General features: G+C 34.9%; 2 protein-coding genes across 2 annotated transcripts; both read left to right on the plus strand.

Moving 5' to 3' along the window:
- Nucleotides 1-14759: 14759 nt before the first annotated feature.
- Nucleotides 14760-15435, plus strand: LOC131625380 (uncharacterized). The gene is made up of 2 exons (XM_058896243.1): nucleotides 14760-15038; nucleotides 15122-15435. Exons 1-2 carry the CDS (start codon nucleotides 14868-14870, stop codon nucleotides 15269-15271), a joined length of 321 nt encoding a protein of 106 aa, XP_058752226.1. The 5' UTR covers nucleotides 14760-14867; the 3' UTR covers nucleotides 15272-15435.
- Nucleotides 15436-27440: 12005 nt separating this feature from the next.
- LOC131625387 (WAT1-related protein At1g25270-like) lies at nucleotides 27441-30928 on the plus strand. Its single transcript, XM_058896253.1, has 7 exons — nucleotides 27441-27731; nucleotides 27989-28051; nucleotides 28715-28831; nucleotides 28935-29202; nucleotides 29318-29476; nucleotides 29781-29932; nucleotides 30353-30928. Exons 1-7 carry the CDS (start codon nucleotides 27532-27534, stop codon nucleotides 30621-30623), a joined length of 1230 nt encoding a protein of 409 aa, XP_058752236.1. The 5' UTR covers nucleotides 27441-27531; the 3' UTR covers nucleotides 30624-30928.
- Nucleotides 30929-72089: the final 41161 nt, after the last annotated feature.

The following is a 72089-nucleotide window of genomic DNA, read 5'->3' on the forward strand; positions in this document are numbered from 1 at the left end:
GAGTGCCTTCTTGAATGGTTATATAGATGAGGAAGTATATGTCCACCAACCTCCCGGTTTTGAAGACTCTAAGTCTCCAAAACATGTTTTCAAATTAAAGAAATCATTATATGGCCTGAAGAAAGCTCCCAGAGCTTGGTATGAAAGATTAAGTTCTTTCCTTCTGGATAATGGTTTCACTAGAGGACAAGTGGATACAACTCTCTTCTGTAAAACCTTTAAAAAGGATATCTTAATTTGCCAAATTTATGTTGATGATATCATATTTGGAACATCTAATGCTACACTTGGAAAGGAGTTTTCTAAGTCTATGCAGGCTGAGTTTGAAATGAGCATGATGGGAGAACTCAAGTATTTCCTTGGGATCCAGATCAATCAAACTTCTGAAGGAATTTATGTTCATCAGACCAAGTATGTGAAAGAACTTCTGAAGAAGTTTAATCTTTCAAAAAGCAAAGAAGCAAAGACTCCTATGCATCCAACGTGTGTCTTAGGTAAGGATGAGGTAAGTAAGAAGGTAGATCAGAAGCTCTACAGAGGTATGATTGGATCTCTTCTATATCTTACTGCTTCTAGACCTGATATTTTATTCAGTGTATGTCTGTGTGCTAGATTCCAATCAGATCCTAGAGAATCTCACTTAACAGCTGTTAAGAGAATTCTGAGGTATCCGAAAGGTACTACTAATGTTGGTTTAGTCTACAGAAGATCTGAAGATTACAACCTAGTAGGATTTTGTGATGCTGATTACGCTGGAGATAGAGTTGAAAGGAAAAGTATATCTGGAAGCTGTCAGTTTCTTGAAAGTCATCTGATCTCTTGGTACAGCAAGAAGCAAGCCACAATTGCCCTCTCTACAACAGAAACAGAATATGTTGCTGCTGCTGGATGTAGTACACAGATGCTCTGGATGAAGAGTCAGCTAGAAGATTATCAGATATATGAGAGTAACATTCCTATCTTCTGTGATAATACTTCTGCTATATGTTTATCTAAGAATCCTATCTTACATTCCAAAGCTAAACATATTGAGATCAAACATCACTTCATTAGAGACTATGTTCAGAAGGGTGTTCTTTCTTTAAACTTTGTGGATACAGAACATCAGTGGGCTGATATCTTCACAAAACCCCTTGCTGAAGATAGGTTTAAGTTCATTATGAAGAATATTAGTATGGATTTATGCCCAGAATGAAAGGATGAGAAGATCTGATATATGGATTAGATTTGAAATGGTTATTTATTTTCTTATCAGAAGTTCTGAACTTGTTTATCAATTAGATATTCTGATTCTGTTATTGCTAACGTTTCATATGTCTAAGTTGATTCAGAATTTCTTTTAAAGCAAAACAGCTGTCACCAGCTATTCCAGATGATGAACACGTGTTCATTCTAAACGGACAAGCATGCGTGTAGTTGATGAGACGCCGCCCTAGGTAACTATGCAAATCATTTCAAATATCACGTTTTCCCCTAACGTCACTCAACATTAAATGAATTTGATTCTCTGCATTCTATAACTGTTCATTCTCAGAATCTCATTGCATATTATTTCAAATCCGTGTCTATTTAAACATCTCTCATAATCTTTCTTACTCTTTTCACTCATTCATCATCCTTCTAGTTTATTGTTAGAATCCAAAATGTGAATAATTGTTGATAACTTTTGTGGTATTTTGATAATTTTTCTCAACTCTTTCCATTTAATTACGGTTTGATATCGTGTAAATAAATAACATTTAGTTTGGTAGTAAATATATTAATTTTAAGCTTTTCTTTTGCTTTTTGTAGGTTTTATGCATTTTGGGAAGTATTAGGAGGTATTGAGGCATTTTGGAGCAAGTTTGGAGGCCAAAGGAAGGATTTTTGTTCAGCAAGGGCCGCAGGGGCGAGAGGAAAATCTGTGTTCAGCAAGTTCCGCTAAGCGGCCTCAGCCCGCTTAGCGGCCTCCAGCGTGGAAGCAGATATTTTGTGAGGACCGCTTAGCGGCCGTCATGGCGCTAAGCGGCGGTACTTTTTCAAGTGGCCACTTTTAGGCACTTAGAGATATTTTGTGGATCTTATCTTGTAATCTTTTCATTCTAACAACACACACACTCTAGGGCAAGAGGAGAAGAAAGAAAAACTCATCCATATTCAAGATTTCTCAAGCATTTTTCTTCATCATCTTTGAATTTCTATGCTAGGAGGTCTTGTATTGATGTTTGTTGTTGAAGCTATGGATAGCTAAACTTCTCATGTGTCAAGATTAGAGGTAGTTAGCTTGTAGAGTATGTATTTAGTTTGATCTTTTGGATATGAACCTTGTTGGTGATTAATATATGGTGAATATCTTTGTATTCATGTTTATATGATGTTTTGATACACTATTGAGAGATATGTTTCAGATCTTGACCAAAAGGGTATTCATCTATCAACAATCAAACTCTAGAGATAGATTTGTGAGTTGATAATCACTTGTATCAAACTTTAACGGTTATTATGTCAACTGTCGGCATGAGAGATCATCTGACGGTTAATATAATAACAATCACGACACTGCTTTAGAGATAAACAGTATCGAGAGGATACGTGATTGTATTAATCATTGATATGTTCATATACATGATCATCAGAGTATATACAAAAGCAAGCTAAGGAAAAGATTATACCTGTTGCAGATATCCTTGGCAGCCAAGAAGACAAAGGAAAACGTGTCATGGTACCTTGACTCTGGGTGCTCGCGACACATGACAGGAAAAAGGTCTATGTTCCAAGACCTAGAGCTTAAATCTTCTGGAAAAGTCAAGTTTGGAGGGAACCAAAAAGGCAAGATCATTGGTTCTGGAACCATTTGTATCGGTAACTCTCCCTCTATAACTAATGTACTTTTAGTAGAAGGATTAGCTCATAACTTATTGTCCATAAGTCAATTAAGTGACAATGGTTATGGCATTATCTTCAATCAAAAGTCCTGCAAAGCTATTAGTTAGAAGGATGACTCTATCCTATTTACAGGCAAGAGAAAGAACAACATTTACAAGATTGATCTTCAAGATCTTAAGAATCAGAAGGTTACTTGCCTTATGTCTGTTAGTGAAGAGCAGTGGGTCTGGCACAGAAGATTAGGTCATGCTAGTTTGAGAAAGATTTCTCATATTAACAAACTTAATCTTGTCAGAGGACTCCCTAATCTGAAATACAAATCAGATGCTCTTTGCGAAGCATGTCAGAAAGGGAAGTTTTCAAAACCTGCATTAAAGTCTAAGAATGTTGTCTCTTCCTCTAGGCCGCTAGAACTTCTGCACATTGATCTGTTTGGCCCAGTCAAAACAACATCTGTTAGAGGGAAGAAATATGGTTTAGTCATCGTAGACGACTATAGCAGATGGACGTGGGTAAAGTTCTTGAAACACAAGGATGAGTCTCATACTGTGTTCTTTGACTTCTGCACTCAGATTCGATCTGAGAAGGAATGCAAAATAATAAAGGTCAGAAGTGATCATGGTGGCGAATTTGAGAACAAATTCTTTGAGATTTATTTCAAAGAAAATGGTATTGCCCATGATTTATCTTGCCCTAGAACTACACAGCAAAATGGAGTTGTAGAGCGAAAGAATAGGACTCTACAAGAAATGGCCAGAACCATGATCAATGAAACCAATATGGCTAAGCATTTCTGGGCAGAAGCAATTAATACTGCATGTTATATTTAGAATAGAATCTCTATAAGACCTATTCTAAATAAGACTCCTTATGAATTGTGGAAGAATAGAAAGCCCAACATTTCTTATTTCCATCCTTTTGGATGTGTACGCTGTATTCTGAACACTAAAGATTATCTGCATAAGTTTGATTCTAAAGCTCAGAAGTGTTTTCTACTTGGATATTCTAAACGCTCAAAAGGCTACAGAGTATACAATACTGAAACTCTTGTAGTGGAGGAATCAATCAATATCAGATTTGATGATAAGTTTGGTCTTGAAAAGCCAAAGCAGTTTGAGAATTTTGCAGATATTGAAATCTCTAACTCAGATCATGAAGAACCCAGAAGCAAAGTTTCAGAAGATCAAGTTGCTGCCTCTTTGGAGAATCTCAGAATATCTGAAGAGCCAACACCCAGAAGATCTTCTAGACTCAACTTTGCTCATCCAGAAGATGTTATCATTGGAAAGAAGGATGATCCTATCAGAACAAGAGCATTCCTTAAGAACAATGCAAAATGTCAATTTGGTCTAGTATTTCTGATCGAGCCAACTTCTGTTGATCAAGCTCTGGAGGATGCTGACTGAATAATTTCCATGCAAGAAGAACTTAATCAGTTTACAAGGAATGATGTTTTAGATCTAGTTCCAAGACCAAAAGGATTTAACATCATTGGAACTAAGTGGGTATTCAGAAACAAGCTAAGTGAAAAAGGAGAAGTTGTAAGAAACAAAGCCAGACTGGTTGCTCAGGGCTATAGTCAGCAAGAAGGCATTGACTATACATAAACCTTTGCACCAGTGGCCAGGTTAGAATCTATTTGTCTTCTAATTTCTTTCTCCACTCAGCATAACATCACTCTATATCAGATGGATGTTAAGAGTGCCTTCTTGAATGGTTATATAGATGAGGAAGTATATGTCCACCAACCTCCCGGTTTTGAAGACTCTAAGTCTCCAAAACATGTTTTCAAATTAAAGAAATCATTATATGGCCTGAAGAAAGCTCCCAGAGCTTGGTATGAAAGATTAAGTTCTTTCCTTCTGGATAATGGTTTCACTAGAGGACAAGTGGATACAACTCTCTTCTGTAAAACCTTTAAAAAGGATATCTTAATTTGCCAAATTTATGTTGATGATATCATATTTGGAACATCTAATGCTACACTTGGAAAGGAGTTTTCTAAGTCTATGCAGGCTGAGTTTGAAATGAGCATGATGGGAGAACTCAAGTATTTCCTTGGGATCCAGATCAATCAAACTTCTGAAGGAATTTATGTTCATCAGACCAAGTATGTGAAAGAACTTCTGAAGAAGTTTAATCTTTCAAAAAGCAAAGAAGCAAAGACTCCTATGCATCCAACGTGTGTCTTAGGTAAGGATGAGGTAAGTAAGAAGGTAGATCAGAAGCTCTACAGAGGTATGATTGGATCTCTTCTATATCTTACTGCTTCTAGACCTGATATTTTATTCAGTGTATGTCTGTGTGCTAGATTCCAATCAGATCCTAGAGAATCTCACTTAACAGCTGTTAAGAGAATTCTGAGGTATCCGAAAGGTACTACTAATGTTGGTTTAGTCTACAGAAGATCTGAAGATTACAACCTAGTAGGATTTTGTGATGCTGATTACGCTGGAGATAGAGTTGAAAGGAAAAGTATATCTGGAAGCTGTCAGTTTCTTGAAAGTCATCTGATCTCTTGGTACAGCAAGAAGCAAGCCACAATTGCCCTCTCTACAACAGAAACAGAATATGTTGCTGCTGCTGGATGTAGTACACAGATGCTCTGGATGAAGAGTCAGCTAGAAGATTATCAGATATATGAGAGTAACATTCCTATCTTCTGTGATAATACTTCTGCTATATGTTTATCTAAGAATCCTATCTTACATTCCAAAGCTAAACATATTGAGATCAAACATCACTTCATTAGAGACTATGTTCAGAAGGGTGTTCTTTCTTTAAACTTTGTGGATACAGAACATCAGTGGGCTGATATCTTCACAAAACCCCTTGCTGAAGATAGGTTTAAGTTCATTATGAAGAATATTAGTATGGATTTATGCCCAGAATGAAAGGATGAGAAGATCTGATATATGGATTAGATTTGAAATGGTTATTTATTTTCTTATCAGAAGTTCTGAACTTGTTTATCAATTAGATATTCTGATTCTGTTATTGCTAACGTTTCATATGTCTAAGTTGATTCAGAATTTCTTTTAAAGCAAAACAGCTGTCACCAGCTATTCCAGATGATGAACACGTGTTCATTCTAAACGGACAAGCATGCGTGTAGTTGATGAGACGCCGCCCTAGGTAACTATGCAAATCATTTCAAATATCACGTTTTCCCCTAACGTCACTCAACATTAAATGAATTTGATTCTCTGCATTCTATAACTGTTCATTCTCAGAATCTCATTGCATATTATTTCAAATCCGTGTCTATTTAAACATCTCTCATAATCTTTCTTACTCTTTTCACTCATTCATCATCCTTCTAGTTTATTGTTAGAATCCAAAATGTGAATAATTGTTGATAACTTTTGTGGTATTTTGATAATTTTTCTCAACTCTTTCCATTTAATTACGGTTTGATATCGTGTAAATAAATAACATTTAGTTTGGTAGTAAATATATTAATTTTAAGCTTTTCTTTTGCTTTTTGTAGGTTTTATGCATTTTGGGAAGTATTAGGAGGTATTGAGGCATTTTGGAGCAAGTTTGGAGGCCAAAGGAAGGATTTTTGTTCAGCAAGGGCCGCAGGGGCGAGAGGAAAATCTGTGTTCAGCAAGTTCCGCTAAGCGGCCTCAGCCCGCTTAGCGGCCTCCAGCGTGGAAGCAGATATTTTGTGAGGACCGCTTAGCGGCCGTCATGGCGCTAAGCGGCGGTACTTTTTCAAGTGGCCACTTTTAGGCACTTAGAGATATTTTGTGGATCTTATCTTGTAATCTTTTCATTCTAACAACACACACACTCTAGGGCAAGAGGAGAAGAAAGAAAAACTCATCCATATTCAAGATTTCTCAAGCATTTTTCTTCATCATCTTTGAATTTCTATGCTAGGAGGTCTTGTATTGATGTTTGTTGTTGAAGCTATGGATAGCTAAACTTCTCATGTGTCAAGATTAGAGGTAGTTAGCTTGTAGAGTATGTATTTAGTTTGATCTTTTGGATATGAACCTTGTTGGTGATTAATATATGGTGAATATCTTTGTATTCATGTTTATATGATGTTTTGATACACTATTGAGAGATATGTTTCAGATCTTGACCAAAAGGGTATTCATCTACCAACAATCAAACTCTAGAGATAGATTTGTGAGTTGATAATCACTTGTATCAAACTTTAAAGGTTATTATGTCAACTGTCGGCATGAGAGATCATCTGACGGTTAATATAATAACAATCACGACACTGCTTTAGAGATAAACAGTATCGAGAGGATACGTGATTGTATTAATCATTGATATGTTCATATACATGATCATCAGAGTATATACAAAAGCAAGCTAACGAAAACTAATCTTGACACAGTTTTACTAAACCGTTTTTAAACCCGAAGTTATTGTCTTTAGTTTCTTTTCATGCTATTTATCTTTTATGACATTAAAAACATACAAAACCTTAACTCAAAATACCCTAAGTTGTAGAACGGCGATAATATCGCATCAATCCCTGAGGAGACGATACTGAAAATACTTATCCTATATTTTCCAACATTTATGCATTTCTGTAACCTGTTCTCTCTCTTCTCAAACCCTAAAAAGAAACCCAAAAATCTCAGAAGTGCTTCAATTGCTTCCCTTTCTTCTCAGAATGTTGGTTAGTCTTCACAGCAACAACATCAACAAGAACAAGATCAAGAGCAACAACTTGTTCCCCAGATAACCTGTTCGATTCCTTTGGATTAGTTGGAGGTTATTTGCGAATTAATGGTAGATTTTGAAAATCTGGAGAAACATGATGTTCATCTTACAGATAATATGGTGTTTCAAGGTTGGGGACCTATGTTCTATGATTTGTGTGGTCCAGTCTATCCAGACCTTGTAAAAGAATTTTGGGTGCATGCAACTGTTATGCCTAAAGCAATTCTCTCCATTGTTCATGGTGAATTCTTCTCAATCACATAACCCCTCATAAGGAAGTTATTTAGGTTGATGAATGTTGAAGGTGTTACTAAAGCAACTCCAAGAACTGATTGGGATGCTGTGTATGCTGAGATCTTTCAGAATGGAAAGAAATCTAAAGAAGTTAAGGATATGAAAGCCGTCTACAAGGTATGGACGAAGATTCTTCTGGGTTGCTTCTACCACAGAAAATCAACAAGTTCATCAAACTTCGCCAACAAGGATCAACAATACATTATGTATTGTATTGGTAATCAAATCAAGGTGGATCTTCCTTACATTGTTTTCAATCACTTGTGGCATGTTGTGAATGATTCAAGAGATGAAATTCGGCTGCAGCATCCAAACAAGAAGAGGAATGTTATTCCTTTTGGAAGAACTCTTACAAATCTTCTGGTTCAAACAAAGATAGTGGAGAATCTAGAGAATGCTGGAATCCTCAATAATACTTACACTATTATTGGGATTACTCTGAACGCTCAGACTCTAAATAAAATGGGCATAATCAAGTCAATTGATTCTACTCCTCAAGCAAACCCAGAAGTTAGAACTAGAAGAGGTCCTGTTCTGGCTGATTTTGAGTTGTTCTTCAAGAATGAACTCCCAGAAGTTATTGTCAGATATCTTGCCATGCACAAGGAAGCTGGTTTTGAGTGTGATCCTGTTTGGATAAGCAACCAGAAACTTGATACTACTAATACTCAAGGCCCAGAAGTAGAGGCAGAAAAAGAAAGAAGAACAAAGAGAAAATTAGATCTTCCTACAATCAGTGAAGAACAGAAGGAAGATGAGAAGAAGAGACAGAAGGAAGAAAGAGAAGCTGAAAAGAAGAAACATAAGAAGGATGATAAGAAAGAAGAAGAGAAGAGAAAGAAAAAGAAGAAAGATAAGAAGAGGAAGAAAGAGGAAGAAAAGAAAGAAGAAGAAAATAAGTTGAAAAAGAATGAAGTTGAAAAAGAAAGGCAGAAGGAAGAGGAAAGGGAGAAGGAAAAGTTAAAAGGAAAGTAGAAGATGGTGATACAGAAGAAGAGAAAGTCATTTGGAGAAGAACCTGCAAAGAAAAAGCAACGAGGTCCAGGTATTGTCATTTCTGAACCTAATTCTGATTTTGTTTTTACTTCAAAGAATGTATCAACATAAACAAACCCAGAACCTCAACCAGAAAAAGCCCCTGCTAAACCACCTCCAACCACCAAAGTTCTCACCCCTCCTCCTTCACCCAAGTCTAAAGGCACTGCGCCTATTCTTGATTCTGTTCCCCCAGCTTTTGAACCTATCTTTGAAGCCACACCTCTTAACACCATCATTCCTCCTCACGTAAAGTATCCATCTTTGAACCTCCTCCACATCTCAACTACACCCTTGTAGACACTGTTGAGCTCTGCCCTTTCACACCTTCATCTCCTGAACCATCAGATTTTGATTCTTTCACCCGCCTCATGAAATTATATCCCCGTAAACCTAAACCAACTCCTCCTGTTGTGGTTTTAGACTCGGATCATGAAGCTGAATCCTCTCAACCACCCTCTCAAACACCCTCTTCTGAAACATAATTTGTTTTGGATAGAGTTCCTCAATTATATGCCCTATCTTGCCCAGATAAACCAATCTCTTCTCTCCATCTCCAAATACCTAACTCTCCTCCAAGAATATCACCTCCTAGACCTTCTGTTGATACACTTTTTGAATTATTAACTCTTAAGGTCAGAACAGGTTTAGATGCTCTGAAGGTTGCACATGATGCCAAACTGGATCATGTTGCTGCTGGCAAGATCTGGAGAACCGTTGGTAGGGAAATTCAGACTAATTTTCTGAATCTTCGGAAAGACTGTCTAGCTGCTGCTCCTGGTCCTTCTGGATTCCGTCTGGAGTATGATGATGGAAGATACTACCATCCCATCACCAGCTGGAAGCCTCTTGAAGAGAAGGAGTTTGTAGATGAGCTTGCAGAAGAAGAGAATCCTCTGGTAATTGTTGTATGGGAGCCACATCCATACAAGGTTTTGACTGGAGACTTTCAGTTCATATTCAACTGGCTTAGGGAGCATCCCTCTGATAAAGCACCAAATATGGTATATCCAGAAGTTGAATACTCTCCAGAACCTGTGACTCCAACACCTCCAGAAAATCTGGCTGCAATACTTGAAGGCTCAGAACATCCTGCTACAGAAGTTCTTGTTGAGGAAAATCAAGGAGATGTTCTTATGGTCGAAGCTGATGCTGCAACCAATCCTCCTGCTATGGACAACAACTTTGATGCTGCTTTTGCTGGTCCTTCTGCTTCTGTGCTAAAGGAGCTCCAACAAAATCAAGCTAACTTAGCTCTTTGTCTGGACAAGCAAGAGGATACAAATGCTGAGTTCAGATCCTTCATGCAGGATCAGAAGGAAGCTACAAGGAAGCAAGTTAAAGACACTGCTGAGATTAAAAACCTTCTATCCGTCTTAGCTTCTAGGCTTAGCCAGTCGTAGTCTGTCTTTGTGTCTTAGTTTGTTTTCTTTGTTGTTTGCATCTGCTTGAATTGCATCTGTTTTTGTACCCCTTATCTTATGATGATTAATCAATGAAAACTTATCTGTTCTTTCTTCACTCTGTGTGTTTTGTTCATCTGAATCTATATGCTTTTTTATGTTATGACAAAAAGGGGGAGAAATATGATAATTGAATTGGTTTATAATATCAGTTGCTGGGATTAAGTCTCAACATTTCCTAACATTATTTGCAAGTTTTTCTCTGTCTTTGATAGTTTTGCAGGAATAAGACATTCTGGTCAAAGCTCAACATGAGAAGCAAATACATGGGGAAAAGCAATTCTAAGAAGAAACATACTCTTAGAGATTTGAAGCAAGCTTAGTGCTCTGAAGCTTCAAGATCAGAAGCAAGAAGAATGTTCTGATACATTTAAGAATGCTCTGATAAAATCAAGTATGCCTTGATTCAATTGATTACAAAGGGAAATTCAAAGCTCTGCAGCTGTCCAATGGAAGCTCTGAAGAGAAGCTCTGAATATTCTGAAGTTCTATTCTACGTGAAAGTCTCAACTGAAATGAAAAATACTCAGGGAAGTCTTTTATTTATAAATTCTTCTAGTATTAATTTCAGGGGGAGATTGTTAATCTCAGGGGGAGACATATTCACACACTCTGATTATATGCTTTTGCTATATCTGTGTAATTGTCTTTGTTCATCTGATATTCTAGATACAAATTCATATCAATTATATATGTTTTTGTCATCATCAAAAAGGGGGAGATTGTTAGAACAAGATTTGTTCTGATCAATATTCTGTGTTTTGATGATAACATTATATATGAATTTTGTATAAGATAATGTGGTACTCTAATCCTTTGCATTTTCCATTTCAGGAAATATATAAAGAGTATGCACAAATCAGCGCTCAGAAGCAACTGACTCTGGAAGTTCTGGATGGCTTCATCAGAACATGCTCTGGCAAGACATCAGAAGATGATCAAGCAGAATCAGAACATGAAATGAAAGCATCAGAAGAACGAAGTCAGAAGCAAAAGCACTGAAGTTCTGATTGGTATCACGCTCAAGCTCTTCAAAGTCAGAAGACAAGATGATGCTCTGCACCAAGCTGTTAACTCTGATATTCAAACGTTGTTATCTACAAAATCCGAGTCTAGAAGAAAGTACAAGATGAAAGGCTGAAACGTCTAATCTCTGAATGACAAAAGGAACATTAGAAGCTAGAAAAGGCAAAGTCAGTAAAAGCAGGAAAAGCAAGGCTCGAGGTAGTTGACAAAAGTGTGAAACATTAAATGCAGAGCTGTACTATTCACGCAAAACATTAAATGCTCCCAACGGTCGTTTCCTCTCAACGTCTATAAATAGAAGTTCTGATCAGAAGCAAAGTATAACACTTGTGCAAAATACTGAAACGCTGTCAAAATCAAATCTCACGAACTTCATCTTCAACCTCACAAACTCTTGTAATATTTAGTGAGTGTTAAGCTTAAAACTTAAGAGAAATATCATTGTTGTGATTACAGCTTTATTAGAAGCAATCTTACTCTTGTAAACATTATTTTACATTGTTTGTAAAAGGTTCCTAGAGTGATCAAGTTGTGATCTGTAGACTCTAGAAGACTTAGAAGGTTTCTAAGTGGATAACCATTGTAATCAGTTGGATTAGTGGATTAAATCCTCAGTTGAGGTAAATCACTCTAAGGGGGTGGACTGGAGTAGTTTCGTTAACAACGAATCAGGATAAAAATAATTGTGTTCATTGTTTTTATCTTACAAGTTTTTGAAGTCACACTTATTCAAACCCCCCATTTCTAAGTGTTTTTCTATCCTTCACTGCTTCCTGTGTGTGATGAAGACGATGGTGTGAACACGCGAACCACTGCTGGTGGAGTCTGCGTCGTCTTTTTGCGTGGCCGGTCGCGACCCACTCGCCCCTTTCTTCATAGCGCCTATGATATTTTATAATTTCAAAATTTCTAATATATTATTTTTAGTATGTATAATAGATTTTTTGATAATGTATAATAGAAATTTTAATTTGAATTATTGTAAATTGCAATCCTTAAAATACAGATAATCGTTCAACTTTTTTGATAAAAAGCATCACTCATTCAACCTTTTTAATCATAAATTTTAGATTATTAAAATATAAACAAAATTCATAAGTATCGAACACTAAAATAAAATTGTGATTTGAAGTATAAAATAAAATATTAAGAACAATGGTAGTAATTATAATAACCTAAAATCTTTCATTTAAGAGGTTGAATGAGAGGTTCTATTCATAAAAAGTGGAATAATTCAATATTTATAGTATGAGGATTGAAATCTATTATAGTTAAAATAAAATTTTTATAACACATTATAAGAAAATCAAGAGAAAACATTTTTTATATAGAAAATAAAAAAATGATTGAAATATTTTTTACAATCTATTTTAGGAAAAGAATATGACAGAATAAAATAAAAAAAATATCGGTAATTTTGAATAAATATTTAATTTAGACTGTTAGATTAAATTAAGATAAATGAATAAGATTTGGAGAAACTCTTTTGAGTTACAGTTCTACTAAATATATCCCTCATCACACACACATTATATATATATATATATATATATATATATATATATATATATATATATATATATATATATATATATATATATATATATAATTGTAAGGATTTTTTAAAAAATAAATAAAGGCTTAAAATTTTGTTTTATTGTTTGTGTGATTTAACCGTATAACTTTACAAAAAATCCCTTGTGATTTTACAAAACACAGTTCACTCAAACGCGATTGGGCGGACTTTCACACTTCCTCTCTTTCATACTTTGAAGCTTCAAGACTTACCAAGTAAAATCAATCATATATACACTTGCTTGAATCTTCTTTGTATGAGGCTTTATATTTATTCAAGTTGAGTACCATCATCAAACGATATATGCAATGATTACCAAACCCTTATTTTTTTGCTTTCATCTTTGACAGTATGTTATACTTGAATCCTCATAGGTTTTAAGGGTTGACATAGAAGATGTATCATCAAAATTTCCCTATAGTTTTCATCATCAAAATCACATTATCAAGAACTAGTTTAATTACTTCTTTGAGTGGCCTACAAATCACATCATCAGTCCATTTTGATCACGTTTCACCCCTATCCTTATAAGTATTTTGTGCCAAGTGAGAACTCATGTTGCCTTTGAATTTGGAAAATAAGTTTTTGATCAATTTGTTAAGCATGTTGAGTCTTATGTTGTCAAAATACCTATTGGTTTCCTTATTTAATCTTTGGTATTTTTTTGTAGTCAAAAGACATATATTATTACTAGTGATGATGATATTGGTACTGCCTCGAGTGTGTTGAATTTTAGTTACAAGATGATTTTTGTGAAACATGTTTGTGAGATTGCAATCTACTTGAAAGAGACTTAATTATCATAATCTACTTGAAAAACATTTAGTTGGATTTCCTTTGATTAAAAGATTGAGTTTACATTGAATTTGGTTGAAATTTGTTTGAGTAAAAGTGAAAAGATATTAGATTCAGGAGAAATATGAGTTGAAATTCACGAATAGTATTAGGAAAAAGACACTGAATCGAGAGAGATCAAATAAACCTTTATAATTAGTGAATTTCCTTTCCATTGGATTGCAGCCCTCCAAACTTAGATGACAATTTCATCGAAATGAGTTATTAATTCCTTGTGTTCTTTTATTTATTATATATGTTCAATTGTTCATCACTTAATTCAAACCATCTTGTTTCACAAATTGTTTCTATATTGTTTAATTCAAACCATCTTGTTTCACAAATTGTTTCTATATTGTATGCGAGTACTTTTACTGTAAATTTTAGAATTGTTTCAACCAACTTAAATTTTAATTAAGTTTGAAAACTTTTAAAGATATTTGTACACTTGAGAACCAATTTGATTGGGTTTAGGCCCTCTTTGTTAAAGAAAAAAAAAAATTGATAGTGTTCTACATAATAACTGACTAATATATCAACATTAAATTTTTTGAAACTTAAAGACAAAATATGGATATTTGTTCTCGAATAAAATATAAGTAAAAAATAAATTAAAAAATATAGTTCATTTAGTTTAAATTTAGTAAAAGATAAATTGACTCTTTAATTTATTTATATTTTACTTTTATGATTTACATAGCAAATAATAACTGCCAAAATATGGAAACAAACCATAGAAACCATTTTCCATTTTCAAAAATGCTGTAATTATGAATTACACAGCTGTTAGGTCCTGACATAAATCTCCTAATCTTGATTCAAAAATGAACAATTAATAGTATTTACTAAATATAAGCAAGAAATTAAACTAATAACAACCATTAAACTCCTAAAAACTTTCCCCACCATATAAAATTCACCCTAAAAAAAATCAAAGCATTCCTATATAACACCAAAATGGAGAATCAACAAATTACTTCATCCTTACTTGCTCATATTTTCAAAGGGAGAACAATCACTTACTTGGTTTGTTCTCCCATATTGTACAAAAAGTACATTAATTTATAATAAATCCATCATTCAACATGGGCAATTGTGCTGGCAACCCTAAGACCCACGAAAGCGACGCTCCAGTGCCCGTCCCAGAGCCTGTCGTCGAAGAGGTTCAGGTTGAACAACGCGCTATAGAGACCATCACAGAGATATCCCCTGAGGTTACCTCTGATGACAAGTCTCTCGGCACATTGCTCAAAGAGGTATTTTTAATTTCTTTTCGTTGCGAAATTATTTTTTTTATTTGCATTATTTGATATATTCATGTGTGTAATGATTTTGATAGAATGAAGAAAAGAAAGTAGAGGTTGAAGAAAAGGAAGAAAAAGCCATTGAGGAGAAGGTTGAAGCCAATGTTGAAGAGAAGGTTGAAACTGTGGAAGAGGCAAAGCCTAAAGCCATTGAAGAGAAAACCGAAGCTAAGATTGAGAACTAGGAACGTGAAACCGTTGTTAGTTTAAAACAAATTGGGCTATCAATGTGATCCTTCAAAAATACAAAATTATTATTATGTTATTCTTTTTTTATTATGGTGCTTTAAGAAAATTTATTCAAATGTAATGGAAATTGACTAATTATTAATTAAATTTTATTTTTAAATTTGTGTTATGTAATGTACTTTAATTAAGGTAAATTGTAGATAACTATAATATTAAGGTAAGGATTATATATAGAAAAGGAAAATGGAGAGTGGTAATACTAATAATAGGCCTCTTATCGTAAAGGAAACAAAAATAAATCACATAATTTGAGATAGATAATTAGAAGTAACATATAAAAAGAAGATGAGAACAAAATAAAAATATACTAAAAAAAGGGGGGAAATAGGAGAAAGCTTCAATGTGTCACATAACCCTTCACTTTTATTATTATGTACTCTGCATTCTTTGGTGAACAATAGGGAGTTTGAATGTAGACAGTTAGAGACAGACGAGAACTAGAAAGAAAGATAATTGAATGTGAGAAATTTTTTTATTTTTATTAACCATAACAAGGATACCTTTAGAATATATATACAATTGATTGGATACAATACATCAAGTCAAATAAAAGAAAAAAATGTCGGACTTGTAACAGATTACACAAAACCTGCAATCGATTACAACAACTAAATAATAGAAATTAATTAACAGTTGTAACCAGTTACTGTGAATGCGTAATTGGTTACGTTAACTCCAAAAGCTCTTTTTCTTTAGCTTATTGACTTATTTTTTTATGCCTGTAACTAGTTACATACCCATGTTAACTGGTTACAACACTTAAATTACTCAAAAATTCTTAACGCACTACCTTAATTCAAGTGCTCCAAATCTTCCATGTCAATGCTCATCTTCAACCTTTTGATCATGGACATAAACAGTAGATCTTTCAAGAATTCTTCCACCTAATTAGCATATATAAACCGTAGATCTTTCTCTTCTACAAACTTAGAAAATAACACCAATTTATTATAACAGTTGATATAAACACGGTTGAACTCTAACCAGTTCATTCTAAAGATAATATCAAGTTAACTCAAAGGTAAGCAAACTAAGTCAATACCAAAATCCTTACCATAAACCGACAAAGGGAAATTCAAACCAACCAAAGAAGTAGTCATTGAACCATTATCAGGAGTGTCAATGACCATACTTACATCCATAGGAGACACCACAAGATTCAATTTTTTTCACACAATCAACAAATATGAACGAATGCACCGCACCCATATCACTAATAGGAATCAAAATAACACCATTAATAAAACATGTACCTTGAATTAGATTATTGGACATTGAGGCATCTATACCACAAAGAGCAAACACTTTCCCACTATCCTCGACATCTGACGTCTTCTTGGGTTTCTGACACTATGTACTAATATGACCCGTCTCCCCACAGTTGAAACAAGTCACTGCAACACTTTTGCACTAAGCAGCTCGATGTCCTGGTTTTCCACATTTGAAGAAAATCATCACAATACACTTTTGTCGGGGCCGACCAAAAATACTGGAGCGTTCGCACGTTCAAAATACAAATAGAGTCGCCACCAAATTTTATTTATTCCAAAAGGAAAGGGAAAATATTGATAAAACCCACAAAGATAGGATAAGATGATCATCGCAACCAAATTAGGGTTCGGGAGTCGGTTATGCAAGGGGAAGGTATTAGCACCCCTCACATCCATCGTACTTGATAGGACCCATTTAGTTAGTCTCGTGATTGAATGTTAGCGTGATATTTACTTGTGTTCTAATTATTTTGCGAGGAGAAAGAAACAAGATTTATTTTTTTTATTATTGTGCTCGCCAAGATATTGCATCTTGTGCCTACGTATTCCCCGTGCAATGAGAAAGTCAGAACGTCGTAGTTCAGGGTATAAAGAACCACAAAATTTTGTTGATTGATTTTATTTAAAAAGTTCGCACTTGGTCAAAGATATAAGATACATATACCAAGCATGAATAGAATAAATTGAAATATATGAAAGTGGATTTGTTCATTGCAAAGAGTCCCACCTCAATTGTCATGAAAATTGTTGTAGTGTTTATATACCAATAACACATATGAATATTGAATTGAAAACAGAGTGAGTAAATGGGTTACTCTTGAAACAAAAAAGGACTTAAGCCAAAATATTAAGGGGGTCACAAAAAAAAGGTTAAAATCAAAACTCAACGATTCAAAACTCATCATGTAAAAAATTGGCTATTATATGAAGATAAGAGTGATGCTAAAATCACTTGTTATTCAAACGGAGACAGGGTCGGATCACCGTCAGATAGGAGAGCCACTTCTGGATATTGTGTTTCATTCGAGGAAATATAATCTCATGGAGGAGCAAGAAACAAAATATAGTTGTACTATCTAGTGCTGAAGCTGAATATCGTGTTGTGGCAGTAGCCTCAAAGCAGCTTCCATGAGTAGCTTAAAATTTGACTATTAGAGCTCGGGTTAAAAGATCTTCAGGCCATAAAACTCATATGCGACAATCAAGCGACATTCCTCTTTGCATCCAATCCGGTTTTCTATGAACGGTTCAAGCACATAATTATGAACTATCATTATGTAAGAGACAAGATACTTTTAGGAGAAATCACCATAGAGTTTGTCAGGCCACAAAACTCATATGCGACAATTAAGCGACATTCCTCTTTGCATCCAATCCGATTTTCTATGAGCGGTTCAAACACATAAATTGAACTATCATTATGTAAGGGACAAGATACTTTTAGGAGAAATCACCATAGAGTTTGTCAACTCTGATAACCAATTGACTGATATCACTAAGTCCATCAAGTGATCTCAAGTGGATTACATATGACATATATGATCTGACTTGACGGGAGCATTAAGAATCTGTTAGAATCGAGTAGTTATTAAATTAGAATTGATTAATATTAATATTGTATTAATATCATTGATTGTATTACCTTACTATATACATGTGATATATACACTCAGTGCGATCTCATTAATCACACAACAAAAAATATCATTTTAATACTATTCATTGTTATTTTTAATTTTCTAGTTGATTTTTGGTGTTTTTCTTCTCTTTTAATAATTTAATTGAGAAGGTTTTACTTCGTACCCCTACAATTATATCCATACCCCTACACAAAAAAAATTTGGACCGAAATATCCTCATATAAATAGTACATATTTTAAAATTTTTCATTTTTTTCTCGCATTTCAGAAAATTTTTCGAAACACCTAAAAATATATATACTGGAACACTTTTTCAAAGTCTTCCGATTTAAAAAAACACATCAGAACACTTAGAAGAGTTCCGGTGTTTGAAGTTGCATACCAGAACATTTATTTAAAGTGTGATCCAGTGGTTTATTCATTTTTTTTAATTCTAGATTTTACGCAACGACTTAATAAAGTGAATGGCAAATAAAATAAAACCGTTGCCTAAAGTGTATTTTGCAAAGAGCTTTGGTGTGTAGAAAGATTAAGCAATCACCTTAGGCAACGATGGTTCCTCTCTGTTGGCCAATAACTTTAGGCAACATTTATAATCGTCGTCTAAAATCTAGAATATTTTTAAAAAATTAAACCATTGGAACACTTTAAATAAGTGTCTCTATATGCAATTTCAAACCCCACTTTAATCAACTTTAAAACTATCGAAACACTTTAACTAAGTGTTCCGGTATGTAACTTAAAAATTTTGACTATCAGAATTCTTTTTCCAAGTGTTATGGTATATCAAAAGTTAAAATTATTTTACCGGATTACTTTAAAAAAATATTCCGATTTATATATTTTTGAGTGTTCCGGAAATTTTTTTAAAATGTGAGGAAAAAATAATTTTTTTTTAAAATTTAAATTATTTATACCAAGTGTATTTCGATCTAAATTTTTTTCGTGTAAAAATATGGTATAGTTGTAAAGGTACGGAGTAACATTTTCTTGAATCATATATCCCTAATACTTAATATTAATATAGTTCTTTGTTTATAAAAAAGTACAGAACAAAAAAGTACTCGTGTGTTCAGAATCAAAATAATAGTTAATCAAAATAAAAGTTGAAACCATTTGTCACAAGTCGCATATTTTCTCTTTAAATAAAGTGACACGACACTACACGCAAGCAGCACTTTGTTTCATCAAGGTGATCAAAGTATACTATCAAGAATTAAAATAAGTAGCTTTTCTTACTTAAGCACTTTTTTTTATCTAATATACTACTAAAATTCTACAATATCGTGGTGGAATTTGAAAGCATGCAAACGCTCATATCACAATCAATAAAATTCCAATAGGAAGCATGTGAGAAGCTACGGGAAAGAATGGCTGCAAAATCACGTCCTTTTGATTTTCCATAAACTAAGTGATTAAGAGATCCACTAAGCTATTACATGTGCTTTTGAATTAAGCATTATAAATTCTATGGTATTAACATCCAAAATGGTATTTGCTTCTTACAATTGTGGTATGTGTTGAGCTTTGACGACCCACTCTAGCAATTTCCAAACATTGAAGACACTTTCATATCTAAAGTAATACTAAAAGGAAAATAAAGACATGTGTTAGTTCGAAACTTCCACAAGAATTGCTTTTTCATAACTTCCTTTGTGAACAATAGAGCATAGATGCAATGGAACGTCAACTTTTAAAAGCTTTTTCATTTGTATTGGAAGATATATGTATCCCTATACATCTATATATGATATGAACGTCAATTTTTAAAAACTTTTTATATTGGATGAGACATTCCTATATACAACCCCAAAGCAAAAGGAAAATTTTAGGGTGAAGTCATTTGAATGATATTTTTTAGTCACATTCCTATCAATCAGAATTATGTGCTAAATCTTAAAATGTTACGTAGGACTGTATCATTTATGTCACTTACTGTAGTTACTTTATAGTTATGAATAATATTGCAATTAAGTCCCTAACATATTAATATTATTTTTAAAATTTTATGTTTATAATGAAATTCAATTAAAATAAAATTAATTAGAACAACTTTAATTTAATCTTCATCACTGCATCAACATCATATTCATCTTCACTATCTAACCTGAAACCCTAATTTTGTTTTCGTCCGCCATTTTTTAAATATCGCAGAGTTATTCATTGTTTTCATTTTCTGTTTCATATTCTTTGTCAACATTGCAGACCAATATCAACACAACATTCATCGTGTTCGTCCCTATTCCTTCGAGGTTGTCCCATTCAATCGCTCACCAAACATAACACGATAGAAAATCTGATTGTGTTCGTATTGAGCACGCCGTTGCTAAGATAAATTCGAAAATGTTTGTTATATTTGTTTGAAATTAATGATTAAGATTAACTGATTTCAAATAAAGTATAAATGGAAGTGTTAAATTCGATTTCAAATTGGGAATTAGGGTTTATGCCTAAATTTATTTTATTTACATGGATTTAATATTTGATGATTTCGATTTTTCAAATTGGGTGGTTACCTTTGAATCAGGTCCCTTGATTTAATTAAGAAATAAGGAATTGAGCTTGATGTTGAGTTTTGTTGTGTTAAAAATTGTGATAATTCAGATTTGGTGTTAAATTTGATTTAAATTTTATGAACTAAGGTCTATGCTTGATTTGAGTAGGAAATTAGGTACTGTGATTTATGTTGGGTTTTGGTGTGTTAACAAATGTGTTAATTCAGGTTTACTATGGAAAACTACGACCACTACGATTCCAACGACGATGAATCTGATGCTGAATCGGGCTATGGTCAGGATGACAACAATTCGGTGTCTAGTGCGTTCCAAAGTTCAAATGATGGTGATGGGTTTGGTAATAGTCACAATAAAGATTTTCTTGAATTAGATGCAGTTGTAGGTGATAGAAAGGTGAATATTAATGCCCTTACTACTGATGAAATTCGTGCTACGAAATTCGGTACAAATGATGAAGCTAATGAATTTTATTTTAAGTATGGTAAATGCAAAGGGTTTGCCATTAGGAAAAGTGATCTTAGGACAAGAGGGACTGAGGGTGCTAAAATAACAGTAATGAGGCAGTTTGTACGCAATAGACACGATCTAAGAGAGATGAAACACTTTAGGAGGATTGATAGGAAAAGAGAATAAAGACCTATGACACGCACTAAATGTCCCACTAGGCTTCGTGTGCATTACAAAGCCGACAAGGATTGATATGTAGTGTCGTTTTTTTAAAGAGGCTCACAATCATGAATTAACTCCAACTAGGTTTATACACTTTCACCTCATTTATCATGACATTTTTGAAGCAGATAAAACTCAGATTGACAGTCTTCAGTCACATGGAATTAGAACTTGTCATATAATAGGGTACATGGTTGCTCAGAAGGGTGGATACAATCGTGTTGGGTTTACTAAGAAGGATTTGTACACTTATTTTGATAAAAAAATGTGTGCTACTATTAAAGATGGTGACGTTGCCGCTGCTTTAAATTATCTACATGCGAAGTCATCTACGGATCCATGCTATATGCTAAATATGGCGTCACCAGTGATGGGCGAATGAAGTCTCTTTTTTGGGCTGATGGGAGCAGTCGATCTGACTTTTTTGTTTTGGCGATGTGGTTATGTTCGACATGACTTACAAGTAGAACAAATACAACTACCCATTGGTTATATTTTCAAGGTGTAACCACCACTCTTAGACAATTATTTTTGGTGCTGCATTGGTGCCAGATGAAACGACAGAGACATATAAGTGGTTGTTTGTTGGAGTATTTTTTACATTGTGTGAAAGATAAATACCCAGAAGCAGTTGTAACAGACGAATATGGGGCGATCCAAAAAGCTATAAAACAGGTGTTTCTAGATGCGACACATCGTTTATGCACTTGGCATTTGAATAAGAATGCAGGTGAGAATGTAAAGAATTCAAGATTTTTGCAAGGTTTTCAAAAAGCCATGTACTCTAATTTTACAAAGGATGAATTTGAAGAGTTTTGGTCAGAGCTAATTAAAGAAAACGAACTTGAAGGAAATCCTTGGGTTGAAAAAACCTAAGAGAACAAGTCACAAAGGGAAACTCATACCTACGTCTCAATGTGAAGTCGTCAATGCAATCATCAAGAGTTATGTCAGGAAGAAAGGCTGCATTTTTGAATTTATGCACAATTTCGAGTAGGCTTTGAGACCTTATAGAAATAATGAACTGGGTGCCGATTTTAAATAAAAGTTTACAGAAACTGTGATGATTACTCACCTGGGTTTGCTTGAGAGGCATGCTGCAAAAATTCATACTGTGGAGATTTTCAAAGAAGTCAAATATGAAATAACGAAGGCTGGATCATTGATTGTTAAGGCATAATTAGGTCGCAGCGGAGCTAATAATTATAAGCTTACTAAATATTGTCATGACAATTATGAAATAGAGGTTGTGTATGATGGTGACAAACTTCAATATGAGTGTAAGTTATGGGATTCTCGTGGGATTCCATGTTCTCATATGTTTTATGTCATGAAGGAAGAACATGTTGATCGCATCCCCACCGCTTTGATTCCATGTTATCAATTTCAGTTTGTTAATTTAAGATACTACATAATTCAAACAAAAATATAAGGACATCTTCTGGAGATTTTTCAAACTTCCACCAGTGATTTTCCTGAGACTCCACCTAAATGCTTCCAAAATTACAGCAACACCTACTAATGCATATAACCAAAACATAATGCCTCAATGGACGACATTTCACCAATTGGCATTTGCCCGCTTCACAGACACCGAAATCTCACTTGTAGGAGGGTATCTGATGCATAAATCCAACACATCTCCTTCCTTTATAAGTCGATCCTTTATGAATTCGTACCATCCCGTAGCAAGAAACCTCTCAATCTTTGTGGTCCTTTTTTTCAGAACGCAGTTGTAGGGTACATATTTTTCAGTGTCGTATAACACAATTAATTGTTATGGATTCTTCAAGCATTTCCTAATAACATCGCACGATATTTTTCGATGTCGTAAAATTGACACCTAACAACATACTATATTTCTGCAATTGTTATCATTGCTAACTTACCAGCACATTTTTACGTATAACCTTTGGATCTCTAACCACCCTACTCTAGTTTTCTTCAAAGTGATCCTCATAAATGGGTGTAATAGCCCTGCAACAATTCAAAAAACCATAAAAAAAATTGTATCATACATAATTCATTACTTAACCTCTGATGCGTTCTACGAATGTCATTCAAATACGACGCAGTTACATTATTGAATATAACTTATACCTTTCTCTATCAGATGACAACAAAATGTATTCATGCTTGACGGCCCCTTGCACAACACCTGATTGGTTTGCATCCACACTTTTTCCGTTGTTAGCAACAAACCCTGCGGAAGTTTGACCCTTCACACCTACAACATTCCCTATTTGACTTTTTCCCTTCCCATGAACATATCCACGCTCTTCGGTCAACTTAGCTTTCCCTTTCTTCAATGCTCGAGCCTCCTCCTTGCCACTACAGAGCAAATAGGACAAATCTATTGGAGTGTCAGATGATATTGATATGTGAGAATGAACAGCGCTTCCAATCCTTTTCCCTTTATCTGTCTTAGCATCAACACTTCTGGTGCACTCATTGGCAGGTTCCTTTAGCCAAACATCATGTACTTCTGGTGCACTCATTGGCAGGTTCCTTTAGCCAAACATCATGTTTTCTTCCTTCATTAGTCGATGGCAGCACATTCCTTTTGAATGGGTCTGCAACAGCACATTCGGTGACCTGCTTATATATGGATCGAACCCGCGCCCTTGTGTATGAATAATGTCTTTAACCAACGCTCTTTCCATTGGGGCGCTATGCCAATTCATTTATTAAACACACACAATTAAATAAATAATAAAATAATTTGGTCTTTATGCCTATTTGGTCTTTATGCGCTATGCTAATTCTTCATAATATGCCTTTTGATCTTTCTCTTTGGTCTTTATGCCTATAACATTCTCTATTTAATCAAAATTTATTAAAAACAATCAAAGGTATTCATTATTGCATTATCAATTTTGTTTTCTTAAAAAATAATAAATTAGATCATTAGTAACATAAACCCAAAAATTAAAAACCATAAATTAGGTCATTAGTAATATAAACCTTAATCTAGAAAATACTTTAGATAAGTTAATCAGACATTTTAAAATATGAAATGACAATAATCCAAGAAAATAAAAACAAAGTCCTAAAAGTCTTGGAGGTTTTCCTTTCATTTAGCAGTTTCATCTTCATCTGCTCTTCTTTATTATATTGAAGTTCTTTAACAATGCAATACAAATCCTTCAAAAGCTTTGAGCAGTTGCAACAGATTGTTCCACTGTGTGTTGGTGCATCGTTCGAATCCTGCATCAAATTACTTGGTTCATGTTCTATTTTCCGATCATCTGGAGGTTGACCATCAATCTCATCATCCCAAACGAACAAACCACAACATCGCCATGCCTAAAAAACAATATAATTAACCATAACCATATTTAGTAACAAATTAACCAAGTCCAGTTAACCTTTATTTTTTGTCTTCTCATTCGTATTCCAATTAACCTGCCTCAAACTATCTTCAATCATCTGGTGGATTCTGTGTTGATCTCCAGAAGACAAAACAAGTCTTTCATACCATATGGGATAGTCCTGTCTGAATTGATTTTTAAGTATGGTTTAGTTGGAATGGTTCGAAGGCTTAGGGTTGGTCCAGATACTGCCCTTGTGGATGAAAGATGTGGAACCTTCGGAGATCAGCTGTTTAAATGATTGTTGTTCTGATTGTTTTTATATTCTTTTTTGTCCTTTTATGTTCATTTTCTACTCCCTTCTTTATCTTTAATGAAGTTTGTTCGTTTTATTATCTTTTCCTGTTGTGCTTAACTATTAAAAATCAAATAAAAATGACAAAAAGGGGGAGAAAAATAATGATGATTTTGATTCATATCTAACTCTCTAAAAATATCACTGCTTATATTTTATAACATTATATATGTGCAAAGAGATTTAAAATGAGTTTCAGGAACACGCGGATTCTAATGAATAGATTAACTCCTGATAAAGATCAGATAAAAAAAAATTTTGTTCAAAAACATCTGATAAAGAAAGCTTTAACAAAAATATATGATTAGAAAAGATCTGGTTAATTACAGCTCTGAGATTTCAAGATTTGATAAGTGAACGTTTCTACTAAAATCATATCCTGATAAAATCAACAAGGTTCTGATATCCCTTATCTGACTCAGGGGGACTTGTGCATTTCAGGGGAAGTTTTCTTTATATAACTCTTATATGTTTTTATGATATTACATTGTAAAATTGTTTAATCAAAATACATGGTCTTATCATCATCAAAAAGGGGGAGATTGTTAGAACAAGATTTGGTTATGCATTAAATCTCCAGTTTTGATGATAACAACACATATATTTTATATGTAACAATTTTGTACTCTAATAGTTTCTTAAGTGTGCAGATAAAATATCTTAATTTATTTTGGAATGCTATCTAAAAAGATCACTAGAATCAGCACTGACACACCTCAGAAGAATTATTCATCCATTTCTAAGGTAATATCAGCAGTTTTGAAGAATGTTGAATGTTCGCCAGAAAAGGATTTTCAAGTGTTTCTATGATAAACTACTCTTTCAAATATGAAGTCAAGATTTCAAGCTCAAATAAGGTTTTGCTTCCAGCTCAGAAATCAAGACGTGTCATTCAGATAAGCTATTGCATTCAACTATGAAGACTAAGTTCTGACTCTGAAGACTCAAATACTCTTGGGATATTCACGTTACTTGATCTCTTCTATGATCTAACTATTTCAGATCAAAAACTTGCGCTAGAAGCATAATGGTACAATAGTACACTACCTTCTTCACTACTGCAAGGACGTATGTACGAACCCAATTTTGTGGGCTCTTTGTCTCCCGCTATCACATTTGAGTCGTTATGTCAGCTGTCAAGGAAAGCGACGTCTTGTCCTTCTTAACTGTCTACTTTTTGGGACTATACATAGAGGCACTCACCATTGAAGAAAAGTTGTTCAACGGTTGCTCAACTATTATTCAATTACAGCAAAACTTCAACGTGAAAGAAAGAGAAAGAAATTTTTGAGAGATACTATTCTAAACACTCCATTGTGAGAAATCTATTTCTAAGAGAATCTGAAGAACACAAAGAGCTATTGCTTATTATTTGTGTTAACTTTTGCTCTTAAACTTTGCTTCATTTGCTTATCTCGAAACATTAATTGTAAGCATTTTCTATTGTAAATCTGTTGAGATTTGTTTTCCTCAAGTGACTAGATTGTTAGCGTGAATACTTGAGAGGACTAAGGTGTCTTTCTAGATTAACCTTTTCTAAGGTGAACTTATATAAACCGATCGTGTCGATCTTTTTTCTTATCTCGAATATCTCGTTTGTTTTGGTGAGTATTTTTTTTAATTTTTTTTTAAAATCCAATTCAAACTCAAATTTTTTGTGTTTTTCGACCTAAGTATAAACGATTGGATATATAATGCAAAAATTGTCTCTTCTCTACGTAATACTGATGATATTTGCTCGTAGATTTTCAACAAAATAGATTGTGGACATTAGTGAAACAGAGTTTTGTCATTCTTCCCTTCCAAATACAATAGAGATGATGTCACACTCACATAATCTAAAATTCTAGTTAGAGTGGCCTTGCCTACCTACCTACCTGCTGTGTACTCATTGATTTATTTGGACAACATGTTGAAGACATTAATCATACGGAAAAAAAATAGAAAACAGTCCATAGAGAGCATTAAACTTTGTGTTGTTGCTAAAGAGGTAAACCTTCCAAATTAAGTTCATCACCAAGTTTCATGCATAGCTATAAACTCCATCTAGTGTTTGCTCAGTTTTAGGAAAACTTGATATTTAGACCTACCAAAACCAAATTTGCACGTGTCAAATAGAAGGTTAAAACGTGTAAGTTACCTATATATATATATATATATATATATATATATATATATATATATATATATATATATATATATATATATATATATATATATATATATAATGATGACGTGCCAAACCAAATCAAACAAACACTGCCACTTTTTTCCACTTTTGGAATCACCATAAACACCAACCCTTGTTCCTTCCACTATATATATTACACTCTTATACCTCACTATTATAACAATTTACACTCTCATAATTATCAACAAAAATTTCAATATTTGTGACTAGTCTAAATCATCATAGATCATAGTTGTGATCTTGATGATGAAGGACAATATATGTAACATATTGCAGGGTTTGAAACCAACGTTGTTGATGGTTATGGTTCAAATAGCATTTGCTGGTGTTAATATTCTCTACAAACTTGCTGTTAACGATGGCATGAACTTAAGAATCGTCGTTGCATACCGTTTCATATTCTCAACTGCTTTCATAGCTCCACTTGCTTTCATCATTGAAAGGTTCATCAAATTTCTTATTTAAACCATATATATATATATATATATATATATATATATATATATATATATATATATATATATATATATATATATATATATATATATATATATATATATATATATATATATATATATATATATATATATATATATATATATATATATATTATCTAGGGTTAGAATGTTGTTTTGAAGATTTATATGCATATATAGTAAAATGGCGATAATGAGAGTGAAACCCTAATTGTATGGTGCAGGAAGAAGAGGACAAAGATGACATGGAAGATACTGTTTCAATCATTTCTGTGTGGTTTATTTGGGTATGTAATGTTCATGCTAACACCATAATTAACGTTTGAATGAGTTTTTTTTTTTTCTTTTCTTTTGGCTTTGTTGTGAAAATGGCGATTTGTGGTGTCCACGTATAAAGTATGTGTGTGTGACTGGTTCTTAACCATTCATTTGTGTTTCTAGTTGCTATGTTTACGTGTGTTTTTCTAGAGTTACATCATTAAGCATATTGCTAAAAAAGAAACAACCATTTTGCTTCTTTATGTTTCTTTTCATGATGCAAGTATAGTCCGGTTCGGGAGACTGTTTTGATATCAGGTGGTTTCAGTTTTCTCCCGATCACAGTTGCAGGGATCGAATCGTGATCCTTCCTACAAAATTTAGCGCCAATTATCATTGAACCAATTAATGATTAGTTTTTTATAATGCAACTTTTGTGTAGTTTATTTCAATAGAATCATACAAATTTTCATTCTAAATGTCAGCTTGTATATTTTACGAATAAGTGACATATCGTAGAAATTTCCTAACACAGACACCTTTGAAAAAAAAAAATGATGGTTACGTTCAATTTATTTATTTTTATAAATTATCGAGTGAGTCTCATATTTGATTTTTTTTGTTTTTTTTTGTGTTTTATTTAAAATTATTTTTTATTATAAAGTGACTAAGATTTTGATGTTTACATGCAGAGGTTCATTAGCTCAAAATTTCTACTTACAAGCTTTGGTTTTAACTTCACCAACATTTGCATCAGCCATGGCCAACCTTATACCAGCTATAACTTTTATCATGGCCGTTTCCTTTGGGTAATAACCCTAATTTTTACTAAATATTATTTTTTTTCTTTCTTAATTTTCAATAAAATAGTTTATATATTTTTGGTGATAATAATGAAATATTTTATTTCAGTTTGGAAAAATTAAATTTAAGAACAAGATCTGGAAAGGCAAAGATAATAGGTACAATGACAGGAATTAGTGGAGCAATGGTATTAACATTTGTTAAAGGTGTTGAAATAAATATTGGTTCATTTAATTTAAACCTTTTACATCACCAAAACGGTGTCGTATCAAAGCACTCACCACAAGCTACTACAATCTCCACTAGTAATACTATTTTGGGTTCTCTATGTGCTTTGGCTAGTAGCACCTCTTATGCATTATGGCTCATTATTCATGTAAGTTTATAAATATTATTTTTTTAAATAAATATTATTAATTTATAATATATTTTTCTACAAATTAGAAGTTTTGGTTGATTAGTTAATTAATTAAATTTGTACATGTTTACAGGCAAAGATGAGTGAAAAGTATCCAACTCATTATTCAAGTACAGCATTGATGTCATTTTGGGCTTCATTGCTTTCCATTGTATTTGCCCTTTGTTTTGAAAGAGAGTTTAGTGAGTGGAAGTTGGGGTGGAATATTAGGTTACTAACTGTTGCTTATGCGGTATGATTATCATTAATTAATTAATTTATCTTATTAATTATGTATTATAAGAAAATAATTAATTAATTTATCTTATTAATTATGTATTATAAGAAAATAGAATATGCATCGACACATAAAATAATTTTACATTGTCAATCAATTACTATCATATATTCTACTACATCATACTGTAAATTTTAAATTAATAATACGATATAAAAATAATAAATATTTTTTTTATATTGTTACTGTATAACTATTAAACTCATATATTATTATTGGAAGAGTTTATTATATGATATATGTGAATTGATTTGTGCAGGGTATAGTGGTTTCTGGAGCAATGATTTGTGTAATTTCATGGTGTGTACACATGAGAGGACCATTGTTTGCATCTGTTTTTAACCCTTTGATGCTTGTATGTGTGGCTTTGGCTAGTTGTACTCTGTTGAATGAGAAACTTCACCTTGGAAGGTATGTTTTTCTTTTTCTTTTTTATTTTTATCTTTATCTGACTCAATCTTATAAAATCGATTTATAAAATTGAATTAGGTCAAATTATATTTTTTAACATTATTTCAGAGTCTATTTTAAAACTTGATAGACCACTTATTATCACGTTTCTGTAATTGAACCACCCACAATTTATTTTCGCGTTTTTAGATGTTCAATCCTAAGCATGACAGAGTGCGCTAAAAGTTTTACGTCGGACAATATGTAATCTTGGTGGTGGCAATCTTTACTCTAAAAATTGATTTTTTTACGATTGAATTAGGTCAAACCACACATTCTTAAAAAAAAATGTGCTTGTATTTAATCAAAACTTCAACTAAATTTTAAAAAATACTATTTTTTTTCTAAGTTTAAACTAAATATGTATTTTGTTAATTTCAGCATTATTGGAGCAGTGTTGATTGTATGTGGGTTATATGCTGTTGTATGGGGAAAAAGTAAAGAGATGAAGAAAAAGAATCAATTAGCTCCATCACAAAGCACTGATGAACTTGACACAGTTGAAATAGTTGTGAGGCATGTATTAGAAGACAAAAGCAACCATACTAACAACAATAGTGATCACAATAATAATTTACATGTTATTAATGATAATGAAAATTCACAAAAAGATCAACATGTACAAAATCAAGAAAAAGAAGGAGGGGTATAGAAGAAATATTAGTGCCTAATATTTATATTATAGTATACATTTATATAGATCAACCGAAAAAGTAGAACTTGTTATTGCCCATAATTCTATTATTAGAACTTATTTTGATTCTCCAACTTTGAAATATTTCAGAGCATAACAAAGAGTTTGAGGAACAAAAAACTAAGAAAAACAGGAAAACACTTCAAAAGAACATAGAGTGTTGTTTAATTGATTTATGTTAGAAATAGTTTATTAAAATTTTAGTTAACTTCATAGATTTATGGATCTTATGTTAGTTAATGATGTTATGATTTGGTGTGCTACTAATAAATTGGCCTATAAGATTTTTCTTTTCTTTTTATCCTTTTTTTTTTTTTTTGTAAAACTTGTGTTTTTTTCTAACAAAAATATGAGAAAGCTAGCGGATACTGATATTTGCATATTGGGAATTTAAATTAAGGGTTAAATATATAAAATTTCTGTAATGTTAGCGAGATTTGATTTATCCCTTGTAAAAAAAATTTGGATTTCCCCCTTGTAATGTTAGGGAGGTCAATAGGCAGAAAAGGAGTTTTCGCAGAAGCTGGGATACTGAGAGGCATAAGGGCAAGAGACTTGAGGTATCTAGAGACATTAGAACTTCGTATTACTTCACTTCTTTTCCAGAAGGGTTGGGATCAAAACACATGTATGAGGTGTTTCAATCTTATGGTGATATTAATGAGGTAGTCATTCCAAATAAGAGGGATAGTAGAGGAATGAGGTATGGCTTTGTGAGGTTCTTTGGTGTAAGAGATGTTGATATCTTGGCCACAAAGTTAGATAATATTTTCCTAGAACATAGGAAGATCTTCGTGAACATCCCGCATTTTCAAAGGAAGGGATCACATGAAGTGCAACATAAGAAGAAGGGGGTTGCATCTTTTCAAGAGAGGAAGGAAGGTGGAGATGAGAGGCAGGAACATCGAGCTTTTGGTCAGATGGTAAAGACAATGCTGGTTTAGGGTGTGGTTCTTTTGCGTAGGTGTTGGTCCCAAAGGTTCTCCGATAGACTTCATGGAATCCTGTTGTGGTGTTTGATCAGAAAGATGGGGGACTTGATAGATTTAGGAAAGCCTATACTGGTTTAGTGTTGAAACCAGGGATGACTTACAATTTGCAGGAGATTTTCACTTCCAAGGGTCATTTTTCAGTCAAGATTACACTGCTTATGGCCAATATGTGTTTGTTAGAAGATCATGCAGAGGGTGCTTTGCAAGCTTTATTGCAGGATGAAGAGCAATGGATGAAACATTGGTTCAGGATTCTCCGCCCTTGGAAATCCTCTGATATTGATTATGAAAGAATTACCTGGATGCGATGTTATGGTATACCTTGTCAAGTTTGGAAAGGTGATTTCTTTGGGGCTTTGACACAATATCTGGGCGTTTTTCTTTGTTCTGATGATAATACTAGGATTCAGAAAAAGATGGATGTGGCTTGAATTTTGATCAGGACTAAACAATCTGAAGCCATTAATGAGGTTATTCGGGTGGTGCTTAATGAAGTTTCTTTGAATGTTAAGATTATTGAAGACCAACTCAGTCTTTTGCGTGAGGTTTTGTTATTGGATTATGATTCAGAATCGTCCTCAAGTGAAACTTCGGAAGATGGAACATGTGTATGGAAAGACGAGAAGGGGAGGACTCAGATGATGATCGTGAAGTACCTTGCTCACAGGATTGTTTGTTGAGTGAAGCAGATGGTGTTCTTCCTGTTCCAATGCTTGATCAGTTGGTTTCCCAAAATCCCGATTTTCATGGTTTGGAGGCGGAAAAGGAGCGAAATTTAATAAAGGAAACTTCTAATCAACCGTCTTTAGATGACGTAAGTCAGGGAAGGAAGTTTCAACAAGTTACAAAGGGAAATTCTCTCGCCCTTTTGGATAAGTCAAAGGGATAGAGAATTGAGGCCCAAGTGAGCATATTGGGCCGTCCTCCAGAATTGGGACTCTAACTTCCTTTAGTTGTTTCGGCTGAGGTTCGGCCAGTTAGAAAGAAAAAGATCCTAAAAGACTTAGGGATTCCTTTTCATGCTTCAGCTTCAGAGAATTCCAAGGCTTCTTATTTACTTTCGTTGGTTTGTAGAGAACTTTTCTCTCCTATTGTGAAGCCTTCATACTTCTCATCTCTTAGGGGGAAGAAGGCGACGCTAGTAGTTCAACAACCATCTTTGTCTCAACTCTCTTCATATAAGTTCTCTGGTGGCTCTATTTTATGTTGTGATACAACTCGTGATGCAGAGGTTACACAGGGAAATGTTTGCTTATGGGAACGGGAAATCATTCGAAGGCGGTGACGATCTAGAAGCAAGTGCCTGATATAGGAATAAGGGATGGTGATGAGGCTATTGACTACATCAAGGACATTATGCACTTGGAGGAGAATGATCAATCCAGAATCAGATTGAAGGATGCAAAACTACAAAAGTTCTTATGAATATTGTTTCTTACAATATTAGAGGGAGTGAGAGCAAGGCGAAGAGGAGGGATCTTTGTAAGCTTTTTTTTAGAAAATTGATATTTGCTTGATTCAGGAAACAAAGCAATCGACAATTTGGGAAGCTTTTGTGCATTCAATTTGGGCCAATAAGGAAGTCGATTGGACTTTCAAGAAGGCCGAAGGTAGCTCAGGAGGTATGATTATTTGTTGGAAACCAAACCTTTTTGAAATTATTTGTAGTTTTCAAGGGGTTGGGTTTGTGGGAGTTAAGGTTCGATGGAGGAGTGTTTTGGTGTACATTGTCTATGTTTACTCCTCTTGTTTCATTGAAGAGAAGAGGCGTCTTTGGGTTGAATTGGTTAGGCAAAAATCATTTTTCCTAGAAGGTTTGTGGTGTTTGGATGGCGACTTTAATGAGATTAAAAAGCACAGTGAAAGAAAGGGAATTAGTGATACCTTTAATTCTCTGGAAATGACGAAATTCAGAGCATTTTTAGAGGAGATAGAATTACCGGATCTTCCTGCAATTGGGATCAAGTTCTCCTGGTTCAATGTCTCGGGCTCCTCAATGAGTAGGTTAGACTGTTTTCTCTTGTCTGATTCACTGATTGGTATGCGAGACTTGAAGGTGTGGGTGGTTGGCGCTAGAGCTTTTTCGGATCATTGTCCGGTTTTTCTTAAAGATAGTGGATTGGATTAGGGTCCTAAACCCTTTAAGTTCTTCAATTTGTGGCTGAAACATGAGAAGCTTATTCCATTTATGGAATCGGTTTGGAGGTCCTTGAATGTCAGGGGCAAAAAGATGTATACTTTCAAAGAAAAATTGAAGCTGTTGAAATCTGAATTGAAGAATTTGAACAGAGATGTCTGTGGAATATTGACTTGAATATTGTGGATGCTGTCAAAGATTTGAATAAATTGGATTTTGTGGTTGCAGAAGAGGGTTATTAGGGGGATCCGTTGACGGAGAGTAACATAAGAATTGCACATCTGTCCTTCACATCCTCTTTTCTATCGCTTATTCCAAAGAATTCTAACCCGCAAGGGTTGCATGAGTACCGACTTATTTGCTTGATTGGAAGTGTATATAGAATCATCTCCAAACTGTTAGCAAGTAGATTGGCGAGGGTAATTGGCGGTCTTATTTTGAGCAACCAATATGATTTTATCCTGAAGAGGTCTATGATGAACGGTGTCTTGGTCATCAACGAATTGGCGGATTATGCCCAAAGGTATGAGAAAAGTCTTTTCATGTTTAAGGTCGATTTTGAGAATACATTCGATTCAGTTGCATGGGATTATCTGTTTTTTGTGCTCAGGAAGATGAATTTTGGTTCTAAATGTATTAAATGGACCCAAGGTTGCATCTGTTCAGGATCTTTGTCAGTTATGGTAAATGGTAGTTCTTCTCAAGAGTTCAAAATGGAAAGAGGTTTACGACAGGGGGATCCGCTTTCGTCTTTACTTTTCATCATCACACCTGAATGTCTAGCTGGTTTAGTGAGGAATGCGATTTATGAAGCTTTTTTTTCATCCGTTAAAGATTACTGACGACATTCATTTCAGTTTGCTCCAAATCGCAGACGAAGCGGTGATTATAGGAGATGCAAACCGGGACAATATTGTGGCTAATAAAGCTTTATTGTGGGGTTTCGAGCTTGTATTAAGTCTGAAGGTAAATTTTGGTAAGAGTAAGGTCATAAGGTTGAATCTGGAGGATAATTTTTTGTCTTCTGCCTCATAATTGTTGGCTTGTCCGATCACGCATATTCCCTTCGTTTTCTTGGGCATTCCTATGAAAACCCGTGAAGGAGAGCAACATTGGAGCCGATTCTGGTGAAACTTAGGAGTAGGCTTTCTTTGTGGAGAGGAAAGCATATTTCATTCGGGAGCCGCTTGGTGTTGATTAATGAAGTGCTAAATTTCATGTCGTTATTCTTCTTCTCGTTCTTTAAGGTTTCGAAAGTGGTTTTGTAGGAGATCATTAATATTCAGAGGGCATTTATTTGGAAAATGGGGGAGCACAAGCGTAGGATTGATTGGGTTTCTTGGATGGATGTCTGTAAATTGAAAGTCGAAGGCGGATTAGGCATCAAAGACCGCGAGTTATTTAATACGACTTTATTAGAAAAATGGGCTTGGAAGTTTTATTCGAATCAATCGGTGTTAGGAGCTTCCATCCTTGCTTTTTGTTGGCGAAATTATAAGTTCTTTTCTTGATGCGTCACGTACTGCTTTCGTTGCTTGAACTTCTTTGTGGTGGAGAGACTTGAAGGAAATTATGGATCAGAGGGGTTCCGAAGATAATTGGTTTGGAAATTGCGTATCGTGTAAACTGGGGAATGGTAATGATCTTAAATTCTAGAGTGATCATTAGATTGGTGCTCATCCTTTGAAAATGGCATTTCCTGCTCTTTCGACAGTCACAAATACTTTTGTCATTATATCATCATAGGGGCATTGGTTTGAGGATGATTGGTATTGGATTGTGGACGTGGGTTCGGGCATTTTGTTGTCTTTGGCGTTGGATGAACAAAGGCAGCTTTTGTGCATCTTGACAGAATTGAAATCTGCCACTCTTTTGTTGGATTCTCAATTTAGTGGAGATATCCTCTTGGATTCTCGGTTAAAGCGGCGTATTCAAGGTTACGTTCTATATCGACTACAGGGTAAGTTTAAAATTCTCCTCTTTCTCATTGCTTTTCTTCTTTGTGGAAGGTTCCTATTCCTTCGAATATTCCTTTTTTGGGCTGGAGGTTACTTTTGGATCGTCTCCATACGAGACTTCAGCTTTACAGAAGAGGTGTTTGTGATAATCTTGGAGTAATTTGTCCTATGTGTTTTGACGACGAAGAATATGTAGTTCATCTTTTCTTTCATACAGAATTGTGGTTCATATTTGGTCGGGTATTTTTGCTTGGTTAGGAATTTTGGCTTTGGCTATTCTGCAGTCGGATGTGGAGAGTTTTGAAGTATCGAATGATCTTTTGCGGGGGAAATTCAAGAAGAAACTTCAGAATCTTTTATGGTTTGCCGTGACTTGGATTATTTGGTTAACTAGGAATGAAATTATCTTCAATGAAGAAACATTGAATATTCCTTTGATATTTTCTCGGGTTAAATCTATCTTGTTGGATCGGTTGGGTTTTTGTAACGATGGTAGGATTGCTATAGCTTGAGAAGATTAGATTGTTAATCCCGCCGAGTGTTTGTATCGGTTCGGATGGGTTTAATTTTTTGTGTACTCTTTATTTTCCTTTTTCTGTTTGTATTGTTTTTAGCACTCCTAGTACTTTTTCAATATATTTCTTTCACTTATAGAAAAAAAAATTCATGTCTTTAGCCCCTTAGTTGAACAAGTGACATAAAATCTTCAAGTTTGCTAATGTGGCATGTCGATGTGGATTTTTTTTATTTCTTTTGTAAAATCCAGGTGGAATTTTTTTTTGAATTTTTTTATAAATTTATTATTTTTTTATTATGAGGGGGTAAATCAAAATTCGCTACCATTGTAGGGGGTAAAATACATTTTTCTTTGTTTTGGATATAAAAAGTTTTCTAACTCCTCCATCAATGAGTTCACCATTATCAAGAACTTCAATGTCAAAATATATCGTCCTGTTGAAAGAGTATTGTGGTGTACTTTTCGTTTATATCGTATCCACAGGGATTATTGCGATATCACCGCCGTTCTATAGCCTATTTTGTCTTGAGTTAATGTTACTTTAGTTTTGGATTTGCAAAAGATCATTTAACAATTTTAGTAGCAAAGAGTAAATTTATGAAAGTTCTAAGTTAAAGAAAATGTATCAAGATTTGATTTCATCAACCTAAATTTGTATGTTTCCTTATAAATATATGCCTATGAACTTGCTAACGATCAATATAATTACGTATCAACGTCTATATCGTCCGTGTCCGCAACGATATAGCCAGATTTACCGTATTGTTTAACCGACAATTTCTCCACCGTTTAAACAATACAAGTAATGTTTTAAAAACCGATACTTAGTAAACATCAAACGCTAAATCCATGTCTGCAACTTATAGTTTGAAAGATGATAAGTTAGGTTTAGATACAAACATTGATGTCTCAAACATTTATACCATAGAAAAGCTTTAATAAACAAACTAAACCATCTATATTGATCATCACTTGTTCATACACAATATATTCACAAGAAATACATTCAAAAGGTTAGGAAGAATACATCTTATCTTGATACAAAAGAGATTTAGCTATCCATGAGAATGGTAGCTTGCTCAAGAAGTAAAGGATGAAGATCAACAAGCATCAAAGACGATTAATCGATGATCAAGGCTTCGAATCTTCAACTCTTAGTTTGCTACAGTGTTTTGTGCTCTTCTTTGTCTCTAAAAATATATCTCTGGCACCTCAAAGTGATCTGGCCCATAAACAATTAAACAAAGTTTCGCAAACCGCGCTTAGCGCGGTGTAGCCCGCTAAGCGCGCTATCAAAAATTGCTAAACCGCCCAAACGCGCTAAGCGGGCTCCAGACCTCGCTTAGCGCGGAACTTTCTGTCAGAACTTCCTTCTTTTCTTCAAAACCGCGCTTAGCGGGCCCAACCTCGCTTAGCGCGCTACCTCTTTCCAGCAATCCTTGGTTTTGGTCTTGGAACATCTTCAAAGCCCTTTTTCCATGGTCCAAGCTTCCAATTATCTATAAAAACTACAAAATCCAACACAGATTGCAAAGATAAGAACTATTCAACAATAATATAAATATAAGAATATATATATGCCAAATGATAATAAAATACTACTATTAACCACAAAAAGACTTGAGAGTTACCAAAAATTACCTAAGATATTTACACAAATTGGCAACTAACAACTCTCCCCAACTTAAACCTTTGTTTGTCCTCAAACAAAACAAACACAACCAAAAGATCACAAGCTAAGACAAGAACAATTGGGTGGTTCAAATTCCATAAGCACACAAGTAACATCTTACCTTTACTAAAATAACACCATGATGCAGATACTAATACTAAATACATATTTGATGTCAATAATTCCTAAAACAAAATAAGTTCAAAATTGAATCACAACCTACACACTTCTCTAGTAAGAGACAAAATTGAGGATCCTAACACTCACACAACAATGCCGCCAACATCCAGAATCAATTATGCATTCATCTACACAACATTTATATAAAAAGCGTAAAAGCAAGAATCACAAAGACTTTAGGGTTGAAACTTGTCTTGGTTAACAAGGAAGTGTCATTTCTCAAGGCAATTGAAACGAAAGGGTCAATTCCTAAGAGAGCATTCAAATCACGATTATATCCACACATCCTTATCAACCGATCACACAATTTTATTGCTCAAGAGTTCATCACTTTAATATAAAAGACACTAGCTATATACAAAGCTCTTTTCTTTTCCTTTTTCTTTTTCTCTTTATTTTTTTTCTTTTTCTCTCTTGAGCAATCATTTATTTTCTTCTCCCCACCAATACAACCAAGATAATTTTTTTTTATTCTCCCCAACTTGTATATTACCACCACATAATCACGAATGCTCCCTATTCTAAGGCGAAAAGGAATCAATCCTAACCACGGTTCATGGTGCTTTTCAAGGTTAAAAGAAAGTCATCAAGATTCAAATCAAAAATCGGCAATTATAAGGCATGACATGATACCGATTGAATCTTGGCAAAACGGCTCAAAGTGGTTAGCAAATACTCACACACTCACCGGGTAGTTTATATTTGGAAGAGAAGTTATACTCGTAATGCAAAACAAAATGCTTTGATCACTTTCATGCTTTACACAATTAAATAAAAACGCAAGATTAAACATAATAAACACGAGTTAAACGCACATTGTTGGTAACCACAAAATAATATATATATATATATATTTATATATACAATGGAAAGGCTCCTCACACTAGTTTTAGAACTAAAATGATTCATTATTGAACTATATTTGTTAAAGAAAATATGACATCTAATTTGTACAATTACAAACATCTAATTCATGGTATATTAAAGAAACGGTAGAAATGTACCTTGTACGTACTAATTTCACATTATATCATCACCGCCCCAATTGGTTGTAAAAGCTTGCTTCATCAAGGAAGCACTTTCACAAGAACAACAACAAAAATTTGAAACACAATTGCAAAGGTATATAGAAATATAAAGCAATTAAACTAAAAACTTAATAAATTAAAAACAAACACCAACAGGTGTCAAAATATCCAAAATACCTCATCCTTTAGAAGGATGGAACAAAACAAAACAAGGCTTAAGTCAAAATATAAAAAAAAACTAGCAACTAAACATACTAATGTGTCATACCCCAAAATTTGCCCTCCTCTGCTTATCTTCAATGGCTCAAGGTCCAATAGTTTATTCAAGCAACATGCTCCTAATCGAGGGTCTCTCAAAACTAAGGTTTTCATTTTATCAAAGGATTGTGAATATCTAAGGCCTCAAAATGGATCTCAAGGTGTCTCATATGTCTAAAGGTATCTCTATGTCAATTATCAAGCTTCTATTCCAAGGATTGCTCACTCAATGGTTCAGATGATCAATAATCGACTATGCTGATCTAAAAGTCAACTATAGTCAAAATACAGTCAAACTTCAAGATTTTTGGTCAACATCAAGTATATGAGGTTATATCCATCACTTGATCAAAGGTTGATCATGATCCATCAATAAAAACTCAGAAATGAACAAACGCAAAGGTTCAAATTAGGGTTTTATAGGAGAAAGTCAACTCAACTTTGACTGGTCATAACTTTCACATGGAGTATCAAAAATTTCCCAGCCAAAGCCTATTCTCAAGGAAATTTCATCCTCTACAACTTTGATGTTGGGCCCAAGATCAAGAAATACACCATTTGGGAGATAGGAACAAAAGCATTACAGGTCCTTTCAAAAGTCAATAAAAACACCTTTTGGGTCAAAGCTCATAACTTGAGCATGGAAAATTCAATGGAGATGAAACCAAAAAGGTCGTTTAGAGGACTCTCTGAGCTTTCCAAAAAGGCCTAGATCATGTTTATATGACAAAGATTGAGGGAGATACGAGGCGCACAAGGTGGCCAAATTTCAAGGAAAATATTAAACCCTAAGTGAAGATTTTATATCTCTTGGTCAAGGGGCCTAAGATTTCCACTTCAAACATGGTCATGACATTGTATGAGGCCTCTAAATCCATAATCACCCTTTTATAATTTTTATTTACTATTTTTTTGGATTTTTTATTCATTTAAATATCAAATAAATTTAGAAAAATACCAAGACAAATGGATTGAATTATATGGATCTTCTTTTGATCACATAAAGGCTCAAAAAAATATCATAAGGAGGTCCAAATATGAGGGGGAGGTTTTTAACCAAAATTAGAAGGGATTTTTTCATGCATATTATGCAAAATATCAAAGAAAAAACTCAATGGCCAAGCCCATGGAAAGAAACCCTAAATGACTCATATATATATTCTAAAACTAATTGGGAAAGAGGGGAGGACGAAAAGGAGGGGAGAAAGGGCAAGAAACTCTAGGGTTACGTGAAAAAATTATTCAAGGAAGAGAGGAATTCGAACTCACACCTGCAGCGTGTTTCAATCGATCTTGGGCATTCTATCATCCTCCTGAAGGTCCCAGGAGTTGATTCCAACCGTCGCTCGTATATGCAACCACCAGGATCCACGTAATTCGCCCTTGCCGGAGGTAAGTACTCTTAACTTGGAATCGATTAATTCTCACGTTATAAATTCGTTTGCTGCATACAGTCATGTTCATGGGTATATATGAAACGTTTTTGATGCATTACATGGGTGTTTAGGAGACTGGATCATGACTTGCCATTGTTAGGGCAAGGAGTTCCTCTTACTTCGGAGTCATAGTTCCAGACATTTTTAACCAAAACTAACATCTCCACTGAGATCGCAGCACCTGATTTAGGGGGAGTAGGGTTTTTTTGTGCGTTTTGTTGGCCGTTTGCAGGTGCTCGAAGTTGTTCCTCACCGGAGAAGACAACCGGTGCACTGTTCCGGTGGTCTGAAAACATTAAGGCATGGAGGATTGCGTACGTGGCATAATCATGGGTCGTGACTGGACAGTCAACAAACCCTCACTCTCTCTCTTGTTCTTCATTGGTTACACAGAAACCCTGGGCCCCACGTTGACTGATTGGTTTGAATTTCCCATGTTTTCTTTCAATTACTAATTTATTGCTTTCAAGTTATCTATCTAACAACCAGAGCGCACAGTTGGGATGGTCAGGGGGTTTTGCTGGTAATCTCAAGACAGGGGTTCGAACCTTTTGTCCAACATTTGTTTTTTTAGATACTTTGCTCATTAGGATCACATGTTCACTACATGGAGGAGGCTACGATGCACCTCAGGATTATAGCCGCAGGATCATCAACGATCCTGGATCTAACGCATGTAAAGATGGGAGATACACCATGGATCCTCAGAGGCCAGCAGCATACGATTACCACCAGGTTTCTTTTATATTTCATGTATATAATTATTTAATTATCTTGATATGTTTATAGTTTATATATATATATAATTCAATTCTCTTATTCAATTAGAATTAGGGTTAGATAATAAAATTAGGTTTAGGTTCATGGCTAGTAATTAGGATTATCTCCCGATTATTCGATTATGCCGAGTAATTTATTTAATTAATTTTAATTTTAATATTAAATCACCAAAATCCTATAAAGGTGTAGGTATTAGGGTTCGCCCAATCCCATTGGCCACTTGGCCGAAATCTTTGGGTTTAATTTGTTACTCGTTCCGACTAAACCTATTGGTTGCAATGATTAATAATCAATTAATTTAATTAATCAAATTCAATAATAAAAACATCATTTCTAACTTCCCCTTTAACGGATAAATAACGGATGGATATCTATTTCATCCCGCCTTCGAATTAGTCGACTCTCTATGTCGTACTGATCAAATATCCAAATAAAGTAATAATACACTAAACTTTTAATTCTCTCCTCGACCCGACTTAATCTATTAGTCGCATTAGACGAGAGATAAAAATTAATTATAAATCTAAAACACATTCAATTTGCTGCCTGCGACGATCAATCTATCGATCTGAGTAACCAGCAATGCCCATTAATCTGTTAGCTATACTGATCAAATCTATTGATCACCGCATCTAACAGTGCCATATTAAAGCAGGGTTGTACGCCCAAAACCACATCTAAAACACTAAACCACGATACTACGGATTTACATCCTTTCAAACACTACGATGTTCACAACTACGATAAGGTAATTCAAAATACCTTCGAACTTCGCATTTCAAAAACTACGATGAAGCAACTCAAAAGCCTTCAAACCATAGCAAATCAAAATCAATTCTAAGGCGTACAACCTTGTGCCCGAACTACGTTGACTCTGATTCTCCCTAAGGAGATACGTAGACACTTGGTAACAAGGCGAGTCTCCCCCCTTACAATTTCAATTCAAATTATAAATTTCAATCTCTACCCTTTTCACCTACTTAGCTATAAACCTCATAATTATTGTCATAAACCTTATCTTTACAATATTAGCCTTCAGGAAAGGGTTGAGGGTGCCTAACACCTTCCCTCGACCTGATTATAATAACTTACCCAGATCTTTTAACTGCGTAGGGTTTCCTATTCGCCCTTCAGAATAGGTGGCGACTCTAAACCTTAATTTTTAGGCAGGTTGCTACATAATGAAAATACTAAGCATCAACTAAAAAGAACTACTCATCCTCATCCTGGAGATTTTCTTCCACATTCTCATCCTCGCCACCTTCCTCCTCCTCAGGAAATGGACTGACCTCAGGCCAATTAGCATAATCTACCAAGTCTTGGAGAGAACTCCAAGGATGAGCCACATGGGGCTCCATCATCTGCAACCTCAGCTGAGACATAGAGTCATGCATAAACATGAATGCTCTCTGATGCACCATATGAAATGCCAAGTTCTCCTCTCTATCAGGATCACTACGGCGGCGAGCAGGGCGAGCAGCAGCAACAGGAACAGCAGTCAACCTGGATAAACAATAACGCTCAATAAAAGTATCATCAATAAAAGTGTCAATAGACACAAGACCCTCAGAAGGAATCTGCACTCTAGCTTTCTTGCACAGATTCATGATCAAACCCGGGAATATCAACTTGCAGGGAGCACGATCACCATGGCGAGTTCCACTCAAAGCCACCCTCTTCAGCTCATTCGCAATAATGCGAGTAATATCAATCGACTCATACTCTACCATACGAGAAACCAAAGCAGCAGACTCAGCAGGCAAAGAAGAAGTGTGACTCCTAGGCCTCAAATTATGAAGGACCACTGACATGAGAATCTGAGCATTAGTAGTCAACACTTTTCTAGAGAACTTCTGGGGCTGCCCTGACGGATTAAGATCATAAGAATGCCCACTCATACACAAAACCTCCCTCAGATGCTCCCAATCAAAATTTCCCCGTGCCAATTGCACATGATAACCACACAGCTCATCTTCCTCAAAAGGTAATGGAGTTCCAAGAAATTCACGGATTGCCTAACGAGAAAAATCGATTTCCTTACCACGCACCCAAGTTTCGAACTCATAGGCCACACCTTCAACCGGAAATTCCTCATTTGGCACGGCATTAGCATAAAACTCTCTTACAATCTCCAAATGAAACTTAGGTGCAGGCTCACAAAGTTTAAGCCAACCATACTCCTCAATGGTGTTATAACACCACCCATAGGTTCCCTCAGGATTGATTCTCACAATTCGCTCTGGCCACCATGTCCTAACCTCTAGCTTCTTGTACCTCTCCTCTTGGACATGACTCTTAAAACGGTTTTGATTAAACGGAATAGCCCTAGGTGCTTGAGAAGAACTGCCACCTTCGGTTCCGGTCTTTCTCTTCTTAGAGCCTAAGAATTTCGGTCCCATCTGAAACAATTAAGAACACGGCACCACAAAACCTTAATGTTAACACAATAAATAAAAAAAAAAGAAAAAAAACAGCCACAGTAAGAATCAAAGCAAAAGATCACTCCCCCTGCATCAAACAAAAACAGGCAGAAGAGGGAATTTTTCTGAAATCCCCAGACCGCGCTAAGCGCGCCTACCGCGCTAAGCGGGCTCTGCGATTTGCAGAAAAAATTCCCTGCGAACCAGGGTTGCAGCCAAACATTTCCAGCACCCAAATTCTATTCTAAACATGTACAAGGCACTGGAAATTAGATTATATCACTAAGTTTTCAAAACAACAACCCTAACTACATCATATATTCCTAAAACCAAAAATTGAAAACTATACAATAGGGAGATAAAGCTAAAATGGAGAAGAAGAAGATGCTTACCTTGAGAAATTGAAGGAGATAACCTTGGTAAACTGGAAATAAAAGCACAAGACAAGCAAAGGAAAAAGAGGAGAAAGATTTGAGAAGGAAAAGAGTAAAATGAGGCAAGGGTACTCAAAACCCTAACCACTCCTCTTCAAATTCGTTCTGGGCCGGGTCAGAAGCAAAAGGCCCAAAATTTCAAAAAAAATTTTTTCTGAAAACCAAACCGCGCTAAGCGGGGTGTTAAGCGCGCTTCTCTCTGGAACTAAGGGTTCAAAAGTCCTCAAGGCGCTTCTCTCTGGAAATAATGGAGACAATTGCAGCTCGAATAACCACCTTATATTAAGGGCTCTAATTCATATCACATTGATTCAATATGTCAAAGATCTTATAAGCAGTATGCACCCTTAACAAGTGTTTTGTGGTTTCCTGATGGAACATGCACAAAATGCACATGGAAGGAATACTTTAGTCTCTCAATCTTAGGTTATCATCATTAGGTATTTTACTATGACAAAGTCTCCAAACAAGGAATGCCTTAGAAAGAGGAATAATTAGATTCCACGAGTGCTTGCTCCAAGTGTGAGATTGAAAGTTGATAAATTTGAAGGCATATGTTTCTCTCGTGGACAAATTACAAGAAGTGGAATAATTTCAATCCAGACAGTATTCAATTATATCTAAGGATAAAATTACTTTCATAGTAAGCATAGGATGATTATAGGATGATTAACCCCCCTTATAATAAAAAATAAATTTTTTTTTCCAAAATATTATAAAAAAAATTCCACGTGAACTTTACAAAATAAATAAAAGAAATAAAAGAAAATCCACGTGGACATGCCACGTAAGAAAAATTGACGATTCTATGCCACTTGGTCAACTAAGGGGCTAAAGACATGAAATCTTAACATTACAAGGGGGAATCCAAAATTTTTTTACAGGGGTAAACCGAATGTCGCTAACATTACAAGGGATTTTGTATATTTAACCCTTAAATTAATTATGCTGAAAAAATACACATGGACTAATCTGACCCAATTAAACAACTTAAAGAATCATAATAAATTTTGTCTACAATGCACTATTATTATTTGTTTTTTTTAAATAAATGATATATGTTCGGTTAAGTCAACTCAGTTGGTGGTTATGCATGAACATAATATGCAGCTGTGCGAGTTTGAACCTGTGACATTCCACTTATTCATCCTTAAAAGGTGAATTCTACTTGACCAAAAAATTGTATATAATATGTAGTTTTGATGAGGTGTGTATCAAAGACAATATGTAATAAGTATAATGCTGATATCTTAAATCTCATCAATTTTTCAAAATAAATAATCTCAACATATTTTGACTTAAAGGTGTTTCAAAATAAATAATCTCAACATATTTTGATTTAAAGGTGTTTCAAAATAAATAATTTCAACTTATTTTGATTTATAAGAATTTTTGGAGATTTTTATCAGTCATTCCCATTTATACCTGGCACAATTTATTTTCATATTGACCAAAATATATTTCTCATTATTTATTTATTTCAAAATTATAGTTGGTCAAAAAAATTTACGTTGAAAAATATGTAAAATTCTAAAAATCCGGTAGTTATAAAAAAATCATGTATAAAAATTTAGGATTTTGGTGAAAACTTTATAATTTTATCAATTTTTTAAAAAAACCAATATAACTTTATAGTAGATTTTTTTAAAAAATATGGCATTTTCTAGTAAAAATCTTGCATTTTTATCGAACTTTTTATTCGATGTGATTATACCGCATTATTTTTAAAAAATGGTATTTATGGGGAAAACAATATTACTTACCGAATTGTTTGGAAAATCCAGGGAGCATAAAAAGTTCCATGAGTATGTCAAAACCAATAGACAACTGCATGTTACAAAATCATGTATTCAAATAAGAAGTTTGAGTAAAGCGGGCAAAGAAGTAATGATAAAATCGGTCTTGCAATCTATCCCTTCCTATATCATGAGTGTGTATATCATTCCTAATGGGGTGGTAGATGATATTGAGAAGATGTTGAATTTCTTTTGGTGGGGGGATGGTAATAACAACAAAGGGATTCAGTGGATGGCGTGGGAGAAGCTCTCTTGTTCTAAGAGGGATGGAGGTTTGGGCTTCAAGGATTTTAGACTTTCAACTTGGCTATGGTAGCTAAACAAGGGTGGAAATTGTTGACCAAGCCCCACTCTTTAGTTTTCAGGTTCTTCAAAGCAAGGTATTTCCCAAATACTTCTTTTTTGGATTCTAATATTGGTTCTAACCCGAGTTTTTTGTGGAGAAGCTTTTGGAAAGCAAGAGATGTTTTGCGGTTAGGGTGTAGGTGGAGTATTGGAGATGGAAGCCAAATTAGGGTATTAAATGAGTCGTGGATTCGTGGAGTTAAAGAAGTTTGTTTAGGAGGTTTGTATCCTCAAGGTGTGTACAATTTGTATGTTCAGGATCTTTTCTTGCCTAATACTAAACAGTGGAATATTCAGGTTGTTAATTCGTTGTTTGATAATGTAGTTGCAAAAGAGATTTTGAATGTTCCTTTGGTTGAGGATGTGGAAGTTGATGGGCTGGTTTGGAATGCAGAGAATAATGGTGAGTATACTGTCCGTACAGGTTATAGTCTTTGGAGGAACTTGCTTGGTTATCGATCCAATTGTAAAGTTGTCAGTAATTTGGAGAATTTATGGAACATTTTGGCTCCGCCTAGAGTTAAACACCTTTTGTGGAGAATTTGTAGAGGTTGCTTTCCATCGTGGTTAGACTAAGACAACACTATGTTCAATGTCCGTCAGAATGCCCAGTTTGCGAAGACAATTAAGAAGAGGATTGGCATGGTTTTTTCGAGTGTAACACCATTATTCAGTGTTGGCAGGCAGCAAGTTTGTCTTCTATCATTGAGCCTCGTATACAAGATTTTAGTGATGCTAAATCTCTTATTCTCGATGTTTGTAGCAGGGAAGATAGGAAGGATGCAGGGCGTTTTTCAATGATGGTAGAGGTGATTTGGAAGAACCGTAACAATATAGTATAGAATAATGAAAAGGAGGGTCTCTTTAGATTAGGCTTGCAAGCCTATTTTAATTGGCAGGATTGGTTTGCAGCCCATGATACTCATGAAAGGAATACTAGTAATCAAATCTCTTTAGTGTGGTCTCCTCCAACTGAAGGTTGGGTGAAGTGTAATGTTGATGCCGACTTCAACAGGACTCACCGTTCTACTAACAGAGATTGGTATTTTCGTGATAACTTGGGTAGATTCATTACTGCAGGAATTGCTTGGGATATAGGTAGTATGTCATCTATAGAAGCTAAGGCTTTAGCTTTGAAAGAAGCTGTTCAAAATGTTGCTACCATGAATTTGGATTATGTGATATTCGAAAGCGACTCTCGAGTGGTAATTCAAGGCATTCATTCAACAGCTATTGGTTCGTCTGAGTCTAACTTTATTCCTCTTTCTATAAAGCGTTCGTTAGTTTTTATTCCAAACTTTGAGGTAAAGTTTATTAAATGCCAAGCGAATATGGTTGTCGACTCCTTAGTTAAGGCGACCAATTCTTGGTCTAGGCGTAGTATCGTTAACTTATTCCTCCTTGTATTGAATTTCATTTGATAAATAACATGAGTTAATTTTGTTCTTGTAAAAAAAATAAGAAGTTTGAATTTGTGGAACACGTGATGCATTTTGAGGTAGTATATGTTGATATTCCTTTATTTGTTCAGTATGTGCATGAAACACGGTTGACACCCTATAAAGAAAAGTTTGTTGTTGCATGGACTAATAGAGTCACTCATTTAGGGAACACAACAATGGACATTTACATCGTACTAATTATCAAATTATAACTTCTTTTTCTATTTGTAGTTTATAGGGTTGAGTCTGCTCATTGGAGACTAAAAACATGTTGAATACTAGATGAGGAGTTTGATGAAGAAGTTGGGATGCTATGAACAACATGTTGAAGTTACAACTAGGTTCAATCAGAGTATCATTTCAAAAAAGTATTGCCAACATTGAGCATTGGTATAACACTCCATTTTACTCCATATTGCACGACTTCGTTTCAAGACATTGTATACAACGCTTTACAAAGGAGTTGGAAAAGGTAAAATCGGTTGGATCTGACAAAGATGCATGTGGTTACTTCATTATAAGAACACATGGGTTACCTTGTGTGTGTCAACTTGCAGGACTTTAAATACAAGGTGAACATGTTCCATTAGAATCGATTCATGTGTTTTAGAAGAAATTAAACATTGAAGAACATGAAGCCACTCAAGAAGATAGTGGGATACAGTTGAATATAGAAGAAGAGTGTGAAAATTTGAGGAGGTGTTTCAGTATAGAGGATATAGTTGGCTAGAGGGTAATTAAGAAAAAGGTTTGGGAACTAACACATCCATCCATAACTTCCATGTGCCCACCATTAGTGAAGTACAAGCCAAAGAGAGGAAATAAAAAGAGTAAAAAGTGTCAAAAGAGTGATGTGCTTCATGTTCCTTCGTAGTGGGAGTATGCTAAGGGATCACAGGGAAGTCAAATTACGAAGAGATCATGTATAAAACAAACTGAAAGTCAACCGTCTAGCAAGTCTTCAAGAAATATTTACTTGCCTCGGTTTCCTGTTTTCTTACAATACTACATTAATGACATTTTTGATATGGATCCTAATAGAAATTATGGTTTCCATGCTATGGTAGTTTTTTTTGATGGGATGAACAGTCTTGGCCTTTGGTTCAGACACAGTTAGATGGTGAAGTTTATCAACACTATCAATTGAATTCCAATGCGTTATATGAAACGGTATCTAAAGCTTAGGTGTTCAGTGTTATGAGAAATGGACGACGATTCATGATATGAGTTACCCTATTTCTTCTAGATACAATGTAATATTGGTTTCATTGTTAGGAACCTTGACATCACTTTCTTCCCACTAGTGGTATATCCATCCATGGTTGCGAGTAAACATAGGCTTATTGTAGTTGGTTTTGTTAACAAAAATCATTGGGTTCATGTGAAGTATAAACCTGTTTATCCATTATCTTCTATCACTGGCCGTTGGAGACATAATTATAGTGAAGGTGCGAGAACATGAAAAACAACATATGCAAGACGTATAATGCACTGGACAAAAGTTAGGAAGTATACATAATTTAGTTTGTATTCATATTGTTAATATTGTAACATATTATCCATTATATGTATATATTTTATTAGGTTAATTGTGACTGTACAAATACTTTTGATTCAACATATTAATATTCTGATTTTATTTTGTTAAAAATGTCAAATACTTAGTTTAAAAAATAAAAGTATTTATTAAAAAACAATTATCTCATGCATTTTTTTAAAATTAGGAAAATTTGGTATGTAACGAATTTTTCAATATATTAGGTACCTAGAATAGGTTACTGGGATTTTGTAAAATCTAGTAGGTACGAAAACAATTTTGCACAAAGCAATAGTCATGCACTAAATTTTTTGAAAAAATCAGTATAAATGCATCGAATATTTAAAATATTCGATATTTTATCATACATTTTCAAAAAATTTAAATTAAAAAAAATCATACATTTTCCAAAAAAAAACATTGCATTTTTACCTGATACTTTGCAAATATCTGATATTTCTTCAAATAAACTCAAAAACTTTGGCACTTTTTAGCAAAATTCCAGTATAAAGTCATGTAGACTCCCACAAAACTAAAATAAATCTCATATTATATGAGAAAATCCGATAACACACTACATTTTTTTAAAAAAACTGAAAATATTAAGGGTACAACGATGATAGCGTAGTACTTGGGGCGAAGGTAAAAATCCCAAGCTTTTGGAGGGATTTTCACAATTTCCAATGGACTCGTGAATTGGGCTTTTGTGAGGAAAAATTTGGTTCCCACCCTGTTACGCACCATGAAACTGGGCATTACTTTTTCCCCCCTTAGCAGTGCTCCCGCACCATTGTAAAAAATCCAAAATGCTTTTAAAATACAAAAGAACATCTTTCGAAACTCTATTTCTTGAACAATGCATGTGCTAAAAAATCAGAAATGGAAACAAAAACAGATGCAGAAAACTAACACAAATTAACATCAATCATTGTTATGACATACATTAAAAACATGACATTACATAGATAGTTGTTAACGTAAATATAACATTATATTTCATCAACAATTAATGGTTGAGGATGATTCAACATCTTTAGAATATCTTCGAAAAATCTCGCAACCTTCACATCCACCTCGACCGAGCCTTTCGTTTCGTAATGATGAAATATACTTCACATAATAGTTAAATCTTCATATCTCTAGCTCAAACTTGCTGAACTATATTTTCCCTTCATTGTCAATCGACGGTGAACAATAATAAAGTTTCACAACACTTCGATTGTCTAGGTACACATTCTCTAATATGAGTTTTAGATCAACAACACGTGTGATCTTTGTAAGCCTAAATTAAATTTGTTATCCTTATTTTGATTCTCCGACTTTGAAATATTTCAGAGCATAGCAAAAAGTTAGAAACAAAACTAACAAAGAAAAAGGGAAACACTTCAAAAGAGGAGAGGGTGTTTTAATTGATTATGTTAGAAACAATTATTAAAATTTTAGTTAACTTCTTAAATTTATATATCTTATGTTTGTTAACAATGTTATGATTTATTCTTCTGCTACTAATAAACTGGTGTATAAGACTTTTCTTTTTTCTTTCTTTTTATTCTTTTTTATAAGTTTAATTTTTTTAAATGTAGATCCTCTAAGTTCTTTTACATGACAAATTTGATACAATTAAACTACTTAAAGAATCACAAAATAAGTTTTGCCTACAATGTTGTCTTACTAATTTTTTTTATGAGTTATACATCAAACATAATATATAATAACATAATAATGTTCATATCATAAATTTCATCACTTTTTCAAAATAAATAGACTCCACATATTTCTATTTATAGTTGTGTCACGTAGAACTTAAAAAAAAATTGGTTTTCGCCATGTTACGCACCATTAAATATGGGAATTACTCTTTTCACCCTATATGTTGCTCACCTATTACAGTGAAAATTTAATAATACCCTTAAATTTTAAATTTTAATATCTAGACGCGCTCAAAAATGTCAATTTTTCCCTTTTTTTTTAAATCAAAGGTAAAACAAGTTCAGATTTCAAAATTCTAATTCACTCAAAATCTAACTCATTCTAAAACTCAATGAAGATGTGATTTGGTGTGTAACAGACGCATCTAAATTGTGAAATCCTAATTTTGAATACCCTTAGTGGCAGCATTGTCTTCTTACCATGTAAACAAACTTAAATATTTTTTAACTCAGATACCACAAAATTGTTTTTACCTTTTCCAAATGACAATCTTCAAGGTAAATCCAATCAATAGATTTTCCACCATAGCCACATATTATATTTTCATTCTTTGATTGACACCAACCTTTTTTTCTTTCATACTTCTCAATTTCAATTGATGACAATTATTTGTTTTTTTCAATTATATTTTGAAAAATTATATTTTTTATGATGTATTGAAAAGTTTTTGGATTCCAATATCTGAAATTTAAACTTTATACATATTTTTAGTAAAATGAGGATGACTCATTGACGTGTGATTTGGTGTAATAGACACGTATGAATTTTGAAATCTGGACTGCACGAAGGATATTTTGGGGTTTCGTAAGGGTGGTTGTTCACCACTAAGAGTGGGAAGAGCAATCCACCTCAAATTTGTTCATATTTGTTGCTTCATTTATGTGATTTTTAAATATGATTTCCAAATGTTGATTAGGATCCTAAGAAAATGAATTTATCCACTACATCAATTTTAGGCCCATGGGTGAAGCTATTTGGGCCAAAATCATACAACCAAATATAAAAAAATCCGACATTACCCTTTTCTGAAGTAAGCATCGGGAAACACTATGTTAGGAGGGAATCTTCTAAAGCGCGTGTTCATATGACACGACAAAACTCTCACGTATCACATTCTCATCATCCATCAGAGAAAACTATTAAAAAAATATCAAAACTCAAAAAGTTCAAGTTTCGTCCAAATCAAGTGTTGTAACTTGCAATTTCTCCCAAATCCTCAAACCAACTATAAGGTATGTTAAATTTTATAATGGGTTTTATTATTTGCTTTATTTTTTTCGAAGATCGTTAAATTTTAGGTTGTTTTGTTCGACTGCACAAATTTGGAAGGAAACTTTAGGATATAACTTCAAAATGGATACTTCCGGACCATGATAGAAAGTATGATTTTTATAGTCTATTCATATCTTACATGTATCTCAGGCACCTAGTTAAGTGTATAGTTATGAGATATATATGAATTCCGATGTTTCACTATCCCTAAAAATGTTTATTGTTAATAATATTTTAATTATTTTTTATGAACATATCACAATGTTTACTTCAACTTAAGTTATGTCAGGGTCTTAATAATAAAATTATTACTGATGTTAAATGTTTTAAACTATATATAGAGAAATCATTGATGAAATATCCAAACAAAACAACCTAACATTTAACGTGATTTTGTTGTTTTCCAAAACCCTAAATTCCCTATTCAAAAATTTAGTTCATCTCTTCCCAAACCCTAAATTCCCAATTTTAGTTCATCTATTCCCAAACCCTAAATTCCCAATTATTCTCATCTCTACTACAATTCACCTTCAACCTCCATTTGTTTATGTTATCCATTCAATCATGTATTCGTCATATGTTGCAAACTCCATGTTGCTACAAATCCTATGTGATTGCAATAAACCAATGAGGTTGTTCATCTCCTACTAAAATGATAACCCTAAAATGAAATATTGGAAATGTGCAAATGTGGGGGGGGGGGGGGGGGGGGTTTAGTTTGATTACATATTCTTTTATGCAATTTCTTTTTCTATGAGTTGAAATTTGTCATGGATTTGGTTAATTTGTGATTCAATATGGTTATGGTTATTTTCATTGTTCATAATCATTTATAGTTAAATTTTCATTGTTTGTTGTTTTTGGATTTAACTTTTAGGCACTTACAAGTTTTAAGTCGTTCATGTGGGATGATGAAATTGATGGTCAACCTCCATATGTTCGTAAAATAGGATAATTGGGCCCTAACTCACAATAATTAATAAACATATGTCGTCCATCTTCCCTAACTCACATATCCTCCTCAACCATTACTCAATTGAGCCTCACAAAACAGTTTTGACTCATCTTAAACCAAAACACATACGGTAACCGGTGGCTTTCTTAATAGTTTCCTAGAAAGGGATCACTCATCATCTTGTCTTCGGTTTAAATTCCTGGCCTTAGGGCTCAGGGACCTTGGCAGGAAGGTGAAGGGTATTCCGATTTAGGGCCATTAGGTTAGCTCTTGTGTTTTCTGTTAAGTGTTTTTAGGTTTTCTCTCTGTATTTTCTGTTCGCCGCGCAGTTCGTTGATCGATTGTGGTTGTGTCCTCTCACATCTGTCTCTTTTTTCGACCATGGATTGGAGATCTGTTTCAAAGAGGAATTTTCGCAATTTGGTGGATAGATGGGATATTTATCCTAATTTTAAAAGAGGGAAAAGAGTTGTTAACACCGACCTTTCGTCTGTTTATTTTTCTGAAATTCCCGATAGGATCAAAGCTAAGGAGATCTTTGACCTTTTCGGATGTATTGGGAAGATTTTTGAAGTTGTTATATCACCGAGAAGGAACAAGCTGGGCAGGAGGTTTGGCTTCGCAAGATTCAAGGAGGTTGAGGATCTGAAGTGTTTGGCTGTAAGGCTAGACAACGTGATGATCGACGGGAAGAAGATTCACGCAAACCCTCCAAGATTTTCGAGGAAAGGTGATCAGGAAGGCCCTTCAGGCGTCTTTGGGAGACGTAACGAGAAGTTTAAGGCTCGGGTTTTTGAAAGAGGTGAAGGTGTTCAGGGCTTCAAGGGGGGCAAGTCTTTCGCAGACATTGTAGCTAACAGAGCTGGGGGTTCTGGGTCGGAAGAGATGAGGAAGCTTTTGTACTCTTCTAAGGATGATTCTTTCTAGCGTTTGAAGAGAGCTTTCGTAGGGGAAGTTCATTCTCCGGGAACTACTTTCAATATGCAAACTAACTTTGAGTTGGAAGGTTATTTCCAAGTAAAGGTATCTTCGTTGGGACCGAATCTCTGCCTTCTCGAAGAATTTGAGGAAGGTGATATTCAAGCATTGATAGAAGAAGGTGTTTCTTGGTGGAGTCAATGGTTCAAAAACATTATTCCTTGGAAAGAAGATATAGCCGATAAGGAAAGAGTGATGTGGATTCGCGTTCAGGGAATTCCTTGCCAGGCTATGTGTTCTGACTTTTTTGAATTGCTTGGCAATTCCTTTGGTGTGTTCATCTGTTCCGATTTTCCGTTAGATAATAGGTTGGACTTTGTGAGGATCATGGTAAGAGTTTCAGTCTCTTTCTCCCTTCTAGAACATCTAGAAACGACTATAGATGGCCATCATTTTCTGTTACATTTGAAGGAAGAAACTCATGGTTTTTTTAAGGTGGGTTCTGCTTTATCTAAACCGGAATCGCGTATTTCTAACTCCTCATTTTCTGAGGAAAGCTGGTACGATGGGCAATCTCATGGTGATCTCGGAGACTCGCCAGAGGGAGGAAAAAAGAGTTTATCCGGCGGTTCTGCTTCCGACGAACATGAAGAGGAAGGGGTGAAAGAAACAGCTTCTTGTCCGCTGGGGAATATCCAGGTGAACAAGGGTGATGGTCCGTTAGATATTGTGGTTGAAAAAGGTTTTTTTTTGACAGTGCTTTAAGGTTATGCAAAGGGACTGTGGGCCAGCTTAGTACCGAAGAGAACCGTTTGGAGGAAATTTCGTCGTTTCCTGTTGACTCTAGATTTGTTGTAGGCAATAGTTGTCAGTCTGCACACGTCTCTTTTCCCAAGGAGGCGAGGCGGAAGTCTTTTAAAAAACAATTGAAAATTAAGAATATGCTGGAGGTAGTAGGCCCCACCAAAGTTAAGGGGCTAAAAGGAAAGGAATTAATTAAGAAGGGTTCTGTTTTAAACAAGACAGTGGGCAGGAGGCTTCACACGGCACCTAAAGCTCAAACAGTATCGGATAGCATTTCTGGTAGTTCGTTTTTGGCAAGAGCTGGGAGTTTGAAGGACTTTAATTTCTATGGAAATCACTCTGAAGAATCTGACATCCTTAGGAGCAATTTTAGAATAAAGAATAATCTAGATTGCAATATGGGGGATAAGATTTGGAAATCCATTTCTAATCTTGGAGTGGTGAAGAAGAATTCTACCAAAGACTACAATTATATTATTATGGAGATGGAGAAAAAAGATAGATTGAGAAAGGAAGAGGGGACGACGCAAATCAACATTTTTCAATGATTGTGGGATCTTTGAATATAATAGGGGGTGGTAGTAGAATCAAAAGAAGGAGGGTTAGTCATATTATCAAAAGAGGGATGGCAGATATTTTTCTTATGCAAGAGACGAAATTATCGTTGGTGTCTTATTCCATTGCTAAGAGTTTTTGCGGGTTGGAGGGGTTTGACTTCTCGTACTCTAGTTCCAAAGGCATGTCGGGAGGCTTGTTGATTATTTGGAAATCTGGTGGTATGGAGGTTCTTTGTAGCTTTAAAGGTATGGGTTTTTTGGGGATAAAAATTAAACGACATAATTCTATTTATTATATTGTTAATGTGTATTCTCCTTGCTCGTTGGCTCTTAAGAGAGATTTGTGGGGGAATTTATTGAGATTGAAATCTTCCCATTTGGATGGAGAGTGGTTGATTGGCAGAGATTTTAACCCGGTGAAAGATCGAGAAGAGAGAGTAGGAAGAATGATTGCTAGTAACAGTATAGAAAACTGGGAGTTCTCTAAGTTTATAGATGATAGTATGCCTGTTGATGTTCCGTTGAAAGGAAAGAAATTTTCTTGGTTTGTAGGGAATGGGAAGGCAAAGAGTAGGATTGATAGATTTTTGGTGGCGGATAATATAATTCAAGAATGGGGTGTTGTGGGGCAATTTGTTGGTAATAGAGATATCTCGGATCATTGCCCGATTTGGTTGGTGTTGGATCGTGAGAATTGGGGTCCGAAACCTTTCAAATGCAACAATGAGTGGTTTTATAACAAGGAGTTTCTCCCTTTTGTTGAAAAGGAATGGAAAGCTATCCATGTTTTCGCCCGTGGTGATTTTATTCTCAAGGAGAAATTTTGGATTATTAAAGATAGACTTAGATGGTGGAATAGTTCGGTTTTCGGTAAACTTGACCTTGATATAGAAGAAGATGTTAGAGTGATGAATATTGAGGGAGATGTTGATGACAGTGGGCTTGAGGAGTTGGATTCGTATAAGAAGGCTTGTGGTAATTTTTGGATGAATCTCAAAATAAAGGAGAACATGCTCATTCAAAAATCGAGGATTAAATGGATGAATGATGGAGATTCTAATAGTAGATACTTTCATAGCATTATGAAGGAGAGGAGGAGGAGGAACCACATTGGCCCGCTTAACTCGGATAGAGGGGTGTTGGATTCGGTAGAGGAGGTGAAGGAGGAGGTCCGGAATTTTTTTGGTTTGAAGTTTGCCGAATCAGAGGTTTCTAGACCGGTGTTGGACGGTATTGTCTTTGATAAATTGGGGTTAGTTGAGAGATCTTCTCTTGAGATTCCTTTTTCGGAGGAAGAAATAAAGGAGGCGGTGTGGAGTTGTGATGGTTCGAAGAGCCCGGGTCCGGATGGTTTCTCTCTTCTTTTTATTAAGAAATGTTGGAAGTTTATTAAAGATGATTTTATGAAGTGCTTTAACGATTTCTACTCGGGAGCTTGCTTGTCTAAAGCCATTACTTCTTCTTTCTTGACTTTGATACCTAAATCTACTAATCCTTTGGGATTGGAAGATTATAGGCCCATATGCCTTGTAGGTGTGGTGTACAAAGCTATATCTAAGCTTTTGGCTTGTAGATTGAAAAAGGTTCTTAACACGATTATTTCTCCTAGTCAAAGCGCTTTCGTTCCGGGAAGACAAATGCTAGATGGTGTCTTAGTGGCTAATGAAGTAGTGGATTTTGCGCAAAAGGAAGGTAAAAGTTGTCTTCTCTTTAAGGTTGATTTTGAAAAGGCGTATGATAAAGTGAATTGGGGATTTCTTAGATACATGCTTAGAAGGATGGGGTTTGGCGATATTTGGTTGAAATGGATGGAGGCGCTTATTTTTTCAAGTAACATGTCGATTTTGGTTAATGGGAGTCCGACGGAAGAATTTGTGGTAGAAAGGGGTTTGAGACAAGGAGATCCCCTTTCTCCCTTCCTTTATGTCATTGTTGCGGAAGGCCTTAGGGGGTTGGTGAAAAAAGCGGTGGAGAATGGGGACTTTATGAGCTTTGATATTAATAGGGTGTGTAGCATTGATATTCTACAATTTGCGGATGATATTTTGTTAGTAGGAGATGTTAGTTGGAATCACATTTGTGCGATCAAATCGGTTTTGAGGGCTTTTGAGATTGTTTCGGGACTTGGCATTAATTACCATAAAAGCAAGTTGATTGGAATTAATATTAATTCTAATTTTTTGGAACTTGCTTCTCACTTTCTTTCATGTAGGTTGGAGGAAAAAAAACTTCACCTTTCTTGGCATTCAAATTGGTGCTAACCCGAGGAGTATTGCAACTTGGAGGCCTCTTGTCATCAAGCTAAAAAAAGACTTTCTTCTTGGAAGGTGCGATTTCTTAGTTTTGGTGGCCGTTTAACTCTTCTCAAATCCGTCTTAAGTAGCCTTGCTATTTTTACTCTTTCTTTTTATAAAGCTCCGGTTGGGATTATTAAAGAAATTACTAGGATTCAAAGTAATTTTCTTTGGGGTGGTTCGGAGGGAGTTAAAAAGATCCATTGGGTGAGTTGGAATACTTTATGCCTTCCTCTTGAGAAAGGTGGCCTTGGTCTTAGAAATATGGGAGTTTTTAATGTTGCTCTTCTTAATAAGTGGAGATGGAGGATTATTGAGGAGGATAAGGCCTTATGGTACCAAGTGTTGAAGGCGCGATACGGTGATATTAATTTTATAGTAGCCAACGGGTAAAGTGGAGGTAGGACGGGGGCTTCAAAATCAAATTCAAAATTGTTTTGGTGGAGAGACATTATTTCTTTTTTCAAAGGAAAGTATGAGGATTTTTTTGGTAACAAGGTAGTCTTTTCTTTAGGTAATGGTTTTTCCACATCTTTTTGGCATTCTTCTTGGTTGGCTAGTGGATGTTTGTGTGACACTTTCCCTTCGTTATTTTCGGCTTCGCTCTTGAAAGACGTCTCGGTGGGTGGAATGGGGGTTGGGTGGGAGAGGAGTGGAAATGGAGAGATCTTGGAATTGATTCGCCGAACAGCCCCGATTTAATCAACGATTGGTATTTGTTACAAGGTAAGTTGAACCTCTTTTCTCGGATCTTTTGTAACCGAGTTTGAGAACTTTTGTTCTCCTTTAATGAAGCTTGCTTACAGAAAAAAATGTGCAGGGGTGTGCGGAAAAAAAAACGGTTATTTATAACCAAATTAGTATCTAAATTGTTCCATTTTTTAAAACCCAATCCAAATATTAAAATATAAAATCGGGTATCCATTTTGTTATCCAAATATAAACCGGAACCCACAATAATAATGTGGTTTATTTATTGGATACCTAAATTTTGTTATGTATTAAATTTATATGTTTGTCTCTTTTCATGGTTAACCACATACATAATGATAAAAGTTAAATTTCTCTAACAACACATTAATAAATTCTAAATTAAAATTTTAATTTTAAACAATTATTTATAATATTAATTTTATTTTTAATATAATATCGTGTGGTAGTAGTTATCAATTGCTAATAGCCCATGCTTGCAGTAATTTTAGAAAAAGAATTGTTATTTATAATATAATATATGATGATGAGAGTCAATTAAAAATTGATTTATTGCCAATCCAAATAAGATGCTAAGTTGAAAATGAAATTTCTCACGGAAGACAAATTCTAACTCTCCTCGCCTATCTAATATATAATCCTAAGTTGAAAATGAAAACCTGTAATACACTATATATGCAAATTATTCACGTCTCATAGTTTTGTTTTTTTTATGATATTCACGTCTCTTAGTTATTAGCCCTGGACTATTAGCAATTTAATTTTAAACAATTGATCATAAGGTAATTGATAACTACTGCTACACAAAAACAAATATCTCCAAATAATTTATATTATTCCCTATCACTTAAACTAGCTTAAGTTATGTTACGTGTTATGTTAACTTAATTAAATTAAAATTGATTTTAAGTATTGAATTAATTTTAAAAAGTTGGTATTTGTTCAAAATGAATAAAATAATTTAAGTAAAAATTTGATTTAAAAAGTTGGTATTAATTCAAAGTAAATAAAATTAATTATATATATATATATATATATATATATATATATATATATATATATATATATATATATATATATTTAAATAAGCAATGGAATTAAAGGGAGCAAAAGGGATGCTCCACCACGAAACAAACAGAAAGCTCCTACCTCTCAAAACACGAGAGATATAGAATATTCCAAGAATAATAGTTACAAAAGTTCACCTTCTTATAGGAAGAACAAAGCCAACACCATGAATTATAAACAATCTCCGACATATAATCGGTGAAGCTAAAGGACTCTTCTTTAAAAATCACCGCATTACGCTTTAGCCATAAAATCTAAACTGTAACAAGCCAAACAACCGCCGCTATCGTCCTCTTGTTCAAGCTATTGAATTTAACACAATTGTGAAAGAAATTCACAAACTCCTCTAGAGGCAAGTCTTCACAAATATCTAGCCACATGTACACCCTTCGCCATATGCCTAATGTAATTTCGCAAGTTCTAAACAAGCGCGATAAGGTTTCCTCTTCCGATAAGCAAAGAACACAAATGGAAGCATTACCCTCTACCAAAATACCCCTTCTCACCAATTGATCTTTAGTAGAAATTCTATTGTGAATAAATCTCCAACCAAAGAATAAAATTTTCGATGGAACTTTTATCTTCCAAAGATAGGATAAAGCCATTACCTTGTTGTCATCCAAAGGTGGCCCGGACAATTTTGCTTTGAAGCGGTCATAGCACGATTTAACCGAGAAGATACCATTCGAATTCAAAGTCCAAGAAAAAATGTCCTCTACATTTTCCTTCACCGATTGTTGCTGTAAGCACTGAACCATCCGTTGCATTGGTGCTAATAGAGGTTGCCTAGCAGCGGTAGAAGTGATGACTCTGCCAGCCCCGACAACAGCATTCGCGGCTACACCACCAGCCCCTGCAGCAGCGTAAGCTACCTCGCTGCCAGCCCCAAACAACTTCTCAAAATCCCATCTCCAGCAACCTCCATTAAAATCACCTTCATGAATAATAGCATCCAAATAATTTCCAGACAATCAGAAAAGATCGGGAAATGCTTCCATCAAAGATTGTTGTCCCGTCCAAGACGCATACTACAAAGGTATATTACCCCCATTTCCAACTTTACACTTAATTGCGCCCGTGAAATGGTAAAAAATAAGCTTCTCATAATTATCCGATACGATTAAATCTCTCCACCAAATAGAGTCCTTCTTATCCACAACTGACTCATCCCTTATCAAAACTTTTAATTTCGTATTACCATATCTAGCCTCTAAAAAATCTTGCCAAACCGCCTCCTTATCCGTAAGGATTCTCCACTTCCATTTACTAAGAAAAGCACATTCATTATCTCCATGTTTTTAACTCTCAATCCTCCTTCTTTCCGCGTTTTACACATAGTATCCCAACGCACCCAATTAATTGAATTTTTGTGATCACCTCCACTCCAAAGAAACTTACTTTGTATGGACCTTACCTCATTCAACACCTTCTTAGGGGCCTTGTAGAAAGAAAGCGAATAAATTGGAATTGCATTAAGAACTGAATTTATCAACACCACCCTACCTGTGATACTAAGGTGCTTTCCTCTCCAAACGGTCAATCTTTTTCTTAACATCGTTAAAAGATCTTTCCACATTGATAGTTTCCTAGGATTATCGCCCACCCTCACTCCAAGAAATTTAAACGGCAAAGACCCCACTTTACAAGATAGGAAGGATGAAGCGACTTCCAAGTACCAATCACTCACATTAATCCCATAAAGATTACTCTTATGAAAATTAATCCGGGATCCCGACATCCTTTCAAAACCTCTAAGGGTAGCTTTCATACTCCATAAATTGACGGTATCTCCTTCGGCTATAATTATTGTATCATCCGCAAATTGTAACAAATCCACCTCTTTTTCACCATTGATCCTAAAACCACGAAATTTACCTATCTCCTTTGATTTCTTCAATAAGACCGTGAGAGCCTCCATGACTAAAACAAACAAAAAAGGAGACAAAGGATCTCCTTTCCGTAGGCCTTTCTCCACACTAAAGTCCTTGGTAACGCTACCATTTACAAGAACGGACATCGTATTGGTAAAAATGCAACACTCCATTCATCTCATCCAACGAGCACCAAACCCCATTCTTTTTAAAACATATCTAACAAAATTCCAACTCACTCTATCATAAGCCTTCTCAAAGTTGACTTTCAACACCACACAACTTCTTTTCTCCCTTTTGGCTAAATCCAACACCTCATTCACCATAAGAACACCATCCGAAATGTTTCTCCCCGATATATAAGCTGTTTGATTAGTCGAAAATAATTTCCCAACCACACTTTTTAATCTAGCCGCCAACAACTTTGCCAATATCTTGTACATACTTCCTACTAAGCAAATGGGCCGGAATTCATTCAAGGCTTGAGAGTTTTTGACTTTAGGAACAAGTGTGATAAAAGACGACGTGCAAGCTTTTGTAAGTTTTGTCCTTTCATGAAAATCCTTAACAAAGATGAAAACCTCCTCCTTAACCACCTCCCAATTCAATTTAAAGAAATCCAAAGAATACCCATCCGGACCGGGACTTTTGCTGCCGTCACAAGACCACACCGCCTCTCTAATTTCTTATTCCATGAACTTTCTCTCCAACCGAGACACATCTCCCATTCAAAACTATTAAAATCAAGGCCTTCCGGAACCGGTCTCGCAAGATCTTCCTCCTTAAATAACTCAAGAAAATATCTTTTGACCTCCTCTTTAATGTTTTCTACACCTTCTAATCTACCTCTATTGCCCTCCAAAGAAGTTATCGCATTGCGTCTATGCCTCTCCTTTATAGAATTATGGAAGAATCTAGAATTCTTGTCCCCATCCTTTAACCAAAGATTACAAGACTTTAGCCTAAGCATGCTCTCTTTGACATTCAAACAATTCCAAAGATCTTTGGTAGCCGCCCTTCTATCATTAACCACCACTTCATTGTTACCTCATATGTTCTCCTCAATCACCTTATCAAAAACATTGATCTTCTCCGACGCATCCTCTAACTTCAAATCTATCCAACCAAACACTTCCCTATTCCACACCCGAAGCCTCTCCCTTAATCTTTTAAACTTTTCATAGAGAACAAAATCCCCCTCCCTTTAACAATCAACTTCTTCCACTCAAGTTCAACAAAAGATTGGAAACCCTCATGTTTAAACCAAGTATTGTTAAAACAAAAGGGTTTCGGTCCCCAATCTACTCTTCCCACATTTAACCAGATTGGAGCATGATCCGATATATCTCTCTTTTCAATTAGTTGATCAAGAACCTCCCACTCCTCTACAAATTTCTTCGAAAGCAAGAATCTATCTAATCTACTCATAGCCTTACCTTTGTCTTTGAACCATGTGAACTTCCCTTTAACACAATTTATGTCGACTGAATCCATTTGCTCAACAAAACTCTGAAACTCCTCCATTCCTTTAGTAAAACAATTTCCTCCATCTCATATTCTCTCTTTTTTTCTCAAAACTTCATTAAAATCTCCCACCACATGTTGCAACCTGCCCTAAAAATTAAGCTTTAGAGTCGCCACCTATTCTACCAAGGCGAATAGGAAACCTTACGCAGTTAAGAGATTCGGGATAAGATACTATATTCAGGTCGAGGGAAGGTGTTAGGCACCCTAAACCTTTTCCTAAGGTTTGCATTATAAGATCAAGGTTTATGGCAAAAAAAATAAAGAAAGGTAACAGACAGTTAATAGGGTTAAAGGCTAATTATGGACATGATTAGAGTTTGGAGGAGGGGGACTCGCCTTGTTGCCAAGTGCCTACGTATCTCCTTATGGAGAATCAGAGTCAACGTAGTTCGGGCACAGGGTTGTACGCCTTAGGATTTGATATGAGGTGGATTGAAGGCTTTTTGAGTGGCCTTATCGTAGTTTTTGAAATGCGAAGTTCGAAGGTATTTCTTATCGTAGATGTGAACATCGCAGTGTTGAAGAGATGAAAATCTGTAGTTTCGTGGTTTAGTGTTTTAAGTGACGTACAACCCTGGTTTAATATGTTACCATTAACCGCGATGATCAATAGGTTTGATCACCATAGTTAATAAATTAGTTGAAGATTGCTAACAATTCTAATCGATAGATTCGATTATCACTAATAGCAAATAAATGTATTTTAAATAATTTAAATTATTTATCGTTATCCCTCATAATCAATAGGTTTGATTATTACACGATAACGAATTGAATATGCTAATCATCGCAACCAATAGATTTGGTTGAAACCACTTAGCAAAATAAAATGTATTTTTATTATTGGATTTGATTAATTAAATTAATCGATTATTAACCATTGCGACCGGTAGATTCGGTCGACACAAATAATAAATTAAACCCTAATACTTTGGCCAAGTGGCCAGTGGGATTGAGCAAACCCAAATGCATTGATCAATTATCTCTAGGTTTTCTTTGTGATTTTTATAATTAAAGTTAGTTTAAAATCGAATAATCGAGATAATCAGGAAAAAGACCTAACCCTAGTCATTAATCAAATCCTAATTTATCATCCTAAACCTAATTGAATAAATTAATCAAATTATATAATTAATATCCTAATCTAAACAATTAATAAATAAAACAAATGAATAAATGAAATAAAAATTATATAGAACCTGGGTTGCAATCCTGTGCTTTGAAGTCCTGAGGGTGCATGGTATGCCTTGCAATCCTGATGCGTTAGATTTGAATTGTAGGAGATCTGATGGTCTTGCTATGAGGGTGTACGATAGGCCATATGAATGCGTGCCGTTGGATCCTGTGGTAACTCTATTCAAATAAAATGCCAAAATAACCAAGGATGCCAGGGATCGAACCCCCATCCTCTTGGTTAAAGGCCTTTTGTCTTGCCAACTTGCTGCGCATGGTTAGTTGTGCATAATATATATTGAAAATAATATAACCTAAACAAGAGAATAAATGGGCCAAGTCAAAGAATGTTCAACGTGGGACCCAGGGTATGCTGACACGCCAATCAAAGAAGGAGAGAGAGCAGTCCAAGTTTGACCGTCCAATGGGGAGTTGCGCGCGCACCGAGAATGGACCAAGAAGACCAATCATCGTCTTCTTTATTGGACTCAACAATCAGCCACGATTTTGATGCTGATTACCTGCGATTTGGCTATGCTGTTTTCGTAGCTAAAATCTGCAGAATGCCAAAACGAAAAAACACAATTTGTTAGCTTCACAAAAGGACATGGTTCGATCCCAAATATCTTTCTGAACCCAATGGCAACGTTTATTTGTCTTGAAAGTGCCTGACACCGTGAACACGAAAAGCTTGCATGGATGTGCCCTAACAATGGTGGAAACCTTTCACGCCCTAAAGCTCCAAACAAATGATTCAAAACTCTTCTACATGCTGTCAGAAACTCATCCATATGATTAGTTTACATTTAAACACAGTGAGTCATGAATTTTGAGATTCAAAAATATGAAAGATAATGAGATACGTGATATGTGGTTTGCGAGTGTTATGGAAGCTTAGCAACGGTACCTCCTTACTCTGTATTACCTCCAGAGGGATATAGGATTGATATTTGGCCTTGAAGCTTGCTTGAATGAGTGGTGCAAATTTTCTCCTATTCTTGAATATCTTTTCACGTGAAACCCTAGAGTTTCTTGCCCAAAAAAAATCCCCCCTCTTGGCTGCTATGTCTTTTGCATATATATGATAGCCTATTAGGGTTTAAAAGTTGCTTGGAAATCAAGTTGAATGGAGACAAAAAATTGAAAAGATTTGATTGAGATTTTAAATAAAATCTTGCTATTTTTGTTCCAATTTTTTTCCAATCACAATATTTGATTTAATTGAATTTTAAGAATAATTTTGTGATTGAAAAAAAATCAAATCATGCACCCATTTGATTTTTATTTATTTTTCCTTGATTTAATTTGAATAAAATCAAGAAATAAATAAAATAAAAATACAAATCATGAACCAACGAAATTCCTTGGCTCTCAAGGTGTTTCTTGGGCCCTTATATGATCCTAAACAAAACCCCATGATTTAATTCACTATCTTTGGAATTTTTCTTAATTTATTTTCCATTTAATTGAATAAACTTCAAATAAATATAACTAAAAATTCCAAAAATGTGAGAATGGTTCCATAGGCCCTTATTTGGATCATATGAGGGTTTGAAGTCCAAAACTTAGGCCCATTAGTCCAAATATCCAAAATTGGCCACTTTGTATTTTATGCATTTCCTCAAAATTGACCAACTTCAACTATGCGTATCTCTCTCAATTTTAACCCTATGGATGTGTTCTTGATCAATTTAGGAAGCTTAAAGAGTCCTCTAAATGGCCCTTTGGTTTCATCTCAATTGAAGCTTCCATGCTCAAGTTATGAGCTTTGACCCAAAAGGTATATTTCATTGACTTTTTGGAGGACCTATAATCTCTTGGACCATATCTCTTGAATGAAGCATTTCTGGCCTTGGCTTGTGAGCGACAAATTTGTAAAGAATCCAATTTCCTTCAAAATAGGCTTTGGTTGGGAAATTTTTGATACTCCATGTGAAAGTTATGACCAGTCAAAGTTGAGTTGACTTTTCCTTTAAAAAACTCTAATTTGAACCTTTGACTTTGTTCATTTCTGAGTTTTTATTAATGGATCATGATCAACCTTTGATCAAATGATGGATATACCCTCACATACTTGATGTTAACCAAAAATCTTGAAGTTTGACTGTACTTTGACCATAGTTGACTTTTAGGTCAACATAGTCGATTATTGATCATCTGAGCCATTGAGTGAGAAATCTTTGGGATCGAAGCTTGACTTTTGACATGGAGGTGCCTTGAGACATATGAGAGACCTTGAGATCCATTTGAGGCCTTGAATATTCACAATCCTTTGATAGAATGAAAACCCTAGTTTTGGAGATCTTTGATTAGGAGAGAGTGACTTGAATAAGCCTTTGAACCTTGAGCCATTGAAGATGCATAGAGGAGGGCAAATTTTGGGGTATGACACCACACACCATCCCTCATGACCTCTCGACCTCTTCTTGGATAACAAAGATTCCCAAAGTAAAAGTCTATCTGCCCTATTGCAAGCCGCATAAACATTCACCAAGTTATACTACGCACCCTTCCAATTGATTTTAATCCCCACATAACCTTTGTCCACAAAACTATAGTTTGCAGACAAAGCTCCTTTCCTCCATAATATCAACATTCCGCCCGCTTCCCCAATCGAATTGCTAGCACTCCACTCAACATCCTTATTACCCCAAAACGCACCAGCTAGGTCCTCATTAAATGCAGCTAACTTTGTCTCTTGAATAAAACAAACATCAATTTTATTTGACTGAATCAAGTAACTGATTCTCTTTGTTTTGGAATAAATTCCTCGCCCTAATGTTATATGATAAAAGATTCATCATAAATAATTATTTAACTCCTTCAAACACCTCAACCCCTCCTTATCCCTCTGCTCCATATCATTAATCAACCTCTCATTCACAGAAACTTCCCTATGACTCTCCATTCCCAGTTCCACAATAGAGTTCCACACCTTCAGCCCCACCTCAGATTTACCAGTCATACGATTATTACAACGAACTATATCAGAGTCAGCAGTAGAAAGGCAAGGAAAGAACTCACCCGTTGAAATAGAATCTTCAGAAGAGATAGAATTGTTTCCTCTGTTTCCAGTGCCCTTGAGCCTGTCCATCCTAGGGGCGATGCACGCGAAGTAGGAAGGAGAGATATTGACATTCTTCCCCAGGTCAACAACAAGTTTCTTTTTTTTCCTTTTCTTCTGAGTGGAACCGTCGATATTTTTATTAGAAATTCTACCTGGGCAAACATCTCTGCAGGCTTGGTCAAAAGAAATAGGCCCAAACTTCTGGCCCAAGAGAACCTCTGGCCCACATTCCTTAGATCCATTCAACCCATTATCTATTATAGCAATATCCAAAGGTAGAGTATGCCCTACTGACTCCCCCACGCGGCTAATATCACAGCTGTCCAAATCATCAATAAATGCATTCTTCTTTTGTGCCTCGAATTTCTCCACGTTTCTTGTTTCAATAAGGTCAAGAACCACCTTTTCTCGCTTAGACTGACAAACATCCTCTTTCGATGTAACAGATAGGCTGACTCCTACAAAATCACCCTTTTGTGTAGTCTCTCTCCAACCATCCCATCACACCCTTCATCAACCTCTGCATCTTCCTCCGGCTTCGATCCCTCACCGTCCTCCTCCGCATCTGACACATCTTCCTCCGTCGGAACAAAATCATCTGAATCTATTTCTCCCCTGAACCATCTGGATTGGGGCTTACCATTGAAAAGTGAACAATCCTCAATAATTCTGACCAAGAACGAAACACCTTCAATCATTAACCTAACCGTGTCCTCCACGCTCTCCATGCACTTTGATCTAATGCATACTCTTGCTTCATCCATCCCTGTCTTCAGATTTGTCTCTTCATCACACTTTATGAAAACGCCTCTGATATCTGCTAAAGAAGAGAATAACCGCTCACCCCAAGCATGGCAAGGAACTCCTGTTATCCTCAGCCAAACAAGTCTCTCCTTATCGATATCCAATGGTTCCCATGGCTTAATGAGATTGAACCATTGCTCCCACCAAGATCTCCTCTCCTCAATGAACAGTTTTACTTTGACTCCAATAAAGTCCTCCAAAAGACATCAATTAGGGCCAAAGCATGTTACCCTGATAGAGAATATACCTTTTTCTAGGAAAATATTTTTAATATCAATATCAACCCTTAGATTCTTGATCTTGCTAGTGAAAGCTTTCCTATATTGATTGGTGTCATCGATGTTAGGATAAAATATCAAAGACTTGACAGGGTTCACAGCTTCTTTAATGACATTTGCACCACTTTTGTTTTGAAGAGCTTCAGTATATGACCTGTTCTCCCTTATTCCTTCCGCACAATGACGATTCCAGGTAACCTTCTTCACCTCCGGTGCCTCACTTTCATCTTCAAATCTTCCTTGCTAAAAGAACTCGCCTGAACGTTGTTAACTCTCCTGAATTTGGGCAAGTTAGCAAATATCTTCCAACCTTCTAAGACAATGTTATCCAGCTTTGTGGCCAGCAGCTCCTCTTCCTTCACATTGTAAAAACGGACGAAGCCGTACCTTCTTCCACGTTTGTCTCTTCTAGGTGGGATCACCACTTCCTCAATCTCCCCTAGATCCTTGAACTCATAGAACAATTCTTTCGCCCTCCATCTATCGCCAAACTCTGTAACAAAAAAAGTAGTAGACGAAACCCGTTACTCCGCCTGCCTCTTTTCACCACTTGTTATGTCTCATTTTGCTACCCATCTTCTATTGCCCTTATGATTTTCAACCCTGCGCCAAACTCCTTCTCCTTGGTTCCACATTGGCTTATGGCTCTCTCTCTATCTCTCATAATACCTTGTCTTAAAACATAGTATGTTTAGTATTTGTATTAATTTTAAATATTGAATTGGTTTTGAGAGAAACCGATTTTAAAATCCAAACCAAACCATATATATGATTCAATTTGGTTTGATTTTTGATCCATGCACACCCCTGTTAATGTGTTTGTATATCAATTTTGATATGCTATTGTTGAATTTGAACTAATCTATATATATATATATATATATATATATATATATATATATATATATATATATATATATATATATATATATATATATATATATATATATATAGATTAGTTCAAATTCAACAATAGCATATCAAAATTGATATACAAACACATTCAAATTCAACAATAGCATATCAAAATTGATATACAAACACATTCAAATTCAACAATAGCATATCAAATTTGATGCTATTGTTGAATTTGAACTAATATATATATATATATATATATATATATATATATATATATATATATATATATATATATATATATATATATATATATATATAACTCAAAATGCAACCCATTAAATTGTACAGCTGTATTCACTTTAACCTTTATCTAAACTAAATTCTAAACGACATAATGTTGAATCATATATGCTAAAGTTAAAATACCACTATAACAGAAAGGAAAACGCACTGGTTCCTTTCAATTTTCTATTCATGTCAACTTATACATATGGTAGAATATCTTTATTTGTATACTTCCTCCCATATTACTTGACATAGAGTGATGTATCCTCTAACTTTGATTTCAATAAGAAACAACTAAAAAACACCACATCAAGAAGTTTTTTCCAGGACAACCGCTAGAAATAAACCAACACCAACATTGATAATCTCGCAAAAGCTTAAAATATGAGTGCAGTCCTTTCCTGTAAAGAAACATGCAACCTTGGCTTATATTTTCTCTAGAAAGGGAAGACCATGCACAATACTTAATAACAAAAAAAGCATATAGTTATATGATAAGCATTTAAGTTTGTGTATCAAAACACAACCTTAGTCAAATATGATTCCAAATAGTCTTGTAAGAAATATACTTTTCATTTCCAATAATATAGTTATATGATAAGCATTTAAGTTGTTTATCCGATATGTTCTTCTGTCTCAAAGTCTGTAACTCTGTGATGACTATCCATATCGAAGTTGCTATAATTTTGCTGAAAAGGCAGTAAAAGGCAACCGGCCCGCTAAGTTGGGTGACCCTCACCTAGTTATTCAGCCTAAAGGAGGTTGATCCCCAAATGTCGTCCAAATAAGGACAATATATAACTGCAAAGTTTGAAAATTTCATCGGTAAATAAAAGTAGCAAATGGTGCCGGAAAAAATGAATTATTGATTCGTCTTGTGCATGTGATGATTATCCTAAATGCTTAGTGCCTTAATTTGATTTTCTTAATGAAAGAGGAGGAAAATCGAAAAGAGACTTAAGTACAAAGCATAGTTAGAAAGGTGTCCGAAAGGGGAACTAAGGTTTTAAATGTTCTCGCAGAAACTCTCCACGTCATGTGAATGTCGAACTAACTATCTCTTGATCAATCGAAACAGAAATCTCACGTACCAATACTGGTATGCTATGATATTCAGTCTCTCTTGTAATTGTCGCTTGAGGTCAAACAACGATTTAAGTTTGGGGGTGTTTGATCGATGGTTTTTACATGTTTATTTGTTAGTTAGTTAGTTCAGTTACCTTTCCTTTATATTGTCAAGCATTTTACTTCATTCTTCTACATTTTATGCTTTGATTGTGTATTTTACTGTTTGTAGGCTCAAAGGAATAAATTGAGACAAATCAATGTGAAAAAGTACAAAAAGAGAGTTTCGAAGGAAGTGAAAACTCATGCTACATGAGGCCTGACATGACCACCTGTGTCACTTGAAACTGGCCGTGTTAGGATGAAGCGTGGCCAAGAAAATGCAATAGAGATGAAAGTCAGGGGACTGATACGGCCCGTGTTAGCAAGTGTGAGATCTGAAAATTTTCAGCATGTTTCTCATCGTGACAGGCGTGTAAGTTATTCGTTGACTCAGCCTTATCATGTGGAATTCTGGCAGTTTCCTAGCACGTGGGCCTCCAATGGATTTGGCACAATTAGGGAATCTTGGCCCAGCGCCAAGGGCTATAAATACTCTTTTTCATTAGAGGGCCAGGTAACTTCATTCATACTCATCTTTGCTTTATACTTGCACTCTGATTGCTCTCTCTTTTCACTTTGGCATCAGAGTACCTTGCAAGTACACCCCCCAGTTCACAGGAAGCTCAGCTCGTTGTTGACCTTGACGATCTTTATGATCAGGTACGTCAACTATTAATGTTTGAGTTTCACAAGATAGCATCCAAAATATATAGTGGTGCCCGGCGTTCGCGTTCTTATTGGATGTAGATGATTTTTGGTGCATTGATGTGTTGGCAATATCTTGGGTGTTGTTACTTTATCAACGTAGGACATATATTCGTTGCTGGTTAACTGAGTAACTATATCCCTCGGTTCATTTATAAAATTGAGGGGGAAAGTTATTTTTAATAAAAAAATAGACTAGGGGTTTTCCTCTCGGTAAAGAAGCGAGGTAATTTATTACTTACAAAAAAATAGTGAATGGTAAAAAATTGAAAGTAACATGAATTGTTTTCTTTTTCAATTTTTTTACAATTCACCATTTTATTTGTGTGCTGCAATATTCAAACAAATTACTTGCATTGTGAGACAGCAAAATGGCTGCAATTTACAGTATTTTTAGGAATAAGTTTCTCAATATTATCAATCAAGGAAAGCAATATATTATGGAATATTTTCTTTGATTGACAA

This window comes from Vicia villosa, linkage group LG1 (assembly GCF_029867415.1).
Source record: "Vicia villosa cultivar HV-30 ecotype Madison, WI linkage group LG1, Vvil1.0, whole genome shotgun sequence".
Taxonomy (NCBI): domain Eukaryota; kingdom Viridiplantae; phylum Streptophyta; class Magnoliopsida; order Fabales; family Fabaceae; genus Vicia; species Vicia villosa.

Excerpts from the sequence above, each read along its gene's own strand:
- LOC131625380 (XM_058896243.1), top strand. The coding sequence starts at position 14,868 with ATGGGCAATTGTGCTGGCAACCCTAAGACCCACGAAAGCGACGCTCCA. Across the intron at positions 15,039-15,121 it reads TCGGCACATTGCTCAAAGAG|AATGAAGAAAAGAAAGTAGA; the intron begins GTATTTTTAATT and ends TGATTTTGATAG.
- LOC131625387 (XM_058896253.1), top strand. The coding sequence starts at position 27,532 with ATGATGAAGGACAATATATGTAACATATTGCAGGGTTTGAAACCAACG. Across the intron at positions 28,052-28,714 it reads TTTCTGTGTGGTTTATTTGG|AGGTTCATTAGCTCAAAATT; the intron begins GTATGTAATGTT and ends GTTTACATGCAG. Across the intron at positions 29,477-29,780 it reads TACTAACTGTTGCTTATGCG|GGTATAGTGGTTTCTGGAGC; the intron begins GTATGATTATCA and ends TGATTTGTGCAG.